Here is a 72,089-nt window from a genome sequence, read left to right on the forward strand (position 1 = left end):
TTAAAATAATTTATGATTTTCTTCAAGTAAGCAGGCAAATAATTAATTTGACGACGTATAGACACTCGTCACCTCGCCTATACGCCGTTCACATGCAATTCACATAACAAATAATTTAAGGGTTATATTCTCTCAAGTCAAGGTTAACCACGATACTTACCTCGCTTTGCAAATTCCAATCAATTATTCAACCACAACTTTTCCTTTTAAATTTCTCTGAAAGCTTCAAATCTATTCACCAACAATTTGATATATTCAATACTAATCATATGAATTAATTCCATATGAATTTATAAATTTTTCGGATAAAAATCCGAAATTCATTTAAATATTCGAAATCCCAAATCCTAGAAAAACTCGCGAAATCCGAACACCCGTTCCGATATGAGTTCAACCATACAAGAATTGTCCAATTCCGATATCAAATGGACCTTCAAATCTTAACTTTTCTTTTTTGAAAGATTTTATAAAAATCCCAATTTCTTCCATCTAAATCCGAAATAAATGATGAATATAGATATGGATTTGTGAAATATAATTATTTTTGGTTAAAGAACACTTACCCAATTCAAAGTCGTGAAAACCCCCTTTGAAATCGCCCAAATCTGAGACTTGAAACTTAAAAATGAGTAAAAATGGCGACTTCTGAATTTATGGGCTCTGCCCAGTCATTTTCGCATCTGGGGATAGAAGTTCCGCATTTGCGGACTCGCATTTGTGAGACAAAGCTCGCATTTGCGATGCCAGGCTGCCAGGTGAAGTTCTGTATCTGCGGACACTCCTATCGCACCTGCGACATCCACTTCTGTGCAAAATGGCCCCATCTGCGAAGACCCCATTACCGCATCTGCGCAATTCCACCGAACATGCGGCATCGCACCTGCCGCCAAGACCCTCGCAGGTGCGATTACATCAGGGGCAGAAATTTCCAGAATTAGCTTAAGTCTAATTTTTGTTCCGATTTCGATTCGAATCACACTCGGGGTACTAGGGACCCCATTCGAAAATACCAATAAGTCCATAAACATAATACGGACTTACTCGAGGTTTCAATTCACGCCAAACAATATCAAAATTGCAATTCACACCTCGATTCGATCTTTTAAGTTTTAAACTTTTTAATTTGCAAAGTTTGTTCCAAAACATATTAAATGAATCCGGAATGACATCAAATTTGGCACACAAGTCATAAATGACATAACGGAGCTATTCAATTTTTAAGAATCAGATTCCGACTCCGATATCAAAAGGTCAACCCCGTGTTCAAACTTAGAAGTCTTTAGCCTTTAAATTGCTGTTCCGTTAAATGGTCATAACTTGAGTTAGGGACCTCCAAATTAAATTCCGGGCATACGCCCAAGTCCCAAATCACGATACGGAGCTACCAGAACTGTCAAAACACTGATCTGGGTCCGTTTAATAAAAATGTTGACCAAAGTCAACTCACTTGTGTTTTAAAGCTCTATTTCACATTTAAATCCATTTTTCACATGAAATCTTTTCGAAAAATTTTACGGACTGCGCACACAAGTCGAGAAATGATAAATGGTACTTTTTGAGGTCTTAGAACACATAATTACTTATTAAATTTAAAGATGACATTTTGGGTCATCACATTCTCCACCTCTAAAACAAACGTTCGTCCTAGAACGGAGTTAAAATAACAAAGTACCTGAGCTGGTGAATAAGTGTGGATATTTAATCCGCATGTCCCACTCGGACTCCCAGGTAGATGCCTCTACCGGCTGACCTCTCCATTGCACCCGAACTGAAGGATAACTCTTAGACCTCAACTGTCGGACCTGCCGGGCTAGAATAGCCACCGGCTCTTCCTCGTAAGTCAAATCTTTGTCCAATTGGACTGAGCTGAAATCTAAACACATGGGACGGATCACCATGATATTTCCGGAGCATAGACACATGGAACACCGGATGAACCGCTGATAGACTAGGTGGTAATGCAAGCCTGTAGGCTACTTCACCCACCCTTTCAAGAATTTCAAACCAACCAACTGAGCCACTCCCGGTTCAAACCAACCAACTGGCGATCGGCATCGGCTTCCGTATAATGCCTCATATGGAGCCATCTGAATGCTCGACTGGTAGCTATTATTATAAGCAAACTCCACAAGTGGCAAGAAATGATCCAAAGAACCTCCAAAGTCTATAACACAAGTGCGGAGCATATCTTCCAATATCTGAATAGTGCGCTATGATTGTCCGTCTGTCTGTGGATGAAAGGTCGTGCTCAACTCCACCCGTGTGCCTAACTCACGTTGTACAACCCTGCAGCAATGTGAGGTAAATTACGTACCTCGATCTGAAATAATAGACACGGGCACACCATGAAGGCGGACAATCTCACGAATGTAAATTTCAGCTAACCTCTCTAAAGAATAGGTAACTGCCACTGGAATAAAATGTGCTGACTTGGTCAACCTGTCCACATTGACCCAAACTGCGTCAAATTTTCTCTGAGTCTGTGTGAGCCCAACAACAAAATCCATAGTGATAAACTCCCATTTCCACTCAGGAATTTCTAACTTCTAAAGCAAACCACCAGGTCTCTGATGCTCGTACTTAACTTGCTGACAATTCAGACACCGAGCTACATATGCTACTATATCCTTTTTTACTCTCCTCCTCCAATAATGTTTCCGCAAATCTTGATACATTTTAGCGGTACCTGGATGAATAGAATACCTGGAACTGTGTGCCTCTTAAAGAATTAATTCACGAAACCCATCCACATTAAGAACACAAATACAGCCCTGCATTCGCAAAACTCCATCTTTCCCTACAGTAACCTGTTTGGCATCATCGTGCCGCATCGTGTCCTTAAGGACAAGTAAATTAGGATCATCATACTGCCTCTCTCTGATGCGTTCATATAAATATGATGGAGCGGCTGTGCAAGCTAGAACCCGACTGGGTTCTGAAACATCTAACCTCACGAACTGATTAGCCAAAGTCTGAACATCTGCAGCTAATGGCCTCTCACCAACCGGAATATACGCAAGACTGCCCATACTCACAACCTTTCTATTCAAAGCATCAGCCACCACATTGGCCTTTCTAGGGTGATACAAAATGGTGATATCATAATCTTTCAACAACTCCAACCATCTTCTCTGCCTCAAATTAAGATCCTTTTTTTTAACAAATACTGAAGGCTACGATGATCAGTAAATACCTCACACGAGACACCGTAGAGGTAATGCCTCTAAATCTTCAGCACATGAATAATGGCTGCCAATTCTAAGTCATGAACAGGATAATTCTTCTCGTGAACTTTCAACTGCCGCGACGCATATGCAATTACCCTGCCATCTTGCATTAATACTGCACCAAGCCCAATGTGAGATGCGTCACAATATACCGTATACAATCCTGAACCTGTGGGTAATACCAACACTGGTCAATCTGACCATCTGAATGGGACACCTTTCTGGGTCAATCTGGTCAATGGGCTTGCTATAGATGAAAACCCTTCTACGAACCGACGATAATAATCTGCTAAACCCAGGAAACTCCGGATCTCTGTAACTGAAGTAGGTCTAGGCCAATTCTGAACAGCCTCAATCTTCTTAGGATCCACCTTTATGCCTTCTGCCGATACAACATGCCCCAAAAAGGCAACTGAGTCTAACCAAAACTCATATTTTGAAAACTTGGCATATAACTAATTATTCTTCAAGGTGTGAAGCACGCTTCGAAGATGTTGCTTATGTTTCACTCACCTACTGGAGTAAATCAAGATATCATCAATGAATACAACCATAAATGAATCCAAATAAGGCTTGAACACCCGATTCATCAAATCCATAAATGTTGTTGGGGCATTTGTCAACCCAAATGACATCACTAGGAATTCGTAATGCCCATACCGAGTTTGAAAAGCTATTTTAGGGATATCAGAGGCCCTAATCTTCAACTGATGGTAACCAGACCTCAAATCGATCTTTGAAAATACCTTGGCACCCTGAAGCTGATCAAATAAGTCATCAATTCTTGGCAGCGGATATTTGTTTTTGATAGTGGCCTTGTTCAACTGCCGGTAGTCTATACACATCCGCATAGAGCCATCTTTCTTCTTTACAAATAATACTGGTGCACCCCAGGGCGAGACACTGGGTCTAATGAATCCCTGGTCAAGGAAGTCTTGTTACTTCTCTTTCAATTCTTTCAACTCTGGCGGGGCCATACGGTATGGTGGAATAGAAATGGACTGAGTGCCCGGAGCCAAATCAATACAGAAATCAATATCTCTATTGGGTGGCATCCCCGGCAGATCTGCAGGAAATACTTCTGGAAATTCACGAACAACTGTTACTAAGTCCATAGAAGGAACATCCGCACTGGGATCGCGAATATAAGCCAAATAGGCTAGACACCCTTTCTACCATACGCCGAGCTTTCATATAAGAAATAACCCTGCTAGCAGAATGACCAGGAGTTCCTTTCCACTCTAACCGAGGTAACCCCGGCATAACTAGGGTAACTGTTTTGGCATGACAATCCAATATAGCATGATAAGGGGATAGCCAATCCATACCCAAGATGACATCAAAATCTACCATATCAAGAAGTAGAAGATCCACACTAGTCTCAAGATTACCAATAGTAACCACACACGAATGATAGACGTGATCTACTACAACATAGTCTCCCACCGGTGTAGATACACACACAGAAGCACTCAGAGAATCACAAGGCACAACCAAATATGAAGAAAAATAGGAGGACACATAGGAATAAGTAGATCCTGGATCAAATAGAACCGAAGCATCTCTATGGCAAAATGGAATAATACCTGTGATCACAGTATTGGATGACTCGGCCTCAGTCCTAGCTGGAAAAGCATAAAATTGGGCCTGGGCCCTACCACTCTGAACTGCATCCCTGGGACAGCCTCTGACTGGATGGCCTCCACCTCTAACGGTCTGACCTCCACCTCTAATGGCCTGACCTCCACCTCTAATAGCCTGACCTTCACCTCTAGCTGCCTGACCCTCACCTTTAGCTGGCTGAGCAGGCGATGAAGCAACCAGTGCCAGTATGATGGCATGAGAATCTTGCCGAGATCTATTACTCGCCATTCTAGGGAAATATCTCCTGATGTGACCAATGTTCCCACACTCATAACAACCATCCTATTGTTGTGGCTGCTGATACTGAAGCTGACCCAGATGGGCCGGATAACCACTGTAGTAACTCTGGAGTGGTGGTGCACTTATAGGAGCTGAATGTGCACTAAATACTGGCTGTCGAGAGTAATGCATAATAGGACTGTGACACCCTATAGCAGTGGGAGATATATGAAGTGCTGAATGAAACAGTCTGGGAGGATGACCCCTACAAAAATTACCTCTGCCTCCAGACGAGGCATCACTGAAACCACCAAACTGACGAGGCCTATTATCGAACCTCTGCCCTCTCTCCTGTGCAAGAACTATCTCGATCCTCCTTGCGACATTAGCAGTCGCTTGAAAATAAATCTAACTTCCAGTCTCCTTCGCCATCTGAAGTCTGATTGGGTGAGTGAGTCCCTCAATAAACCTCCTCACTCTCTCTCCGTCTGTAGGTAGTAAAAGGAGAGCATGAAGGGCCAAATCCACAAAACGGAACTCATACTGAGTAATAGTCATACTGCCCTGCTGTAGACACTCAAATTGCTTGCGGAATTCCTCTCTCAGTGTGCTAGGGAGGAACTTCTCCAGAAATAGCTGAGAGAACTGCTCCCAGGTAAGTGCAGGCGATCTGACTGGTCAGGTCAACGTATAATCTCTCTACCACCTCTTGGCGGAACCCGTCATCTGAAATACAGCAAAATCAACCCCATTGGTCTCAACTATACCCATGTTCCGCAGCATCTCATGGCAGTGTTCAAGATAATCCTGTGGGTCCTCAGAAGATGTACCACTAAAGTGAACTGGAAAGAGCTTGGTAAACTTATCCAGTCTCAATAAGGCCTCAAAAGACATGGCGGGCCTATCACCGGTCTGTGCCGCAACAACTGGCTGAACTACACCAGCTGGCGGGGCTACTGGAGCTTGATTCTGAGGAGCCATCTACTCTGGAGCGGGAGTAGTGGGAGTTTGTGCTCCTCCCACAACCTGTGAGACGGCTGGTGCCACTAGAAATGTACCATTCTGAGCCACACCCTCCATAAGACTCACCAATCGGACTAGAGCGTCCTGAAGCACTGGAGTGGCTATGAATCCTTCCGGGATCTGAACTGGTCCAACTGGTTTGAAATATAGTGAATAATCCATAAAAATAACGGTGTCTAAATACCATCCCAGAATTGGTGTCACAAGTGCACGAGCTTCTAGAATAATACAAATAAAGGTCTGAATAAAATAAAGTTGTCTGGAAATAAACACACAGCTAAAGTAAAATAGACGGGGACTTCAAAACTGCGGACGCCATGCAGTTATACCTCAAGTCTCCTCCGAGTAGCTGAAATCCGAGAAAGTCTATGGCAAGCCACTAGGACCAACTCCGAAATCTGCACAAGAAGTGCAAAGTGTAGTATCAGTACAACCGACCCCATGTACTGGTAAGTGCTGAGCCTAACCTCAACAAAGTAGTGACGAGGCTAAGGCGGTTCACTTACATTAACCTGTACACAATATTAATTGTCACACCTCCTTTATGCCCCCCCAAAACGATAATGTATGTTATGGATGGTGGGTTAAAGAGTTTCTCCAATTGAAGTGACAAACTTGAATAGGGATTATTTTATTTACAGAGTCGCCACTTGGAATTTATTTTTTGGGTATTCCAAGTCACCTTTTGTTTGAATACCTAGTCAAAGGAAGATTTGACTCTTTTATTATTGGTCTACAAAACAAAGTCCGGGTAAAGAATTCTGTTGACCGGGGAGAAGGTGTAAGGTATTCCCCGAGTCCTGTGATTTTAGCACAGTCGCTTTATTGACTACATTTAGCTTATATTATTTTTGGATAAACTGTGTTTTATTGGTTTTTATGTTTTATCTATCCGCTTTTAATTATTAAAATATGGATTATCTTCGAAACAAATCATGTGTGTGAATCCGTTTTGTTTATTGTGCCAAAATCATGTCACGCGTACATATACAAAATTAATAGTATTTTATTAATATTAAGATGTTGCGCGAACGCATACTTCAGTTTTAATTTTGAAAATCACAATTATGTCACGCGAACGTATACATAATCGCGATAGATTAATTAAAAGCACTCTTACGGTATTCATTATTCTTCCTAAACTTTGAGATTATTGTAAGCCCATGATTTATGTAATTATTGTGGGGGAGATGGTATGAATTGATAAGTACGGAAGACATAAAAAATGGGCTAGCTACGTGTATATTACTAAGAGCCTTGGGTGGCGTTAAATTATTTGGCTCATTAATTATTAAAACCAACTTAACACCAAAAGCATCTCACAATTCCAAAATCGTTATTCAATTGTCGGGTATCTTAATAACGTAATTATGACCCATTTCAATACCTTTCTCAATACCAAACCTTACAGCCCTTTAACAATTTGAATCCTATAACTTGCCGAAAGTTTTAAAAAAAAAAACGCATCTAAAGATCTTCTGTAGTACTGGGATTATCAGTACAACCAAACTTATCTTTTAACACTACTAGTTCATTATAATGGCTATAAACCCATGAAAAAAGAAATTACAACTAGCTATTCATGCTCATCAAAAAGAGAAGATTTACTAAACTTTCATATATGTAAACATAACTAAAACTTAAACAAACAAAGCAGTTTAAAGCTTTTAAAGGGTCAATCAAAGTACAATATTGACTAACAATAAAATGAAAAGAAAAATGACCTTTGTATTGATGAATTTGAGCTCAAACTACAACAACTGGATAATTTCTTAAATGGAACGTTCGCCGGCGACCTCAACCGAAACCGACCATCGGAGGCGAACTCGAGCTCGATCAAAATTTGTATGTTCGGGTGTTGTTTTGGACTGATTTCCAGAACTGTTTTGCTGGTGATTGGGTGGTATTTTCAGCTTGTTTTCATGGTTGTTTTGGGTGTTTTGATGCTGGAGATTGGGGTTAAAAGGCTATGGAGGAAGGTGCTTTTTTGGGCGAAGAAATAGTGGGTTTCAAGGTGTTTCAAGGATGGTTTCGGCTGCTTCTTGTAACTGATTCTAGAGGGGTTAGTGGTTAGTTTTGTCATAAGAAGGAGCTGGTCTTACATGTCTATGGAAGTTTTTTGTAAAAAGAGAATGAAGTCTCCTCCAGAAGAAAAAAGCAAAGAGTGGCGACTGCCCCTATTTCATGAAATTGTTCGCCCTTTTGGCTCTCTAGTTCTCTGTTCTTTTTTTTTCCCTTCCCCGGTCCCCCTTTTTTTTGTTATGTGTGTGTACGTGAAGGGAATGTGACATAGGGGTTGTGAGTGGGGGTAGAAGCATGGGAGACAAGGGAAAGTAGAGATGGGACAAAGTGTGGGGGGACAAGCATGGGGGCAAGCATGGAGGACAAGAGAAAGTGGAGTGGGGACAAAGCGTGGGGGACAAAGAGTGGGGCCACGCGTGGGAAGATGGGAGCGGAAAATATTCAAGCACGGTAAAAATTTAGGTGCTCACAGCATGCCCCTCTTTGCTTGGAAACATTAAAAGTTTTCAGGAAAAGATAAAGTGAGCCGTGTGACTAAGTTTTGACCATATCGTTATTCAAAAGAGGAAGAAAATAAAAGAAAAAGGTGCAACCGAGTCCTGGTTTTGGACAGCCTACATATCATGGGTTATAAGGGAATCAGGTCGCGTGTAGTTCAAGAAGAATGATAGAATGATGAGTTCGAAAGTCGAGCTAGGTTCCGTCGAGGCACCGGTCCGTGGCCCTTTTATTACATCAAAATCTAAAAGAACTAAACAAGCCTATCAACTATAAGTTACAAGATTCCTATCTATAAGTCTTTTGAAGCTTGATCTTGAGTCTTGAATGGTTCTTCATGCAGACTTTTGATTGGAGCCTTGATGCTTGCTAGCTACAGGTGCTAGTTCATTCTTCTTCAGCTTTTCGAATCAGGAGGGGACATGCAGAGCTTGTGACTTCAGCCACGTCTTGAGCAGTTTACATCTTTCATCTGCATTTTGGATTCACTTCTTTTTTCAGCAGTTCACATCTTTCATCTGCATTTTGGATTCACTTCTTTTTTCTTTTCTTTTCTTTATTCTGGATTGAGACTCCTTCTTTTAATCATCTCGAACCCTGTGCCTCGAGGTAAAACCTGCTCAGACACCAAAACAAAACAAACGAACGAAATTTATCTGCCCCAGTTTTCACTAGGAAAATTTCGTGAGTTATTGTTACAAAATTCTAAACTACTTTTTTATTAAAAGCAATAAAAGATCGGGAATGGTGTACCCTGAAAAGGACATGATGAATAATTTTTTTTTGGATAGTGTTCCTTTATTGTTCAAAAGGATGTCTCAACTAAGGATTGGTGTACCTTATGTTAGGAGAATGTATCCAAGGAATGAATACCCTATATAGGCAATGATATCGGGCAGTGAGATATCCTGCATTAAATATCAAATCAACTAGGCAGTGGTGTACCCTATGTTGGAGAACATAACTAGGGATTGGTGTACCCTAGACTGGTAAGGAAATATAATCAGGGGATTGGTGTACCCTGTATTACTGAGAAGAAAATATAAACAGGGGTTGGCGCCCTCTATTACTGAAAAGGAAATGTAATCAGGGGTTGGCGCCCTGTATTACTGAAAAAGAAATGTAATCAGGGGTTGGCGCTCTGTATTACTGAAAAGGAAAATGTAACCAGGGGTCGGCGCCCTGTATTACTGAAAAGAAAACGTAACCAGGGGTTAGCTCCCTGTATTATTGAAAAGGAAATGTAACCAGGGGTTGGTACCCTGTATTACTGAAAAAGAAATGTAACCAGGGTTGGCGCTCTGTATTAATGAAAAGGAAAATATAACCAGGGGTTGGCGCCCTGTATTACTGGAAAAAAAAATGTAACCAGGGGTTGGCGCCCTGTATTACTGAAAAGGAAACGTAACAAGGGGTTGGCGCCCTGTATTACTAAAAAAGAAATATAACCAGGGGTTGGCACCCTGTATTACTGAAAAGGAAACGTAACAAGGGGTTGGCGCCCTGTATTACTGAAAAGGAAATGTAACCAGGGGTTGTCGCCCTATATTACTGAAAAGGAAATGTAACTAGGGGCTGGCACCCTGTATTATAACCAGGGGTTGGTGCCCTGTATTACTAAAAAAATGTTGAATCCCCAGGGCAAAAAGGTTCTATCTAGGTTAAACTACAAAAAGCAAACCTGGGCGAAGAGTACTTCTACTCGGAATATGAGCTGGATCCCCTTAGGCGAAAAAGGTTCTACCTGGGTTAAGCTACGTAAAATAATCTCGGCGAAAAGTACTTCTATCCGGAAACTATGAGCTGGACCTCCCTAGGCAAAAAGGTTATACCTGGGTTAAGCTACGTAAAACAAACTAAGCGAAGAGTATTTCTACCCGGAACTATAAGCTGGATCCCCCTTGGCTAAAAGGTTCTACCTGGGTTAAGCTACGTAAAACAACCTGAGCGAAGAGTACTTCTACCCGGAACTATGAGATGGATCCCGCTAGGCAAAAATGTTCTACCTGTTAAGCTATAAAAACCAATCCTGGCCGAATAGTACTTCTACCCGGAAACTATGAGCTGGATCCCCCTAGGCGAAAAGGTTCTACCTGGGTTAAGCTACGAAAAACAAAACAGCTTGGGTGAAGAGCACTTCTACCTGGAACTATGAGCTGCATCCCCCTAGGCGAAAAAGGCTCTACCTGGGTTAAGCTATAAAAAACAGCATGGGCGAAGAGTACTTCTACCCGGGACTATGAGCTGGATCCCCCTAGGTGAAAAGGTTCTGCCTGGGTTAAGCTATGAAAATGAGAGGTATGGACAGTAGTGATGCACGCTGAAGATTTTAAGGAGCTTACATTTGGTGACATTCGTCCTTTGAGAACCGCCATTCTGCACTGCTTTGTTCCTGCTTCAAACAAAGAAAATTTGTGAGTTTTTAAAGTGGTGGTCACTTTGTGGCCTTGATGCACTGAGGAGTTTGAGTTCACGGACACCCCGTTGTCGAAGAACTGATTCTATCAGAGTGGTACCGAGATGCTCGAATACTTTGTATCATTTTCTGAAGACTTTGTCTTTCTGATGTGTCCCCTGGCTATTTCATACCCGGATGTCCACGGTACCATTAACCCTTATATCTAAGGCAAAGCAATTTTTCTTTAAAATCAAACTTAGTTGTCTTGCACTCAGAACCAGTTTGTGTCTGTAGTGCTTATCAACTTTTTTCATAAAGCAAGTCTTGCTTAGGCGACCTTTTCAGTTTCTTTGAGACAATTTGTCCGCCTTATCAAAAGAGATCACAGATGGATTCTTGCCTTCGTCAATGCCGTATATGCTCCAAATTATGCTCGGTATTACGGGAAGACTGTAGACAGTTTTGCAGCCATTTTTGCTTTGCTTTTGATGCAAGATTAGACCGAAAGGGAATCTAAGAAAAATTATGGAAAAGAATAGAAGAGCAATTGGAAGTGAAAAGGAATTGTGTCTAAATAAAAGGTGTCCCTTTCGGGGAGAGAAATAAGGAGACTTATCTGGAGATATGTGCCGACTTCAATGAATCATGACATGCATTTTGGACTGGACGCCTGATCTGTCTGAGCTATCTAATTCTCAAAACACGTTCCAAATGTTCATCTTGAAACTGTCTTGGTTGTGCTCATGTCGGAGCATCAAAGACCCTCATTCGGCTAGTAGCGCCCTTTGCGGGTTTTCGCTAATTGACCTCTCTCATTTCTCTAATCAATGTTGCCTTATGGTGCCCATCTGGTTTTCACCAATAAGACTCTTGCATTTCTCTGCTCACTGTCGCCTTACAGTGCTCATACGGGTTTTCACCGATTAGACTCTCTCATTTCTTCTTTTCTTTTCTTTTCTTTTCTTTTTTTTCATTTTTTTTTCATGCGGAAGGTTGGCCAACGCCCCTGGCATGGAGACTTCAAGTATTCTCAAAGATCGATCAGAAATTCTTAACAGGAAAAGGCGAAAAGAACCTTGAACTGAATTACAACTTTTGGAACTATTTCTACGGGAAAACTGTAAGATAAAAACAAACTTCTGCCCCAGTTTTGGAGTATTGGGAATATGGATTTTTGTTGCGATGGGACCGAACCCAGGGTAAGGCTGCCTACTTATCCTTTCGGAATCAGGTCGGAGGTAGTTCAATGACTCAAAAAATTTATTGTTTGACTCCTTTTTTTTTTGAGTACACAGGTTCCAAAAAATGGAAAACAAGGAAGAAAAATATAGCTTAAAAGGGGTAACAAAAGGGTGACACTTTCTTGGAATAGCGAGCAATGGTAGCCTTCGTCATCTCGATCTAATAAAATCATGCGTGAAAGTTCCACTGTGAGTATATATCAGACATAATATCTTTTGACTACATCTGCATTAATAGTCATGTTTGGTACCCGTCCTTCTTCATCTACCAAGTGCAAGGCTCCTTTTGGTAACACTTTCTTGATGATGTAGGGTCCTTTCCAGTTTGGGGAGAACTTTCCTTTAGCTTCTACTTGGTGTGGAAGAACGCATTTCAGAACAAGTTGGCCTACCTCGAAATGCCTTGGACACACTTTCTTGTTGTAAGCGCGTGCCATTCTTTGCTAGTATAACTGGCCAAAGCACACTGCTGCTAGCCGTTTTTCATCAATCAGCATTAGTTGTTCTAATCGGGTCTTTACCCATTCTGTATCTTCAATCTCCGACTCCACAATGATCCGAAGAGAGGGAATTTCGACTTCAGCCGATATTACAGCTTCCGTCCCATATACCAACAGATAAGGAGTTTCACCAACAGATGTGCGAGCAGTCATGCAGTATCCCAAAAGAGCAAAAGGCAAATTTTCATGCCATTGTCTCGAACCTTGGATCATTTTCCTGAGAATCTTCTTGATGTTCTTGTTCGCTGCTTCAACGGCTCCATTGGATTTTGGCCGGTAAGGGGTAGAATGGCGATGCATAATTTTAAATTGCTCGCATACCTCCTTCATCAAATGACTATTGAGATTAGCTGCATTGTTAGTGATAATGGTATTTGGGCTACCAAAGCGGCAGATGATGTTGGAATGAACAAAGTCTACCACTGCTTTCTTGGTGACTGCTTTGAAAGTGAAGGCCTCCACCCACTTGGTAAAGCAATCAATTGCAACCAAAATGAATCTATGCCTATTTGAAGCCTTTGGCTCAATTAGCCCAATAAAAATCCATTCCCCAAGCAACGAAAGGCCAAGGAGAGGACATGGGATGCAACTCCGAAGGTGGCGAGTGAATCAGGTCACCATGAATCTGGCATTGGTGACACTTGCTAACAAAACTGAAGCAATCTCGCTCCATTGTAAGCCAATAATACCCTGCCCGCAGAATCTTCTTTGCCAAAACATATCCATTCATGTGAGGTCCGCATACTCTCGAATGCACTTCACTCATGATCCGCTCAGCTTCTGTGGCATCTATGCATCTCAACAAGTTCAAATCTGGGGTCCTTTTGTACAAAATTTCCCCATTCAGGAAGAAACCGCTGACGAGCCTTCTTATAGTTCTTTTTTGATCTCCCTTGGCGTGCTCTGGGTATTCTCTCATTTTCAAGAATTGTTTTATGTCATGATACCATGGTTCACCATCTGGTTCTGTCTCAATTGTATTGCAGTAACCGTGTTGATTCCGAACTTGGATTTCTAGTGGATCGATATGGGTGTTTCCCGGATAAGGGAGCATCGAGGCTAAAGTAGCCAAAGCATCGGCTAGCTCGTTGTGAAACTTGGGAATGTACCTGAACTCGATGGATTTGAATCTTTTGCTCAAATATTGTACACATTGTCTGTATGGAATAAGCTTGATGTCTCGAGTCTCCCATTCGCCTTGGGCTTGCCGGATAAGCAAGTCAGAATCTCCCATAACCAATAATTCATGCACATCCAGATCGAGGGCCATTTTCAAACCCATGATACAGGCTTCGTATTCTGCCGTATTATTGGTACAGAAGAACCGAAGTCAGGCTGTTGCAGGGTAATACTATCCAATAGGTGAGATGAGGATTGCCCCGATCCCAACTCCTTTGATATTGACAGCTCCATCAAAATACATTTTCCATAAAGGGTTGTCGTCTTGAACTACTTCCTCTATTGAGTTGACCTCTTCGTCTGGGAAGTATGTGGTAAGTGGCTTGTACTCATCATCAACTGGATTCTCTGCCAAATGATCGGCCAAAGCTTGTGCTTTCATCGCGGTGCGAGTGACATAGACGATGTCGAACTCTGTGAGAAGGATTTGCCATTTTGCGAGCCTGTCGGTGGGCATTGGCTTTTGGAAGATAAACTTCATAGGATCCATTCTGGATATGAGGTAATTAGTATAGGCCAAAAGATAATGTCTCAACTTCTGAGCGACCCAAGTCAAAGCACAACATGTCCTTAATAAAAGGGTGTACTTAACCTCATAATTGGTGAACTTCTTGCTCAAATAATATATTGTTTGTTCCTTTTTGCCTGTCGCATCATGTTGCCCCAGAATGCATCCAAAGGAATTATCCATCACCGATAGATATAAAAACAAAGGCCTACCAGGTTCAGGTGGGACCAGTATAGGGGGTTTTGATAGATAATCTTTGATCCTGTCAAAAGCATTTTGGCAATCGTCCGTCTACTTGATTGCAACATCCTTTTTAGCAACTTAAAGATGGGCTCGCATGTGGTTGTGAGCTGAGCAATGAACCTACTGATGTAGTTCAACCTTCCGAGCAAACTCACTCTTTTTTGTTCTTCGGGGGTGGCAGATCTCGAATGGACTTTATCTTAGATGGATCCAATTCGATGCCTCTCCGACTGACTATAAAACCGAGGAGTTTCCCAGATGGAACCCGAAACGCACATTTGGCTGGATTGAGCTTAAGGTCATACCTTCGAAGCCGTTCGAAGAACTTTTTCAAATCATTCACGTGATCAGCCTGTGTCTTTGATTTTATGATGACATCATCGATATATACTTCAATCTCTTTGTGCATCATGTCGTGAAAAATAGTGGTCATGGCCCTCATGTAAGTTGTCCCTGCATTCTTTAAACCGAATAGCATGACCCTGTAATAATAGGTACCCCACAGAGTGGTAAAGTGGTCTTTTCTGCATCACCATCATCCATTAGAATCTGGTGGTACCCAGCATAGCAATCCACGAACGACTGTATCTCATGTTTTGGGCAATTATCTACAAGAATATGGATGTTCAACAAAGGAACATTATCCTTCAGACTTGCTTTGTTCAGGTCTCTGTAGTCAACACAGACTCTAGTTTTTCCATCTTTATTTGGCACGGGCATAACATTTGCCATCCAGGTGGTGTATCGTATGGCTCTGACAACATTGGCGCTCAATTGCTTCATTATTTCCTCTTTGATTTTATCACTCATGTCCGTTTTAAATTTTCGCTGCTTCTATTAGACTGGTGGAAAATCAGGATACGTGGGAAGCTTATGAACCACTAAATCGGCGCTTAAACCAGGCATATCATCATAAAACCAGGCAAACACATCTCTATACTCAAATAAAAGTTGAATCAAGGCATCTCTGGTTTTTTGTTCAGTGTGAATGCTTATCTTTGATTCTCTGACTTCTTCATGACCTCCGATATTAATTGGCTCAGTTTCATTGAGGTTGGGCCTAGGCTTGTTTTCAAATCATTCCAACTCTCTTTTTATTTCATCAAAAACTTTATCTTCATCATATTTGACCTCTTGATGTATTATTTCGAAATTAGAAAACTTTTTGAGATCTGGGCGTAAATTCCACATGCATATCATGTTATTAAAGCCGGCATTAACAAAACTGAAATGGAAATAAAATGGCAGGAATTAGGAAAAGGAAAAGATACAAAATACGAAACTGAACTGCATTTCATTGAATTTGAAAGGATAGAAGGGTTAACGTCAAAATAAAACAATCATACTAAGATATTTGGATTACAACCCTGAAAGTAACCCAAAGTACAAAAGAAAGAAGCTGCAAAAGTCAACTACTAAGACTCCTTCCTTGTGGGGAGAGGAGTTGCTTCCCAGTTATTGAGCATGATTTCTGGGCCAACCGGCATGACTAGTGCCTTCACCAGCCTGGATCATATTCACTTCAGAAAATATCTGGCTGAGGCCATGGCAAATTTCATCAATGTTTGCATGCACCGAGGAATTTTGACCATGTTTGAATCGTGGCTTGACAAAAGTGCAGAAAATGTAAGAGATAGGTTGCTGCAAGACCCACCCGTACTTTTTGAGGTGTTTGGCTTTGTCTTCATCCGCTGGTGTTGGCCTGAAGCCTAAACCAAAAGTACCCCTGTTAGTGAACGGAGAAATATGTTCTGAAATTCCTTGCAATGATGCCCCCAAGCCTTTTCCTGGCTCATAACCTTGTCTTATCATAAGTGCAGCCACCATTCTAGATGTGGCGGAGAGACGAAGATGTAGAATGGGCTTTCCTTCCTCAACATGGTCCACATCAACCACTTCGAAAGCCTGATAGACAATAGACTCACATCCTTCCTTGGCCTCAATACATGGGATTAACGGGTCTTTATAAATGGATGACTCGTCTTCTCCGTGAACAATAATTTCTTGCCTGTCGTGCTCGAATTTGAGCATCTGATGCAAGGTGGATGGCACAGCTCGGGCCGTATGGATCCATGGCCTTCCAAGAAGAAAGTTATAAGAAGTTTCCATGTCCACTACTTGGAAGACAATTTCAAAATCAACAGGCCCAATCATCATGGTGAGGTTGATCTCCCCAATGGTATCTCTCGCTGAGCCATCAAAAGGCCCGGATGCGAACATTGCTGGGTCGGATCCTGTCTGTATTGATCTTCATACTTTGCAAGGTAGAGAGGGGGCATACATATACACTCGAGCCTCCATCAATCATGACTCGCTTCATATAATGCCCCTCACATTTGACAATCAAGTGCAAAGCCCTATTGTGACCGGATCCCTCCTCATGATGTTCATCATGAGTAAAGGAAATTTTGTTCACCTCAAAAAATCTATTAGCCATCTTCTTTAACTGATTCACGGTGGTATTCTCTGAGATGTGTGCCTCGTTCAGGATTTTGATTAGTACACGGGCATGCTCTCCTGAGTGTATGAGCAGAGATAACAGAGAGAGTTGGGCAGGAGTCTTTCTCAGCTGGTCAATGATTGAGTAATCCTGAACTTTCATCTTTTTCAAAAACTCCTCCGCCTCTTCTTCAGTGACCGGTTTCTTTATTGGCATTTGGCCTTCTCTGATTTGCTTAGCCTTCCTCAACTCTTCTGGAGAGTAACACCTCCCTGATCGAGTCAAACCTCCAGTTTCCCCCACTTCTTCTATGATTTCCTTGCCTTTGTAGGTTACTACAGTTTTGTTGTAGTTCCAAGGGATGGTTTTCGTATTTGTTACACGGGGTTGTGTGGCAGGCTTGATTATGATCGGTTCTATTATACCCATCGTATCGCCCTGATTCTGCTTTGTGATGGGGTGACCTCCAAGGACGTATAACTTTGGGTTTGGAACATTGGAGCGAACTTCCAACCTCGAGATTTTTGGAACAAATAAAGTTGCCCTCTCTGAGCTCTGGGCGCCTTTCACAATCAACGGTGCATCTAGGCTTGGACTTACTTCCAGTTTGGTTCCCTCTTGAATCGTTACCACTGCCATTTATGCTCGACCAACCGGCTTGTATTCATGATCTCGGCCAATCATTCCCACAAAATGAACATCATTGTGTACTGGCAACGGGTTATTGGTCACATTAGGATGGTCCTCGCCATTCGTGACTACAATCAATTTTTCAGCAATGAGTCTTTCTATAGCACTTTTCAAGGTCCAACAGTCATTAGTGCTATGCCCCGGAGCACCTGAATAATATTCACATCTAGCAATTGCTTGAAATCCATGTGAATCGGGATGCATAAGGTAGGGAGTGATGGGTCCAATCACGCCCATCTGCTTCAACTTCTAGAACAGACTAGAGTATGATTCAGCCAATGAAGTAAATGTTTCCACTGGCCTCTGCTCTCGGCCATAATCCTGCCTAGGACGAGTATTATAGGGTGCCTGAAAATTTTGCTGCTAAGATCGGGAAAATCTTAGAGCTGGAGCTCTTACCTGTTGATTGGGAGGCCGAGCATAGGATTGAGCATTAAACACTGTATATTGTGGCAGTCCCACGGAGTACTGAGGAATTGGCGGGGGATAGTAATGTTGAGGGTAGCTGGATTGCCCCTACTGAACTTGCACATAAGGGTGCGATGCCTCTCTTTGAACTTCCCTAGATCCCGAAGTCATCATGGACCCTTCATCTCTCTTCTTTCTATTTGCCAAACTTCCCGACCCATTTTGGATAGCTTGGGTGGTGGCTTTGAGAGCAGCTTGACTTACAATTCCGCTAGTCTTGAGGCCATTTTCGACCATTTCTCCTATTTTGATCGCTTCCGCAAAAAGTCTACCCATTGCGGACATCATGTTCTGAAAGTAATCAGGCTCTTGGGCCTCCAGAAAAACAGTGATCAACTCGTGGTTATCCATGGGTGGCTTAACTCTAGCTGCTTGCTCCCTCCACTTGATTGCATACTCCCTAAAGCTTTCAGTCGGCTTTTCCTTCATATTGGAGAGGGAATTTCAATGTTGTATTGAAATTATTTGACGAAGGCTTGGGCCATGTCGTCCCAGACATGCCAGTGAGAGATATCTTGGTCAATGAACCATTCGGAGGCTACCCCCATAAGACTTTCCCCAAAATAAGACATCAGTAATTCTTCTTTTCCACCCGCACCCCTCAGCTGGTTGCAGTACCTTTTCAAATGGGTGATAGGGTCGCCGTGTCCATCATACTTCTCGAATTTTGGGGTCTTGAACCCTGGTGGCAAATGGATGTGAGGGAACATGCATAGATCACTGAACGAAACACTTTTGTGACCCCCTAGTCCCTGTATGTTCTTTATGTTCTGTTCAAGACTTTTCATTTTCCTGGTGACTCATACTGAGGAGTCTGATTATATGGAGCCGAGACCCCGAAAGCCATATTTGGAGAGTAGTATTGGCCATCATAAGCATGAGATGGTGGCTCGTTGATTGGCCTCATCACAGGAGATGGAGGCGGGATTGTGTATGCCGGTGCGCCAGACATGACTAGAGGAGTGTTCCTGACCGGTGCGACTAGAGGTCGCACATTAGAAGTACCAGGAGCAACGTGGAGGCTGTAGTTTGGCACATACCCTGGTGGTAGGATGTGGTCGCTCGTAGCATGAAGTGGTGGTTGAGTAGCCAGGGGTACAGTGGAAGTTCCCTCTGAGGGACCACGGGGTGGAGGCTGACCAGACACCCAAGCTTGATATACATCAGACAATTGTTGTCTCAATTTTCTTATTTCCTCCGACTCTTGTTCAACTGATTGACCCTGGGGGTCGTCACTGATCAGCTCGATCTCATCATCGTTGGCCATTACTACTGCTCCCTTAGATCTAGTGAAGTAATGGTGTATTGCCAGTTTCACCACAAACCAACCACCTTAAGCTTACTACGTAAGAGACAGCAAACGTGTTAGGGTTAAGCATTTTATAGATATGAATCACACATAATGTTCCATGCTCCTATCATTGTCACTATTTCTAACATGCTTTTGGAGGCTTCATGTTTCATTCCGGCTTATGAGGTTGCTTCTTATTGACGCTCTTATTTTCTTCTCATTTTTGTTTTACTCACCCCTCATTTTGATCCCTCATCTTAGAATCATTGAAAAATATTTTGATCGAACCTTTTGTGGGTTGCCTACGTATCATGTCGCCGCATGAATCAGATCATTACGTAGTTCAGGGCAAATCGGGAATAAAGTAAAATAAACTAACTCTTTTTTTTACTCATATACAAATAATCCCATTAAAGCGGCTAGCAAGGAAAAATATTTCGGACTTTTTTTTTTTGGAATTTTGTTTTTTTTTTTGTTGAAAGAAAACTTCTAAAGACAGATTTTTTTTTTGAATCTTCGAAAGAAATATTTTTGTGGATTTTCTTTTTTTTTTTTGAATTTTGGGAGAAAGACAAAAAAAAGAAGAAAATATTTTTTGGAATTTTGAGTTTGAAATAAATAAAAGCTAAACTGTGGGACTATAAGAAAAATATTTTTGGATTTAGTATATATTTTTGATTTTCTAAGGAAAGAATTGTAAATAGGAAATTAAGGAAAAGGAAAATATTTTTGATTTTTTATTTTTATTTTTTTTTTATGAAAATTAATCTTTAAAAACCATATGCACTAAACCACATCATTTTTTCTCTCTTCGTTCAACTGATATATGCTAAAGCCAGTCAACATGCAAGCCTCCCAAATAATACAACAAGTAGCACGTAACATGACATAATGGTCTCAACAAAGCCTGTCCTAAAACAGAACTCGACCTCTGTGTCGAGCGCTGCTAAATCAAATGCACATTATGCAAATAAAGCGTAGCCTACTAGGGATATTCATTGCTTGTGCCTTGTTCTTCTAAGTTTGTAAATTCTAAAGGAGATGGTATCTAGACCTGGCTTACCCGGACGGACAACCCGAGCCGAGGAGCGTCAAGCGTCACCAGTAGTAGAACAGCACTGGCTAGCTGACGGCTCTCCCGCCTAAACACGTGTGACTAAATCCTTCACCAGAAGCTGGTAGGCTAACTGGCTTTATCTCAAGATAGAAATTTTGTGATGCTGGTAGCCAAACACAATATAACTAATTATCAGAAGACTCAGAGGGATACGAGAGAAGATACAATTTATATGTATAGTTCAACAATATCAAAACGGTAAAAACTCGACAAGTAACACATTAGGCCCAAATAAATCACAATATATACAAAAATTAATAAAGCCAAATAAAGTCAATGTACAAGCTCGAATTCTTGAAGTTCCCCAGCAGAGTCGCCAGAGCTGTCACACCTCCTCTATTCCACCCAAAACGATAATGTATGTTATGGATGGTGGGTTAAAGAGTTTCTCCAATTGAAGTGACAAACTTGAATAGGGATTATTTTATTTACAGAGTCGTCACTTGGAATTGATTTTTTTGGGTGTTCCAAGTCACATTTTTTTATGAATCCCTAGTCGAAGGAAGATTTGACTCTTTTATTATTGGTCTGCAAAACAAAGTCCGGGTAAGGAATTCTGTTGACTGGGGAGAAGGTGTAAGGCATTCCCCGAGTCCTGTGATTTTAGCACAATCGCTTTATTGACTACATTTAGCTTATATTATTTTTGGATAAACTGTATTTTATTAGTTTTTATGTTTTATCTATTCGCTTTTAATTATTAAAATATAGAATTATCTTCGAAACAAATCATGTGTGTAAATTCGTTTTGTTTATTGTGCCAAAATCATGTCACGCGTACATGTACAAAATTAATAGCATTTTATTAATATTAAGATGTTGCGCGAACGCATACTTCAGTTTTAATTTTGAAAATCACAATTATGTCACGCGAACATATACATAATCGCGATAGATTAATTAAAAGCACTCTAACGGTATTCATTATTCTTCCTAAACTTTGAGATTATTATAAGCCCATGATTTATGTAATTATTGTGGGGGAGATGGTATGAATTGATAAGTACGGAAGACATAAAAAATGGGCTAGCTACGTGTATATTACTAAGAGCCTTGGGTGGCGTTAAATTATTTGGCTCATTAATTATTAAAACCAACTTAACACCAAAAGCATCTCACAATTCCAAAACCGTGATTCAATTGTCGGGTATCTTAATAACCCAATTATGACCCATTTCAATACCTTTCTCAATACCAAACCTTACAGCCCTTTAACAATTTGAATCCTATAACCTGTTGAAAGTTTAAAAAAAACAAAAAAACGCATCTATAGATCTTCTGTAGTACTGGGATTATCAGTACAACCAAACTTATCTTTTAACACTACTAGTTCATTATAATGGCTAAAAACCCATGAAAAAAGAAATTACAACTAGCTATTCATGCTCATCAAAAAGAGAAGATTTACTAAACTTTCATATACGTAAACATAACCAAAACTTAAACAAACAAAGCAGTTTAAAGCTTTTAAAGGGTCAATCAAAGTACAATATTGACTAACAATAAAATAAAAAGAAAAATGACCTTTGTATTGATGAATCTGAGCTCAAACTACAACAATTGGACAATTTCTTAAACGGAACGTTCGCCGGCAACCTCAACCGGAACCGACCATCGAAGGCGAACTCGAGCTCGATCGAAATTTGTTTGTTCGGGTGTTGTTTTGGACTGATTTTCATAACTGTTTTGCTGGTGATTGGGTGGTATTTTCAGCTTGTTTTCATGGTTGTTTTGGGTGTTTTGAAGCTGGAGATTGGAGTTAAAAGGCTATGGAGATTTTAAACAACTCATAAATGTAATAAAACTTACTCCAATAGATTCCACGTCCAATGAGAAATTATTAAGCATCAAGGCACACAATAATTATAATTTATTTATGAACCAAACAATGATAAATAATAATTTATTATGAAAATCATAGAGAAATTAGGTAGTTTAATATTTAATATGCTAAATATTAAATAACAAATAAAACACATGATTTAAATAGCATGTAACAATTAATGCAGGAATTCAAGAATTAGTATTTGACAAAGAATAGGAGAGAAACAATTATTATAATAGATAATTTATGATTTAAAATAATTTATGATTTTTTTTCAAGTAAGTAGGCAAACAATTAATTTGACGACGTATAGACACTCGTCACCTCGCCTATACGTCGTTTACATGCAATTCACATAACAAATAATTTAAGGGTTCTATTCCATCAAGTCAAGGTTAACCAGATACTTACCTCGCTTTGCAAATTCCAATCAATTATTCAACCACAACTTTTCCTTTTAAATTTGTCTCTGAAAGCTTCAAATCTATTCACAAATAATTTTATATATTCAATACTAATCATAGGAATTAATTCCATATGAATTTATAAATTTTTCAGATAAAAATCAAAAATTTATTTAAATATTCGACAGTGGGACTCACGTCTCAAATCTCGGAAAAACACGCGAAATCCGAACACCCGTTCCGATACGAGTTCAACCATACAAGAATTGTCCAATTCCGATATCAAATGGACCTTCAAATCTTAACTTTTCATTTTTGAAAGATTTTATAAAAATCCCAATTTCTTCCATCTAAATCCGAAATAAATGATGAATATAAACATGGATTATTGAAATATAATCATTTTTGGATAAAGAACACTTACCTAATTCAAAGTCGTGAAAATCCCCCTTTAAATCGCCCAAATCCAAGACTTGAAACTCAAAAATGAGTAAAAATGGCAACTTCCGAATTTATGGGCTCTACCCAGTCATTTTCGCATCTGCGGATAAATGTTCCGTATTTGCGAGACAAAGCTCGCATTTGCGATGCCAGGCTGCCAGGTGAAGTTCCGCATCCGCGGACACTCCTGTCGCACCTGCGACAACCGCTTCTACGCAAAATGGTCGTATCTGCGAAGACCCCAGGCTAGCCCAGTCCCGCATCTGCACAATTCCGCCGCACATGCGGCATCGCACCTGTGGCCAAGACCCTTGCAGGTGCGATTACCTCTGGGGCAGAAATTTCCAGAATTAGCTTAAGTCCAATTCTTGTTCCGATTTCGATTCAAATCACACTCGGGGTACTCAGGGTACTCCGATTTCCAGAATTTGCTTAAGTCAGATTATAATAGACCGTGTTTTCCAGACTTGTAATGCATAGATGCTCATGTACTCAGTGACACCAGGTTTTGGGAGTGTTTGTATCGATATTTGCGAGATTTTTGGTATTATATTTAAACATTATGTTTTCAAACTTAAAGGAAATCGTGGGTTATTAGTGTTGTCGGCTTGCCTAGTATTGAGATAGGCGCCATCACGACAGGTTAGGATTTTCGGTCGTGACACATTTGATATAAATATGATACGTATGTGATACATAAGTGATACACAGTGTGATACATATATCATTTTTTAATATTCATATTCTACTTCGAATTTTTAATTCAAAGCTCAACTAAATCATCCCAAAATTGAGATTCAAGCTCCTTAAGATATACCGAATTTATTCTAATAACACCCACTCAAAAAACAAATTTTTTAACTTTTTTTGCTAAATAGTTAATTGGCTAATATTGATAAGATTTGGCTAATATTAGTAATATTTTATGAATTGACTAATTTTTGTAATAAATTACTTATAAATAGACATACATAAATAAAAATGGAAGAAATATTAAATTTTGACATTGTGGTAATGACCTACAGTCCACAGATTTTACAGTAAAAATTGCATGGGGCGCCCTATTTGGTCGCCCTGCATTCGCAGAACTCCATCTTCCCCTACAGTAACATGTTTGGCATCACCGTGCCGCATCGTGTTCTTAAGGACAAGTAAATGAGGATCATCATACTGCCTCTCTCTGATGCGCTCATATAAATAAGACGGAGCGGTTGTGCAAGCTAGAACCCGACTGGGTTCTGAAACATCTAACCTCACGAACTGATTAGCTAAAGTCTGAACATCTGCAGCTAATGGCCTCTCACCAACCGGAATATACGCAAGACTGCACATACTCACAACCTTTCTATTCAAAGCATCAGCCACCACATTGGCCTTTCCAGGGTGATACAAAATGGTGATATCATAGTCTTTCAACAACTCCAACCATCTTCTCTGCCTCAAATTAAGATCCTTTTGTTTGAACAGATACTGAAGGCTACGATGATCAATAAATACCTCACACGAGACACCGTAGAGGTAATGCCTCCAAATCTTCAGCGCATGAACAATGGCTGCCAATTCTAAGTCATGAACAGGATAATTCTTCTCGTGAACTTTTAACTGCCGCGACGCATATGCAATTACCCTGCCATCTTGCATTAATACTGTCCAAGCCCAATGTGATATGCGTCACAATATACCGTGTACGATCCTAAACCTGTGGGTAATACCAACACTAGTGTCGTAGTCAAAGTGGTCTTGAGCTTCTGAAAGCTCATCTCACACTCATCTGACCATCTGAATGGGACACCTTTCTGGGTCAATCTGGTCAATGGGCTTGCTATAGATGAAAACCCTTCCACGAATCGACGATAATAACCTGCTAAACCCAGGAAACTCCGGATCTCTATAACTGAATTAGGTCTAGGCCAATTCTGAACAGCCTCAATCTTCTTAGGATCCACCTTTATGCCTTCTGCCGATACAACATGCCCCAAAAAGGCAACTGAGTCTAACCAAAACTCACATTTTGAAAACTTGGCATATAACTAATTATTCTTCAAGGTGTGAAGCACGCTTCGAAGATGTTGCTCATGTTTCTCTCACCTGCTGGAGTAAATCAAGATATCATCAATGAATACAACCACAAACGAATCCAAATAAGGCTTGAACACCCGATTCATCAAATCCATAAATGTTGTTGGGGCATTTGTCAACCCAAATGACATCACTAGGAATTCGTAATGCCCATACCGAGTTCGAAAAGCTATTTTAGGGACATCAGAGGCCCTAATATTCAATTGATGGTAACCAGACCTCAAATCGATCTTCAAAAATACCTTGGCACCCTGAAGCTGATCAAATAAGTCATCAATTCTTGGCAGCGGATATTTATTTTTGATAGTGGCCTTGTTCAACTGCCGGTAGTCTATACACATCCGCATAGAGCCATCTTTCTTCTTTACAAATAATATACTGGTGTACCCCAGGGCGAGACACTGGGTCTAATGAATCCCTGGTCAAGCAAGTCTTGTAACTGCTCTTTCAATTCTTTCAACTCTGGCAGGGCCAAACGGTATGGTGGAATAGAAATGGACTGAGTGCCCGGAGCCAAATCAATACAGAAATCAATATCTCTGTCGGGTGGCATCCCCGGCAGATCTGCAGGAAATACTTCTGAAAATTCACGAACAACTGGTACTAAGTCCATAGAAGGAACATCCGCACTGGGATCGCGAATATAAGCCAAATAGGCTAGACACCCTTTCTCTACCATACGCCGAGCTTTTATATAAGAAATAACCCTGCTAGCAGAATGACCAGGAGTTCCTTTCCACTCTAACCGAGGTAACCCCGGCATAGCTAGGGTCACTATTTTGGCATGACAATCCAATATAGCATGATAAGGGGATAATTAATCCATACCCAAGATGACATCAAAATCTACCATATCAAGAAGTAGAAGATCCACATTAGTCTCAAGATTACCAATAGTAACCACACACGAACGATAGACATGATCTACTACAATATAGTCTCCTATCGGTATAGATACACACACAGAAGCACTCAGAGAATCACAAGGCACAACCAAATATGAAGCAAATTAGGAGGACACATAGGAATAAGTAGATCCTGGATCAAATAGAACTGAAGCATCTCTATGGAAAACTGGAATAATACATGTGATCACAGCATCAGATGACTCGACCTCAGGCCTAGCTGGAAAAGCATAAAATCGGGCCTGGTCCCTACCACTCTGAACTGCGTCCCAGGGACGGCCTCTGACTGGCTGGCCTCTACCTCTAACGGTCTAACCTCCACCTCTAATGGCCTGACCTCCACCTCTAATAGTTTGACCTCCACCTCTAGCTGCCTGACCCCCGCCTCTAGCTGGCTGAGCAGGAGGTGAAGTAACCGGTGCCAGTATGATTGCACGAGAATCTTGCCGAGATCTATTACTCGCCATTCTAGGGCAATACCTCCTGATGTGACCAATGTTCCCACACTCATAACACCCATCCTAATGTCGTGGCTGTTGAAGCTGAAGATGACCCAGATAGGCCGGATAACCACTGTAGTAACTCTGGAGTGGTGGTGCACTTATGGGAGCTGAATGTGCACTAAATGATGCCTGCCCAGAGTAATGCATAATAGGACTGTGACTCCCTAAAGCACTGGGAGATACATGAAGTGTTGAATGAAACGGTCTGGGAGGATGACCCCTACAAAAATTACCTCTGCCTCCAGACGAGGCACCACTGAAACCACCGAACTGACGAGGCCTCTTATCGAACCTCTACCCTCTCTCCTGTGCAATAACCATCTCGATCCTCCTTGCGACATTAGCAGCAGCCTAAAAATAAATCTCACTTCTGGTCTCCTTGGCCATCTGAAGTCTGATAGGGTGAGTGAGTCCTTTAATAAACCTCATCACTCTCTCTCCCTCTGTAGGTAGTAAAAAGAGAGCATGACGGGCCAAATCCACAAAACGGAACTCATACTGAGTAACAGTCATACTGCCCTGCTGTAGACACTCAAATTGCTTGCGGAATTCCTCTCTCAGTGTGCTAGGGAGGAACTTCTCCAGAAATAGCTGAGAGAACTGCTCCCAGGTAAGTGCAGGCGATCTGACTGGTCAGGTCAACGTATAATCTCTCTACCACCTCTTGGCGGAACCCGTCATCTGAAATACAGCAAAATCAACCCCATTGGTCTCAACTATACCCATGTTCCGTAGCACCTCATGGCAGTGTTCAAGATAATCCTGTGGGTCCTCAGAAGATGTACCACTAAAGTGAACTGGAAAGAGCTTGGTAAACTTATCCAGTCTCAATAAGGCCTCAAAAGACATGGCGGGCCTATCACTGGTCTGTGCCGTAACAACTGGCTGAACTACACCAACTGGCGGGGCTGCTGGAGCTTGATTCTGGGGAGCCATCTGCTCTAGAGCGGGAGTAGTGGGAGTTTGTGCTCCTCCCACAACCTGTAAGACGGCTGGTGCCACTGGAAATGTAACATTCTGGGCCACACCCTCCATAAGACTCACCAAGCGGACTAGAGCGTCCCGAAGCACTGGAGTGGCTATGAATCCTTCCGGCATCTGAACTGGTCCAACTGGTACATTCTGAACTGGGACCTCCTCCTGAAGGTCTACCTGAGGTTCTACAACAGGTGCAGCTTCTCGAGCTCTGGACTGAGCTCTACCTCGGCCTCTGCCTCGGCCTCTAGCATGACCTCTACCCCTGGCCATAAGAGTAGAATGGTTCAATCATCGATGATAGAATAAAATAGCACGATAGAATAAGAAAGAAGTGATATTGTTCCTAAACTTCATAGCCTCAGAGAGATAAGTACAGACGTCTCTGTACCGATCCTTCAGACTCTATTAAGCTTGCTCGTGACTCGTGAGACCTATGTAACCTAGGGCTCTGATACCAACTGTCACGACCCGAAATTTCCACCTTCGGACTGTGATGGCGCCTAACATTTCACTTGCTAGGCAAGCCAACGTTAGAATAATATTATCTATTTTTAAAATAAATTTAAATTTATTAATAACAAAGAAACAAATGCGGAAACAAAGTTTGAAATATAGTGAATAATCCATAAAAATAATGGTGTCTAAATACCATCCCATAATTGGTGTCACAAGTGCACGAGCTTCTAGAATAATACAAATAAAGGTCTGAATAAAATAAAGTTGTCTGAAAATAAATACACAGCTAAAGTAAAATAGACAAGGACTTCAGAACTGCGGACGCCATGCAGTTATACCCCAAGTCTCCTCCGAGTAGCTGAAATCCGAGCAAGTCTGTGGCACGCCACTAGGACCAACTCCGAAATCTGCACAAGAAGTGCAGAGTGTAGTATCAGTACAACCGACCCCATGTACTGGTAAGTGCTGAGCCTAACCTCGACGAAGTAGTGACGAGGCTAAGGCGGTTCACTTACATTAACCTGTACGCAATATTAATAACAACAACAAATAATAGAAATAAATCATGTAACTCATTTATAATAATTGAAGCCAACTCAGCAGTCATAATCCATTATTATTTCACCCAAATCTATTGCAGCGTGCAAACCGCTCTCACAATATATTCACATTCAATTCTGTTGCAGCGTGCAACCCGCTCTCCCAATATATTCCTTTTAATCAAGTGTGTCATATATTTATTTCAATCAAGTATATACATAGACTTTTAAATAAATCTGTTGTTGCGTGCAATACGATCACCCAATATTAACTTTTAAATAAGTCTATTGCGGCGTGCAATCTGATCCCCCAATATATATATATATACACTTTCATTCCCGTTGCGGCGTGCAACCCGTTCCCCCAATATAATTTTAAACAACTCATAAATGTAATAAAACTTACTCCAATAGATTCCACGTTCAATGAGAAATTATTAAGCATCAAGGCACACAATAATTATAATTTATTTATGAACCAAACAATGACAAATAATAATTTATTATGAAAATCATAGAGAAATTAGGTAGTTTAATATTTAATATGCTAAATGTTAAATAACAATTAAAACACATAATTCAAATAGCATGTAACAATTAATGCAGGAATTCAAGAATTAGTATTTGACAAAGAATAGGAGAGAAACAATTATTATAATAGATAATTTATGATTTAAAATAATTTATGATTTTTTTCAAGTAAGTAGGCAAACAATTAATTTGACGACGTATAGACACTCGTCACCTCGCCTATACGTCGTTTACATGCAATTCACATAACAAATAATTTAAGGGTTCTATTCCATCAAGTCAAGGTTAACCACGACACTTATCTCGCTTTGCAAATTCCAATCAATTATTCAACCACAACTTTTCCTTTTAAATTTGTCTCCGAAAGCTTCAAATCTATTCACAAATAATTTTATTTATTCAATACTAATCATAGGACCTAATTCCATATGAATTTATAAATTTTCCGGATAAAAATCCGAAATTCATTTAAATATTCGACAGTGGGACCCACGTCTCAAATCTCGAAAAACTCGCGAAATCCGAACACCCATTCCGATACAAGTTCAACCATACAAGAATTGCCTAATTCCGATATAAAATGGACCTTCAAATCTTAACTTTTCGTTTTTGAAAGATTTTATAAAAATCCCAATTTCTTCCATCTAAATCCGAAATAAATAATGAATATAAATATAAATTTGTGAAATATAATCATTTTTGGTTAAAGAACATTTACCCAATTCAAAGTCGTGAAAATCTCCCTTTAAATCGCACAAATCCAAGACTTGAAACTCAAAAATGAGTAAAAATGGCGACTTTCGAATTTATGGGCTCTACCCAGTCATTTTTGCATCTGCGGACAAATGTTCCACATTTGCGAGACAAAGCTCGCATTTGCGATGCCAGGCTGCCATGTGAAGTTCCACATCTGCGGACACTCCTGTCGCACCTGCGACATCCGCTTCTACGCAAAATGGTCGCATCTGCGAAGACCCCAGGCCAGCCCAGTCCCGCATCTGCGCAATTCCACCGCACATGCGACATCGCACATGTGGCCAAGACCCTCGCAGGTGCGATTACATCAGGGGCAGAAAATTCCAGAATTAGCTTAAGTCCAATTCTTGTTCCGATTTCGATTAGAATCACACTCCGGGTACTCATGGTACTCTGATTTCCAGAATTTGCTTAAGTCAGATTATAATAGACCGTGTTTTCCAGACTTGTAATGCATAGATGCTCATGTACTCAGTGACACCAGGTTTTGGGAGTGTTTGTATCGGTATTTGCGAGATTTTTGGTATTGTATTTAAACATTATGTTTTCAAACTTAAAGAAAATCGTGGGTTATTAGTGTTGTCGGCTTGCCTAGTATTGAGATAGACGCCATCACGACATGTTAGAATTTTGGGTCGTGACACATTTGATATAAATATGATACGTATGTGATACACAAGTGATACACAGTGTGATACATATATCATTTTTTAATATTCATATTCTACTTCGAATTTTTAATTCAAAGCACCTCAAAACTCAACCAAATCATCCCAAAATTGAGATTCAAGCTCCTTAAGATATACCGAATTTATTCTAATAACACCCACTCAAAAAAATAAATTTTTTGACTTTTTTTTGCTAAATAGTTAATTGGCTAATATTGATAAGATTTGGCTAATATTAGTAATATTTTATGAGTTGACTAATTTTTGTAATAAATTACTTATAAATAGACATACATAAATAAAAACGAAAGAAATATTAAATTTTGACCTACAATCCACAGATTTTGCAGTAAAAATTGCATGGGGCGCCCTATTTGGTCGCCCCTTTTTAACTTATACCCATTTTGTTTTTCCTGTATCCGTACCATTTTTGTGTTAAAAGCGTTTTAAAATCTTAAGCATGTTTAGGCATGTTTTGCCCTTCTTTAATAAAACTTAAGCATGTTTTGCCATTCTTTAAACTTAAGCATGTTTTGCCCTTTTTTAATAAAAGACTATTGACAAATTGCAGGATAAAAATTTAAGCATGTTTAGGCTGAAGTTTTAGCAAATAAACTAAAAAAATTCAGCTTGTTTAGACTGAAGTGTTGGATAAAACTCAGGACAAAACTGTAGACTACGTTACAAAACTTCAGCATGTTTTGGTATGAAGTTTTAGCAAACGAACTAAATAACTTCAGCATGCATTAGCAAAAATTCTTTAGAAAATTACATACTGCAAGACAAAAACATAAGCATGTTTAGTCTGAAGTTTTAGCAAATGAACTAAAAAAACTTCAGCATGTTTAGTCTGAAATTTTAGCAAATGAACTAAATAACTTCAGCATGTTTTGTCTGAAATTTTAGCAAATGAATTAAATAACTTCAGCATGCATTAGCAAAAACTCATTAGAAAATTACATACTACAAGACAAAAACTTAAGCATGTTTAGTCTGAAGTTTTAGCAAATGAACTAAAAACCTTAAGCATGTTTAGTCTGAAATTTTAGCAAATGAACTAAATAACTTAAGCATGTTTAGTCTGAAGTTTTAGCAAATGAATTAATAACTTAAGTATGTTTAGTCTGAAGTTTTAGCAAATGAACTAAATAATTTAAACATGTTTAGTCTGAAGTTTTAGCAAATGAAATAAATAACTTCAGAATAACTTAAGCATGTTCAGTCTAAAGTTTTAGCAAATGAACTAAATAACTTCAGAATAACTTAAGCATGTTTAGTATAAAATTTTAGCAAATGAACTAAATAACTTCAGCATGTTTAGTCTGAAGTTTTAGCAAATGAACTAAATAATTTCAGCATGTTTAGACTGAAGTTACGGATAAAACTCATGTAATAATAATTTAATTTTTAAAGCGTAGAGGACAATTACGATATTCTCCATCAGATTTATTTTGACCTTGATTATTTTTCCTTAATATTATCTTTTCAATTGATTAAACTAATATCCAATTGCGATTAACATATCTTCATCATCCGATATATACTGCTTCTTTATTGTTCTCACGTTCTTAAGCACCATTAAGGGTGAGGCGTTTGGGCTTTATTAATTCTTACAAACTCCATCAGTTATTTCATGACAAATAACTTTAGCATGCATTAGTATCAAACAACTTCTTTAGTTTCAATATGAAACAACTTTATATAAGTGTGATTCTGAAAATGAATCTAGATAAATTTATAATTTTTTAATAAAGCTGATGAGAGGAATACCGTTTTATATCTTTTATGGGGAGTATAATTATCATATTATTATAAATTTTTTATCAGTTGACTATTAAATTATAATTTTTAAAAATATAAAGTACGACTGAAAATCTCTCGATTTTGCAAAAACTTGTTGGCATGCAGAACCATGATTTACACTTACAGGCCCACATCCACCTACCCTTTTTGGATAAAGAGATAGGTTTCTTTTTATAGAAAGAAAATATGCAACTGACCGTCCTTGCCCGTTAAGCTTCACAATTTAGAAGGTACCCAAATAATTGAAGGAAAATCAAAAGAACTAAACGGATAAAGACATTATATGGGAATACGAGAAACCTTATCCTGTCCTCATCATCCTCATTCCAACCCAAAAACTCTGACGTCTGTATCTGTTCTAACCACTACAAGATAAAAGTGACACCGTCAACTTAAATAATCTAATCTTAAAATTATAGATAAAAATGATAATATAGTTTGGCAGTAATTTAAAATTTTAAGCACACATATCAAAGGGCATGGTCGAATATAATTATATAAATAAAAAGCATCTTTAACGATTAAAACATTTTGATAAGATAATTAGAATTAAATTAAATGATATTTAAAAAACACATTTTGAATTAGTAGTCAATTGATTTGGTTTGGTAACTTAGGGATAAGTTATTTTTTTTCATCCTCAGCCTCGTTTATCAGTATCAAAACAGGAGTGCAACGTTCTATATATACCCAAACTAAGAACAATCAATTCCTATTCCACTCCTTCAACAAAATATCAAGAGAAGTTGTGTATTATTAGATTATAATTCTGATCATATTCAAGGCAAAAAGAAGAAGCAATGTTGGCGATATTTCACAAGGCATTTGCGCATCCACCAGATGAGCTACATAGCCCTTCATCTAAAAGATGTTTGCTACCTGAAGAAACTCTTGAAAAATTCGTATCAGCTCACCCCTCAAATACCTTTTCTGTAAGCTTTGGAAATGCTGCTGCTCTTGCCTTTGTTCCTCCTCACTGCACTTCCTTCCTTCATCAGACACAAAGGTAATTATTCCCCCCCTTTCAATTTATTTGACACTAAGTTTTTATTAATCCGTTTTAAAATGATTGGGACAACTATTTCTTTGAAATTATTTAACTTTAAATTTCAAACCTCTACCTCTACTTTGGGTAGAGGAATCACTGTAAAATATATATATATATATATATATGTTAAATAACATGAATAACATGTATTGGGACCCTAAGACTTAAAACTTAGGGCTGCTGCAGTGGTTGAATTAGGGGAGGGGAAGGGTTCTCACCCCAGTATTTGCTTAAATTTTTATTTATTAGTGGTCCCGCTACTTTTAAATACTGATGTTATAACATATTTAAGACTATTTTTTTAAAGTTTATAATTTTTGCCTAGTCAAACTATATCACAAATAAGTATAAATTTAAGTGTTTTTTGCATTTATTTTGATTTTTTAAATCAAAATCGAAGAAATTTTGGGTTGATGGAGTATTTTTTTTCCCTTCTTTTAATTGGAAGGTTGTTTTGTGGGTATGATGATATATACTGCTTGTTTTTGGGGAGCTTGAACAACTTATGTGCACAAATAAAACAATATGGGCTATCAAAAGCTACAAATGAAGCGTTGCTAGTGATAGAAGCATATAGAACATTGAGAGACAGAGGACCCTATCCAGCTGACCAAGTTATTAAGGATTTTGATGGGAGCTATGCCTTTGTAATCTATGACAGTAAGACTGGTACTGTATTTGTTGCCTTGGTAAGTTTTCACCTAACTAAGGAATTTGTGTAACATCTGCATTATATTTATTAGAGTAAAATAGAAAGATATTCTTTTCCAACTGCTATTGTAAAATAATTGTAGGGTTCAGATGGTGGAGTGAAGCTGTTTTGGGGTATTGCTGCTGATGGTTCTGTGGTAATTTCTGATGATTTAGAGGTCATTAAAGCTGGATGTGCAAAGTCATTTGCACCCTTTCCCACAGGTAACATCTACACGGAATTTGACACAACAGTAGTGTACACAGTATTTTGTGCAAGATTATTATAGTTTTAGGATTTTACTTCAACAACAACAATAAAAAACAAAGTGTAATCCCACAAGTTAGATCTGGGGAGGGTAGTGTGTACGCAGATCTTACCCCTGCCTATGAAGATAGAGAGGTTGTTTCAAATAGACCTCAGCTCAAGGGACGAAAAGAAATAGTAGCACCAAGCATTTACAACAACAAGATAGTAGGAAAACAAGCGGAAAAACAAAATCAGCAAGTAATAATAGAAATTTGACAATAATAGAATACAGGGCTAACGCTAATACTCTCGACTAAGATTTTACTTCCTATCCCTAATTAATAATTACATTGTGGTGTTGTCTTAGTGTATATATTCACATTTTTGAGAAAAATATTTAGGCCGGAATGACACCCCTTACTAAATAGAATGATTTTTGTATTGTTGAATTCTGTTTGATTACAGGTTGTATGTTTCATAGTGAGAAAGGGCTGATGAATTTTGAGCATCCAATGAAGAAGATGAGGGCAATGCCAAGGGTAGATAGTGAAGGGGCAATGTGTGGAGCTAACTTCAAAGTGGATATGTATTCAAGGGTTAATAGCATCCCCAGAGTTGGAAGTGAAGCTAACTGGTCTGATTGGAATACCTCTTACTAAAAACCATTTTGCATTTCTCCAAATATGGACACCAACCATATTTTGTTCATCTTTTGAGCTGTCCTTTGTGTTTTTGGTTCCTTTTTAGTGTCTTTTAGCTTGCTGTCTTCCCTTTACTTTGTGTACCAGTGTATATATCTCTTTTCCTGTAAAATAAATGAAAACATCAACAAGGATTCAGCTTTGAGAATTTGCTATCGTCCTTTAGCTTGTCAAACAACAAGGCTGATATGATCAATGATGTCTATTTATCAGTATGAAATGATTTTAACACTTTTCAAAAACCATTTGGTTGCAACCTCTTGTTCTTCTTATTAGTTAAATTTAGAAAAGAAAGCGAGTAGCTGCAGTGAACTGACAAAAGAAGTTTTAACAAATGAGGATTGTCTAAAGTCGAAAATAACACAAACAAAGAATTTTTATCCTTTTATAAGCGAGGTCTAGAAGTAATCCCCAGTCCCGTTATATTATAATGCACATAAAAGAGAAAACTTGACGGATACTTGGGAATCACAGAATTTATTTAACTGAATGAAATGTCTGACGGATTCTTGGTACATTAAATACTGTCCTATGAAGAAATAACTTAGGTAAAACATGTACTAGAATTAACCTGGTTTTGGGATCCTGGAGATACTACAACTACTCCTTAGAACAAGAAGAAACAATACCAACTTATTCTACGTCTAAATGACACAAGTTGAACGGAAGCAGGAAGAAACAGCGGTTCAGTACTTGTACACGAATATAAAGTAAATAAGCTTTGCAGCTGAGTATTATTATTCAGTTTAGTTTGTTTGTAGAAATATTTGCTCCTAGCTATGTTCTGCAGGAAATTCAACCCTTCAAACTCTGTTTTGGATTTGGAAAACTGTATCTCAGAAAAGCGTATGACATTGGATTAGCCTGAGGGTCAGCTATGTGAAATTGTGAATCCTCACAGACCACATTGCTTCAACTAAATTCATCTAAAATCCATATTAAAAGAAAAAAAGAAAAAAAGAATTAGCCGGAATCATTAACTAAATTAGGAATTACCCGACTTGGTTGAAAAGGTGCCATGTATAATTATTTTTAGAGGGGAAAAGAGTACAATCGAACTGGAAGCTTCCACCTTGGCAGGACAGTGCTCTTATCCATTGCAATACAAAAGCAGGAAAATAAGAAACCAAAATGTACATGGCCATCACTTTCATATTGGAAGCAAATTGGAGTGATATTTTTATTCCTAAATCAGAACCTTACAACGTAACAACCTTTTTCTACAACAAAACAGAATTTCGATTCAAATCCTCACTCATGAATTCTCTTTTCTTCTTTGCCTTGGCAAAAGTTATGTTCAGTCCGGAAAATTTATGCCAAACCGACGAGTTTCTCACTGACTTCCCACACTTTACGCGCTTTCTCTGCATCACTGGCTTCTTGTGACAGCTGATTTTCAAAAGAAGAAGAATTCTTGTTCCAGCTCCAATAGACACCTGATTTTGTAAGGCTTGGATCACTTACAACCTGTATAAAAGCAATAAACAACATCTTAGGTTAATCTTTTTTCTTGTTAAGGTTAGGTCATTTTCTTTTCTTTCTAGTAGTACTAGGCTACCGGTAATTATTGCTCACTCTGTTCCATTTTATATGACATTCTTTTATTTTAGTATACCCTTCTACACTGGAAAATCTTTTATTATAATTTCCTATTTTACCCTTAGCGACATGATTTTAGTGAAATTCTTTCTATATTGGAAACTCTTTCTGTAAGGGAAGCTTCGAGTGCAGTATCATAGATGGTTCACTTTAAGTGGTATGTTCGAACTCCAAGTGTGGCATTCTTGCAATTCCTTGTATTCTCTTGTTAGAATTTCTGGCTTCGCTACTGCTGGTGATTGTTACCTGTGCGAGTCTCTTTCCAGATTCTGTCTCAGAGACGAATCCCTTGGTAATGTACTTCTGGAATGGAGGGAAAAGGAGCCTAAACAAGGGAATATGCTCCCTGAAGAGTCCTGTTGTTGCTATGCAGCCCGGGTATAAAGAGGCAAATGTGATGCCAGTCTCCTCGTGGTATCGCCTGTGGAATTCCTGCATAGTGAGCATATTGCAAACTTTGCTGTCTTTATATGCTTTTGCACCATCAAAGTCTCCACCATCGATCATGGCCGAGCTGTTCAGCCCGTCCAGTCCCCTTGCCAATCCCCTCAAGTCCCCAAGATTTGCTTTTGGAGGCACATTTCCAGCCAAAGTATTTGTGTTTCCTGAAAATTGAGTTCAGTAACAAAGTTTAGTCTCCCACTGAAAGCAGTAGTAAATTCATAGTCTCAATTCAATAGACTTAGTGAATGGTTGCATTTAGTGGCGGATTCAGAATTTAGACACGATGGGTTCTGAAATGTATATTTAACTTTGAGCCCGTTTGGATTGACTTAAAAAAAAAAAATGACTTTTCAACAGAAATAGCTTTTAAGCCAAAAGCAATAAGTTGGGGTTGCTTAGCTTATTGCTTTTGACTTGTTTTAAGCAGTTTTAATTTATTTTAAGCACTTCTTGACTTTGTCAAACACTAAAAAAAAGTTAAAAAGAGCTTAAAAGCTGATTTGAGCAGCTTAAAAGCCAATCGAAACACCTTCTTTATCTATACTTGTTTTTGGCATATATATCGGATTCGACCCAGAAACATTGGATCCTACTGAACCCGTGAATCCATTGTTGGATCCAGTCATTGGTTGCTTTAGTTACCTGTAATGGAACCAACAATGATGAGTCTCTTTGAAGGGTAATCAGACTGCTTCAAATCATCCAGCAACAATCTTGAAAGAAGGAAGTGACCGAGGTGGTTAGTCCCAACACTAAGCTCAAATCCATCAGCAGTGAAAGAAGGCTCTTTAGCAGTTGGTTGATAAACGGCTGCATTGCAAACCAATACATCAAGAGGGCGGCCTGATCTCCGGAAGTTATCGACAAACTGGTGAACACTGTCGAGGGACGCAAGGTCTAAGTGCATTATGGTGTAGTTCTCCTTAGGAATGCCTGCTGATTTTGCTGCTCTTTCAGTTTTTAGAAAGTCTCTACATGCCATAATCACATGCCATTTTCCTGTCTCAGCTAGTGCTTTTGCTGTGGCTAGGCCTAATCCTGAAGAGGCTCCAGTAACTACTACACACCCTTTTCTTAAAGTTTTCTTTCCTGACACTGTGGCATTGGTAACACCTGGAGTTGCAACCATTGTCTCGGCTCTAATAGCTCCATGGGACAACCTTCTTTGGCTCTGTATGAAAATTCAATATCAGTTAACAATCTGGAATGAGTTAATTTCACGTATAATCACTGAACTTAGACTTATAGTAAGTAAACTTTAGTTACTTTAATGCGACACAAATAGTCTTGAGACTATACGTTATAATAAGTAAAGTTCAATTACTATAATTTGACAATATGTGACAAACGAATACTTGTAACTTTATTATCATAGTTGGTAAAGCTCCAGAACCTTCTAATTTAGACACATTGGAACCAACTTTATACTTGTTTGGTGCGTGGGATAATAATCTCGGGAATAAATTTGAGATGATTTTATAAAATTGCGGTACCCCAAGATTAGTTATTTCGAAATTGTAGTGTTATTTTATTCCTATAGGATAGCGAGATAACAATCTCGGGATAACTTGTTTCCCAAGCAAACGATCCCTAAATTATTTTTAGAAAATGTACATCTAGGTACCTTGACTTTGAATAAAGAGCCAAAATCAGATTTAATGTGGTATGAGAGAGAAATTCCAAAGAGACTAGAATCCTTCAAAGTTGCACTAGCTTTTCCCTGCAAGATAAAATGAGTTGGAAAAAAGAATTAGTTGAAACTTCAGATTTCAAATGCAGACTAAAGAAGTATAGAAAGTAACACAAACCTCCTTGGGAATAGAGAAAGCAGAAGGAAGTAGGGCAGCAGCCTGAAGGGCCATGAATATAAGGAATTGAGTTTTATCTAAATTGTCAGCTGAAGAATTAAGTAATGATTCTTGGACTGGCACTACAAGTAGTGTGAATGCTAATAAGGATTTGGGCACTTATATATAGAGTGAGAATGATGGGGTGTTACTGTGATTTGAGACAAAACAATCGATTGTCAATTGGCGATAAGATAAATTTGTAGTATGTCCCACGTCAATTGTAAACCACCAATCAGGCTTCAAGAATTAGATTTCCTTTTGGTATTTATATGACATAAAATATCCTTTAACATAATGTTACCTAGTCAAAAGAATAGGATACTATTTGGCTCTTTACCCAATGCAATCCACTTCCATAAGGTATGGGCTTCAGCATGGAAAATCTACCGATGATAGTGGCACAGTGGATAAAGGGCAGTCGGATAAAACTATTGTCACATTGAGTAATTAAATATTGCTGTCGTATTTCTTTTTAAGTTTTATATGTTGGTGGTGTATAAATTTCTTATGTTAGAACGTGTTAAAGTATACTTATAATTTTTGTCTAACATTTTAAGTTCTAAGTACCACGTTTTCATGTATGGTTGACTTTTAAGTATATGCCTGTGTATATATTGATGGAAAGTTAATGCGATTATAAAACTTGCTCTAAACATCCGATTTTGAAGACTTATGCTCCCCGTGGAACAATGGGTATTTCTTGAATTACAGCCTTTATATGACTGTACTTGCATCCCGGAGAGGCTAGATCCAGGACTACTTTACCTGTAAGAATTAGGTGGTAACTTAATGATACAACTAGTAATTGCATTCTAAAAGGACTCTAAGCAGATGTTTCAATTCCTTTTCTCTTACCTCGACCTCACCATTGAGTGGCGTGGCAGAGCTACATTGGCTCACGAATGGTCAATTTTCTTTTAATTAAAGTCATGCACCCGGGCTATATTGATCGGTGGTGTTGGGGGATTTAGCATTATCTTCTACCTTATTTATTAGGGATATTAGGCTAAAAGCATATGCCTTTTAGTATACTTACGCCTTATATCTTATGTGTTTTGATGTGGATTGCATTGTTATTAGGGTAATTTGTGCTCAATACATGTTTTATATGTGCAAGAACGTATTTAGATGAAAGCGGACTGAACGGAGATAATTTGGTGCAAAAAAGAATTTGAAAACTCAAGAAAACTAAAGCATATAATGAACGTCTTCGCCGGCTCGCGTCGCGTCCCATATAGACGAATCAGGGAAGTCAGCCCTTATACAAAACACTGAATCAAGGGGAAGGCGACAGCTCTCGCGAGCCATGCATAAAAAAGTGTTGATCGAAGGACACTCGCGAGCAACACAGACGAGCCCTTCAGTTATCCTGTCCGAATTTGAATTGTCTCGAGTATTCCCATGCAAAACCTAGGCTGTATATAAACGTCATGAAACGTCTTTTGTTAAAGGTTACGCATCTTTAGAGGCACACACGAGGAGCAGAAGATAACAGAAATTGGCTCAAATTCACTCAATACTAGAAAATGACTAATTTTCGACTACCAAAACCATAAAACTCAATCAGAAATTCGATTTTCTAATAAAATCGATCAGTCAAAAAATAATTGGTCGGAGTCCTCTTTCCAACTGAATAGATGGCAAAACCGGTCATCTGAAATATTTCAAAGTCGACTACATTGGACTTCACAATACCTATGTTGCGCAACACCTCGTGAAAATGGTCCAAATAATCTTATGGGTTCTCAGAATGTGTACCACCAAAATGAATAGGAAAGAGCTTGGTGAACTTATCCAACCTCTACAATCCCTCAGAAGACATCACGGGCCTCTCCCCGGTCTATGTAGCAATAATTGGCTTAACTACTCCAACTGTTGGAACCGTCAGAGTCTGATATAAGGGAGCCATCTGCTCCAGAGTGTGAGTGGGGGAGTCTGAGCTCCTCCCCCAACCTAAGAGACAGTTGGTGCCATAGGAAATACTCCGGCCTAGGACATACTCTCCATGAGGCCCACTAAGCGGACTAGGGTGTCCTGAAGTACGGGAATAACAATAAATCCATTCGGGACCTTAGTGGGTCAGACTGGTGCGGTCTGAATAGGGGTTTCCTCCTCATTCTCAATCTGAGGCTCTGCGGTGGGTGCTGCTGCACGTGTTCCAGGCTGAGCTCTACCTCTGCCTCGACCCTTGCCTCGGCCCCTACCCCTAGTAGTGCCTGCAACATGGGGCTCTAGCTCCTGTCCGGCTATAGATGTTGTGCGTGTTCTCACCATCTGCGAGAGAACAAGAATAGAATGGTTCAAACTTCAGTAATAGAATAAAGTTGCACGATACAGAAGGAAAGCAGTGAAATTTTCTTAAAGCCCTATAGCCTCTAGAAGATAAGTACAGTCATCTCTGTACCGATCATCTAGACTCTATTAAGCTTGTTCATGACTCGTGAGGGCTAGAAAACCTAGTGTTCTGATACCAACTTGTCAAGACCCGGAATCCCAACCTTGGGGTCGTAATGGCACCTAACATTTAACTTGCTAGGCAAGCCAACGTTAGCTAATTACTTAACTAGTTTTAATAACTTACAACAGAGCATTAATAATACAAAGCTATAATATATTGAAATAGATGTGATAAATACAACGTAGCATCGTCTAAACATATCCCAGAAATCTGGAGTAACGAATACACGAGAATACTAGAATTCTACAGAAAAAGTCTGAATGAATTACAGCAATTCGAAATAAGGACAACAGTAAAGATGGGATAGAAGGGGACTTCAGGGACTGCGAATGCCATCAGCTCTACCTCAAGTCTTCAAAAGCAGTTGAATCAGAGCAGTCTCTGTTACGCGTCGCTGGGACCAATACCGATATCTGCACAAGAAGTACAAAAATGTAACATGAGTATAACTGACCCATATACTCTGTAAGTGCCGAGCCTAACCTCGACGAAGTAGTGACGATGTTATGGCAAGTCACTCACAAATAACTTGTACGGAATAATGATAATAGATAGCAGAAATAGAAATAAAGCAGTAAACTCATAATAACATACCCAAAGATCAACTATCAGAGGGACCCAAAATAATATAATCTCAAATCTCGTATCACAATATCAAGAATAAACTCTTCAGTCACAAATAACTACGACACATGAAATCTGTTGCTGTATGCAACCCGATCCCAAGTTTCAACACAATATCTTTCTTAGCGTGCAATTCATTTTCAATTTCATATCATATCATTTCCTGTTCCGTTGCGGTGTGCAATCTGAACCCCAATATTAATTCCTTTCAATATTATTGTAGCGCGCAACCCGATCGCCCAATAACAAATTATTAACATAAATAACTCAACACCACTATTTACAAAATATCAACACAAAAGAGAATGAAACGTACAAAACATTAAAGAACTACCAATACAAATAAAGAATATCCAACATCTCGTACCAAACCTTAACGATTCATCAATAATAAATGACTCACGTATAAAAACATGTGATAATGGAAATTTACAGCTGAGGCAAGTAGGAACATGTAGCAGGTAGATAGATATTGAGTGAGAAATGAATAAATCAAGCAAGTAACAATTAATTAATAATTAACTAGTAAAACATAGATATCAAGTAAGAACATATAACAATTAAAGTATATAACAAGAGATAACATGGAATAAATAAAGACATGGAAAAAAATAGCCCAATCCCGCATGTTAAATCCTAGAACGACGTATTGTGATGACTCGGTAGGTCGTTTTGGGTACTAGTCCTTATTTTTGTATTCTGAAACCTCATGTAGCCTTATTTGATGTTTCTTAGTTTGCGTTCGTGGTCAGTGTTGCTTTTCAAAAATCTTTTATATGAAATTTTGATAAAAATAAAAAATTTGACTAAAAATGAGACTAGAGTTGACTACAGTCAATATTTTCTGTAAATGATCCCGGATCGGTATTTTGATAATTACAGTAGGTCCGTATTGTGATTTTGAACTTGGTCATATGCCTGGAATTGAATTTAGAGGTCCCCAAATTGATTTGACTCGTTTTGCCGAAAGGTAGCAATTTGAAGTTTAGAAATTTTTTAGGTTTGACCGTAGGTTGACCTTGTGGCTATCGGGTTTTGATATTTGATTTTGGGACTTGGTATATGTCCGTTTTGCTATCTGAAACTAGTCTGTAAAATTGGTGTAAATCAGAGTTGGTTTGATAGGATTCGGACGCTTGGTTGTGATTTTAGAGGTTCTTGAGTTTTTTTTTGAAATTTCATGCATTTTGATGTCCGATTCGTAGTTCTAGATGTTATTTTGGTTCTTTGATCGTGCGAGCGAGTTTGTATCATGTTATTACACTTGTGTGCATATTCGAGTTGGAGCCCGTAGGGCTCAGAAGAGTTTTGGAGGTGCTACAATGAGTTTTGAATGAAATATAATAGCTGGTGTGCTTTTCAGTTCTGGTGTTGATCTGCAGATCTCGCATTTGCGATGTCTAGCTCGCAAATACGAGCATCGCTTTTCCGAACATGATTTTGCATTTGCAAGCAGCGGCATGGGCTGGGCATCTCGCAATTGCGAGGAAATGGTTCTCATTTGCGAACTAGCTAGGACCGCTTTTGCAAGTATTTCGGTCGCATTTGCGACTCCTGGAAATATAGGACATCTTCGCATTTGCGAAGGGTTAGTTGTTCGCATTTGCGATAAAATTGTCGCATTTACGATGTTCGCATGTGCAAACAAAAGTTCGCAATTGCGACATCCGCAGCTAGGTATAAGAGGAAAAATCGAGACTTAGCTCATTTTACACCATTTCACAACCCTAAACACACTAGAGGCAATTTTTGAAGAGCATTTTCTTCTCAAATTCATTGGTAAGCAACTTTAATCCATTTCTTTTCAATTATTCATTACTTTTCATGTGTTTTTAACATTAAATCTAGAATTTTCAAGGTAGAAATTAGGGATTTGGCTAAAATTTAGGGATTTTTGCAAAATTCAGATTTAGACCTCAAATTGAGGTCGGATTTAAAAATAAATAACCGTGTTCGCGGGTGAATGGATAAACGGGTTTTGGTCTGAATCTGGGGTTTTGACTAAGCGGGCCAGGGGGTTGACTTTTGTTGACTTTTTCTAAATTCACTAAAGATTAAATTTTTTCACTCGTGAGTAGTTTCTAAAGCTTATTTTGAATTGTTTGATAGATAATTAGTTATATTTGGTTAGTTTGGAGGCTTGTACAAAAGGCAAAGTCGTGGTTTATTGATTGACTTGGTTGCAGAGTGAGGCAAATGCCATGGTTAATCTTGACTTAAGAGAATGAGGACTAGTTGGTCTAATTGCTACATGAATTATATGTGGGGACGGCATATATGTAAGGTGACGAATATATATAAGTTGTCGTTGGATTAAAGCATGAGGGTGAAAATTATTTTTTTGTATTTTGTTGATTCATTGACTATGCATTCCATGTCGTAGATAGATTATTACTTCTTTAACTATTCGCCTTCATATCTATTGTTTATTTTGAAGTTGTTAAGATGTTGAAAGTTGAGTTGAATTATCATTACACTGTGATTGAAGTGAAATTGCTTCCCACCTTGTTTTGCTATCTTGGATTAATGTTGTTGTTTAGTGAGGAAGAGAGAAAAGTACGAAGGGGGTTACCGTGCCTTATTTTCATAAAATATCATTTATACGAGAGACTAGGAGGATTAAAGCATGAAGGGTGATGCCGTGTTATTGACTGATTATCATCATTTATCACATCATGTGAGGAAGAGAGTAAAAACACGAAGGGTGATGCCGTGCCATTTCATTTATGATATTACATAGTGAGAACGAGAGTAAAAGCACAAAGGGTGATGCCTTACCATTTTTATTTCATTGCCTTATTTGGTTCCTGGATTAGTGATTTACTTGGTTGCATTGCTGTTTATTTTGAAAAGATGTTATTTGGTGATTTCATACTTGTCGTTCTTATGATACTTCCCATTTCGCATGTCCCCTCCCAGTTAATGTTTTAATTGCCCTACTTGTTATTTTGGTGCTCTACGTATATATCTGTACAGGTTTTAAGTAGTTGTCTTGTCATAGCCTCGTCACTACCTCGTGAGGGTTAGGCTCAACACTTATGGATATTGAGTTAGTTGTACTCATGCTATACTTCTGCACTTCTTGTGCAGATACTGATATTTATTCCAGCGGCGTCTAGTGGTGTTTCTGCTCGGATTCAGCTGTATTGGAGACTTGAGGTGTAGATGCACGGCGTCCGCAACCCTGAAGTCCCCTCTTTTATCCATTTTATTGTTTATCTAGTCTCAAGTAGTTGTACATTATTTTAGACCGTATATGTAATATTCTAGCTGCTCATGTGCTTGTGACTCCGAATTTTTGGGAGTAGTTAGCATCGCGTTATTTCTATTAACACTATGTTAAATTCTGAGTTTTTAATTGTTAAATATCATTACTCTGTTATAATTGTTAAAGACTGGTTAATTAATTCAATAATGTTGGCTTGCCTAGCAAGTAGATGTTAGGTGCCATCACGGTCCCGAGGTTGGGAATTATGGGTCGTGACACGCATATACACCTATCACTTCGCATATACGTCGTTTCCCTACATAATTCACATAACAAATAATGCAACAAGTCTTAATTCCCTCAAGTCAAGGTTAGACACGATACTTACCTCTTTTCCGCAATAAAATCAACACTCAACCATGACCTTTCTTTTAGAATTAGCCTCCAAACCAGTCAAGTCTAGCCAAATATAGTTTAAATGATTTAATATAAGCTTTAGAAACTACTCCACGAGTGAAAAAGATTCGATCTTTAATGAAATTGGAAAAGGTCAACAAAAGTCAACCCCAGGTTTGCCCGATCAAAACCCGAGTCCAAGGGTAGATCCCGACTACTCATAACCCCACGAGTCTATATATATATTTTGTTTCAAAATCCGAGTCCAATTCGATTCTTAAATCCCAATTCTTTATTTTTTCAAAACATAGACAAAAATCCCCAAAATTTCTCTTAGATTCTCATGAATTTGATGTTCAATCTCATGTAGAATCATGTAACATAATTGAAATTAGATCAAAATTACTTACCCAATGTTTGAATTGGAAAATCCCCTCTTCAAATCGCCTCTTACCGAGTCTAGGGGTTCAAAGATATGAAAATGAGACTAAAATCCCATCTTCCAGCCCTTTTGTTCAGCTGCAGATGTGGCAAATGCGACCTTGGGTTCGCATTTGCGAACCCTCACAATTGCGGAACAGGGATCGTAAAAGCAAACCCTGACAGCCCATACAAATATCGCAATTATGATGACAGCCTTCTTCGCAAAAGCGACACAATGGTCACAAATGCGACCCAACCCAATCTTATACTGTATTCGCAAATGCAAAGAGGGAGTCGCATTTGCGATATCTGGATCTCCTTTGTCCTCTTCGCAATTGTGATGTTGGTGCTCGCAATTGCGATAACTAGAGCACCAACACACCAGTCATGTTTAAATTGAAAACCATTCTAAAACACGTCTGAAACTCACCCGAGCCCTCGAGGCTCCAAACCGAACATCTACACAAGTCTAAAAATATCATACGAACTCGCTCGTGCAATCAAAATACCGAAATAACATCTAGAACCACGATTCAGACATCAAAACGCATGAAATTCAAAAACAAACTCAAGAACCTCTAGAATCACAACCGAGCGTCTGAATCCTCTCAAATCAACTCCAAGTTAAACAAAATTTTACAAACAAGATTCAATTAACTGAAACGGACCTATTCCAAATCCCAAAACTAAAATCCAAATCCGATAACTATAAAGTTAACCTACGGTTAAACCTAAAGAATTTCTAAACATTCAAATTTCCAACTTTCGGTAAAACAAGTCAAATCAACTTAGGGACCTCCGAATTAAATTTCGGGCATACGCACAAGTCTAAAATTACAATACGAACCTACCAAAATCATCAAAATACCGATCCGGGGTCGTTAACCCAAAATGTTGACCGTAGTCAACTCAAGTTATTTTTAAAGCCAAAAATTATATTTTCTTCAAATTTTACGTAAATAAATTCCGAAAAATGATACGAACCACGCACGCAAATCAAAAGATATCAAATGAAGCTAATGGAGGTCTCGGAACATAGAAATAAAGGCTAGTGCTCAAAATGACCTATCGGGTCGTCACAACGATGGTGCTACTGGGCTGATGAACTCAAAAATTAAGAACCTCAACATTCATATTCCATTTAGAGTTACAATCACCTCTCAATATAAATCTGATTAATACTGCCTTTAAGTCTAAATCATTTGATCACTAGAGCCTATAATTTCTATTAGCCTTATTGTGTCTAGATACAAGAGAATTAGCTTTTCTACACTAAAGGCCTTGTAAAGCCTTTTAACATGGTGGGAATCTTACCGCCCAAATCTTCAGTGGAGATGGTAAAAGGTAGGGTTAAATGGGCATAGGAGATTGGAGATGGGTAGAGTGAAGTGGCGGAAGGGGAGGGGTAAATAGGATTGGAGTGGTGAGGTGGCATGCCATATGAAATCCACCTCATTCAAAGTGTCAGACCATATGGGTTTTAATTTTTCATGGTGGATCTCTGTTAGAAATAAGAGTATTTTTGATTACTTTGCTGACATTAAGGATAAATTCAGCCGAAAAGTATAACAAAGAGTTTATTTCCAATAGTATATGGATAAATTTGGACCTTTTCCCTAAAAAAATAAATACCAATCATGGAAGAATTATAATAACTCCCTTATACCATGATCATTTCTTCCTATAGACCATACCAAATAACTACGGGGTCGTTTGGTACGACAGATAAGCAAAAATAATCATGGAATAAAAATTTAGTACCATATTATTCCTTGTTTGGTTACTAAATCTGGGATAAATTATCCTATGATTAAAAATAGTACCAGGATAACTTATATCTGCTAGACGGTGGAATAATAATCCCAGGTTAAAGCAATAAATTGACTCCCATGATTGATACAACATGCCAAACAGTCAATAAGAAATAATACAAGATAACTAATCCCAATGTAACTAATCGCAACATAATTTGTCTTCAACCAAACAACCCCTAAGGTTGAGTTGAACCTCGCCCTAAAGCCGTCCTTGGGAGTTATCACCTATTCCAGGGGTTTGGAAAAAAGAGTTGAACTCTCCTGTTGCAGTTGGTCACTAGTGGCGCTTAAAAGATCATCTGTGAAGCCTCGATCAATGGTGAAATCACAATGGTGCTGAACCAAATTATCATCAGTAGAAATGTTGATCCCAAATAGACTGCCAATAGAGGAACCAGATTGAAGTATATCTATCCACCTTGTATCTGATATACTATCAAATAGGGCTTCCTTTAATTGCATTGTGTCAGTAGAAGCCTGATAATTACTATTTACTTGTAATATATTAGTATCAACCGGCTTTAGTTCTTGAGAATTTCTCCCATCATACATCCTTATTCCCTCGTCTAAAACAGAGGTACTCTGTCCCACGGCTGAAGGTATCCTGTCTTCTTTCTGACATTGTTTGGTACGCCGTTTATTGTGTTGGAATTGAAAAGAACTTTTAGAGAAGGAATTTATATTTGAGGCTGCTGAATTAGTTTCGTCTATGTTGTTAACAGACGGGTCACTAAGGAAGAGATGCGGGAAATTAAGCCGCGCATCTGATCCTCGGAGCCTAAAGGCCTCTACATCATAAGCAAAAGCAGCTTCTTCCGCGCTGTCAAATGTGCCTAGCCAGAGTCTACTTCTTTTTCGTGGAAGACGAATCTCCGCTACCCATTTTCCCCAGTGGCGTTGTCTCACTCCCCTGTACCGCTTAGGGGTTGTGGAAACAGTGCCATAATTGTAAGTGTTCCGACACTGAACTAGCGCAAGATGGCACGGGTCATTGTCTAGAAAGCAATTTTGAGGTGCAAAAGAAATCATAGTTTGGTTCTGAACAGGTGATTGCATAGGAAGTTGATCATCAAGGGCAAAAGGAAAACTAAATCTTGAATTATGGGCAGCGTAACTAGACTGTTTTGGATCACAAGTTGTAGCTCTAAGGTCTTTGTGTTCTGATGTTGGGATTTTGAGCTTCTTTAGCGGTCTATCCATCGATATAGTGGCTTGAATATTGCCAATTGATTCGACATATTCCATGTTTTGTGCTGCGTACGAGGTGGTTTTCCTACTGTATTTGACTTGTCAAGAATTTGGAAAGAGGAAATCTAACTTTACTTGAATGGCAAGGAGGAGGAAATAAAGGTTACAATACGATAGAGAGATGACGAGGGAGCTTAGGTTTATTTGATAAAAAGGACAAGAAACATGAATGCTGACATTTAATTGAAGCCTTGTATTTCAACAACACAAAAATAAAGAGTACACTTTTCTCACACTAAAGAGACAGCAAAAGTCAGTTGTGTGTGCATGCGAGCACGTTTTTGTTGACATAGAAAGGCATGACTCTTGCATTTCTGTAGAAGCCAACCCAATCTTACTTGCAGGTTAAGTGATGGGGATTCGTTTACCTCGCTAGCCACTTGCTTTTTTGAGTAGTAATGAATACTAATTTTTTACACAATAATGTTCAATTATTAGAAGTTTTAGTTCCATATACGTTGGACGATCTTTGGTTTTACAAAGGGTATTTCAGTTTTATAAGTCTTAGATTGGTTATTGGAATTGGCATTATACGGCGATTGGAAGAAGAGGTAACATAGGTCACATTTAGTTACTCTATCTGTTTCAGTATATAGTATATGACTTACTTTTTTGTGTTATATAAAATAAATGCCATATTTCTGTATCTAGTAGAGTAAGGTTTTTGTTCCAACATTTTCATTTTAAGAGTTGGCTCTGATTGCATGTTAAAGAGTTGTAAGATTCAAAGGGTAATTTTGGTATCTTATATACAACTTTAGTTAAAAACCACAAGATTCATATATTTTCTTTTATTTTCTTAAACTTAGTATCTGTCAAATTAAGACATATAAAATGAGACAAAGAAGTATAAGTTTGGCAATATTTTAATTAAAAAAAGTGTTTCATTAGCACTAACAAGTTTGAGGCCGAGTTTTTCGTTAAACTCTAAAAGTAGACTAACTCTTTGCTTCATCATAAGTCATAATAATTACCAGGTTATCTTCAAAAGTTAAAACTCTTGGCCGTGTTATAATTAATATAGTGTAATTTGCAAGCGTGCTTCAGCAATTGGTTGGTTAATATATAGAGGTCTCTCTCAATAGCATCAGTTTCACAAGGAGATCAATTAAACGAAAAAATAAAAAATTGTTAGTAAGAAGTCAAAGTCAGATGCATTAAAATGATGTAGTGTAGAAGAGAGCAAACATGCTTTAGATTTGGTTGCTTTTGATTGGGTTACTAAATATAGATTTATCGAAGGTTGCTTGTTTCTTGCGTGTTGCATAGAAATTTTTGAAAGCGTGCGGAACAGTAACATGGATTTTCTTCTAATGACGCCACTATTTTGCTCATTCCTCTTTTACTATGTCAATGCCACTATAGAATTAATGTAAAAACTTACAAATTGACAGAATCCATTCAAACAACACCTAGATTATTGCTAGAAATACTATTGCTGAGGAACCAAGAACAAGAGTTGTTGAATTGTTTTCTTGCATCAAGATAGAAACAGATTTAAAAGTTAGACATTGGAGGTTTTAAGTTTAAAGAGTGATTTATGAAATATACATCTAATTCTACCTGAAATATTAGATTCGACTAAACCTATAAATTCGTGATTGGATTCGGCACCGCAATAAGAGTTTGAGATTTGAAGATGAGGGGAGAAAAACATAAGAAAAAATATGTCTTCTCAGTTCTCAACTATCAAGAGTTGTGGTGGGATGGATATGATCTTTTCACCCTTAACTAGAGGTTTCAGAGCTCTTACCTCTTTAATGGGCCGAACCTTACGTGGTGGAAATCCAGATTAGTCGGGACCCCGTTGAGAATATTGGACACCGAATAAAAAAAATGTCTCCTTCAAGGCCAAAGTGCACCAATATCCAGTCACCGGTCCCCTAGAGCTGCCAAATTTGACCCATAAATGTGCAACTTACCCAATCCACCCGAACTTTAGTGGGTTGGGTCAATAACATTTTCTTATCGGGTTAAATTGGAATGTAATCCAAACTGACCCATCTCTTAAATGGGTCAATTTTGGTCACTTAACGGGTCAGTTTCTTATCCTGTGATCTTCCTGTTTTTTTAGGAAAAAAAATATAAATAGTCATCCTCTTACTATAGTTTACTTTAGTTGGCCTTAACAAAATTTAGCCATAAATGTTTCAGGTCTGAGGGTAAAAAACGGAAAGAGAAAGAATCTTTCAACAGGCAGTTGCGATAATCAAGGACTCTAGGATTTCCTCATGGATATACAAACGTTTCTTATGCATTATCTATGACGAATCAGAAACACAAAAATTTCCCCAGATGAACATAATGCGTAATACCGATATAATAAATCTATAAACTAGTATATAATCAGTGTGTAATGTATATGCATTGGTTTATACACATTTATAACACAACTAGTAAATTTGATCGTGCTTTGCGCGGTAATAAAAGACCTCAATTGATTTAATATTAATTTTTAAATAGTATTGGAGTAATACAAATATTTTATAATTTAAACATTTGAAATACTATTTTCAATTCAAATGAATTAGATTAACACTTAATTTGTGTTTTTCTCAAATTTTGATTTTTGTATAATAGTATAGGTGAAGCTATTTTTTTTTTTTTCTTAAAAAGCATATACGTGAATAAATGAATTTCAATAAAAATTGATCTCTATGTGGGTAATGGGTAAATTTTATATGTATATAAGTATTTAACTTTTTCCTTTTCATTATAGAGTTAAATTTTATTATTTTCATAATTTTCTCCATGTTTAAAATCAAGAAGCAAAAAGAAGAAAGATGGATTAAAGGGAGGGAAAATATCACAAATCTACGAAAATTAAATGAATTTCTTTCCTCCTATTCTTTCTATTTTAACGTTTTTCCTTTTGTATTTTCCTCTTTTCCAACTTTCATACTCTTCTACCCATTTATTTTCAATAAAATAAAGTCCATACTCTACTTCATTTTTCTTATCATTTTCATAACATCCCATAACCAATCACTCATACGTTATAGTATTATGTCTTTTTACCCTCAATATCATCAAATAATTCCAAGTGCAAAATTAAAAAAAATATATGTTCTTTTCTATTGAAAGTTCTCCTACAAATCCAATATAGAACTTCATAAAAAATGGGATGGTCAGGAAAACAGAATCTAAAGAGCTTAAACCGAAAGTCCACTTACCGGTCTTTTTGAAAAACAAATGAAAGGATTATAAAGGAGAAAGTGAGGAGATGTAGATTCCGCAGGAGTTACATTTGTGAATTTTGTATCCTATGCATAAGTTATATTTGTGAATAATTTGTATTCTATGTCCATATAAATTTTTTGTGAATAATTAATATTCTATGTTCATATAAAATGTGTTTTTATCTCTATGGTTCCAGTTGCTAAGGAAAAAGGTTTTGTTTAGCTGTGCATCTTCATTAAAGGGAAAAAAATGTCCAAAAATGAGAAAGAAATACCCGAACACATTTGAAAAACCTTAAAAGAGCAAGCAAAATGGTAAAGAAAATAATACCCGAAATTGCATCAATTTCTTATTGCAAGTCTGCTTTCTGCCGAGAACTTTCATACAACCATATAAACCTTTACTTCTAATTATAAATACATTCTGAAAAGAAAGAGTTGCAAGAGAAATAAAAGACATCATGCAGAATTTTACCTGGCCTTATAATCATTAACTCCGTGAGCCCTCGGAGGTCGGTCTCATACCGACTCAGCTCAGCTCGAGATCGAGAAAATGCTTCCCGATGAAGTGCTGAAACCTACGTAGAAAGAAGAAAAGAAGTTAGACAGGAAGAGAAAAATGAACATAAGGGTAATACCAACAAGGGGAGTTAAGGCTTACCCGATTCAGAGCTTGCTGCGCTTCGTTGAAAAGGATCGATGCCTCGCCCGAGTCCTTCCTCGAGACCTCCAAGTCTCTCAGACCAGCAGCATCTTCGACCCCAGTAAAGTAATCACGGAAGGGGTCTTCCCTTCTGTGGGCTCCTTCGATGGAGAGGGTCTTCAAGGCCTGAGCCTCTTGAATCATCTCCTCGGAAAATAAGGGGAGCAGCGGGGAGCGTCCAATTTCTATTGCCCCAAGTGGATCACTCGGGGCGTTCTCTCCATCTCGAGGGGCATCGAGATCAGCCCCTATACACTACTAGAAATTCGCTAAAAATCGACCAAAACGCGACCATTACGATATGGACGGTGTTTTGATGGTCGGAATGGCTTACCGACCAAAGTTGGTCGGTAGCTTAAAACGACCATCTGACAAGTTTAATTACTTACCGACCAACTTTGGTCGGAAACATATTTTATTAATTTAATTTTACCGACCAAAGTTGATCGGTTTAACTAAATTATGTTTTTTTATTAATTATTAAAATAAATAAAAAATGACCAACTTTGGTCGGTAATTGAAAATATATATATTTTTAAAATAATTAAAATTAAACATTACCGACCAACTATGGTCGGTAATCTCAACAGTGCAGGCAAAATACCGACCAAAGTTGGTCGGTAATGTTGAATTCTGGGAATTCAATGTTCATTAACCGACCAACTTTGGTCGGTATTTTGGAATAATTTATTTTTTTATTAAAAACCGACCAACTTTGGTCGGTTTTTCTGGGTTTAATTTTGGCATAAAATGCCTGTTTTGGCACCTACACCACCTGCCAGCATACCAATACAACAACAACAACAACAACAACAACAACAACAACAACAACAACAACAACAACAACAACAACAACAACCAAAACATTCAATAAATACTTTAAAACTAACAAATTAAAGTTCAATTGAACATAAAAATCCAAAACCAAGTTAAAACTAATTACAACTAGTTCAAAACTGGTTCTATTTGTCTAGTTCAAAGTATATAAAAGTCAAGAGGTATTTTCTACAACATCATCATCACCGTCTGATGAACTTTCATTTACAAGATGATATAGAGAACGGTCTTGTGGAGGACGGGAAGCACGATCACGAGGAGGACGGGAGGAATGATCACGAGCAGGACGAGAGGAACGATCACGTGGAGGTCGACCCTCTGGAGATGACTTACGAGATCGGGGCAACGAAAAAGCTCCACTAGATAGGAGAGTTCTGATCTGAGCTTGCATGCCAAGGAATTGAGCATCTCTAAGCCGTTCTCTTTCCTTGGCCGCTTCTAGCTCTGATGTGAGCTTTGTCACTGTCTCCCGCATAGCGGAAAGGCTCTCCCTATTAAGTTGCTCGCTTTGCGAGGAAGTCCCTGTTCCTCACATTCCACACTTATAGCGATGGAAGTTTTTAGTAGGAAGCCCGTATACCTTCCCCCATTTTGGACCGCCAACAGACTCCAAGCATATTCTTTCAGCATCCTCGTCCAAAGGTTACGTTGGCTCACCCGATTTACCAGCTGGATGACTACGAATGAATTCCTCCACGTTACTTTGGTAGCGACCCTATATTATTTTAAATTAAATCAGTATTTCAAAATTTTTATAAAAGTAAATTATAATACTTAAAGAAAATTAAAAGCTTACATATGCAGTCGAGGCCCGGTCCTCGACCCACCTATCTTGATCCCCCTCTTTCTTCTTCTTCACAATATGTGTCTCCTTGAATAGCTCATCATGACACATTGGACGCCCATACTTCTTTTCCTGAAAATAAATTAATTTAGTTAATAAACAGAATAGATATACTTAGAAAAGTAAAATAATTTAAGCAATTACGTACCAATCTTCTTTTTATTGTCCCTAGGCTGATCGCACCTCCAGTGTGCAAGGAGCCTCCCTTCTCGGATGCGCGAGCTTTCTTTCCTTTTTCGCTCCTCTCTAAGAACTCTGCGGTAAGCCATTGCCTTTGCAAATCATTCCACAAATTCTCAAGTAACCAGCCAGGCCTCTTATTCTTCTTTCTAGCATCCGAGAAAGCATCTGTCAATCTCTTGCGAGCTTTATGATCTTCCCATACACACTTGCTCTGTATTTTAAAAGTTAAATATTAGATGAAAACATCATAAATATAAATTATTAAACTGTTTAAAAGAACATTTATACCTTAAATTGATTGAAAATTTGCTCCTTAAGTGAGAATGGACAATCAGTCCAAGTCGCATAAGGGCCATCATAAAGCTTTCTTATGGCATTGGTGATTATCTTCGTAATCTTATTACCCGGCCTGAACCTGCAATTTAACAATAAAAATACATTAATATCTTAGTAAAAATGTTACAAATCAATAGACGCAAAAATAATGAATAACACTAACCCATCACCCTCAGGGACTATGATGATCCTGCCATATCGATCATAATACACTACCTCGTCATCACCATCCGAAGCATGTGTATCAGAGGTATGTGAAGACGATGTAGGCGGGTCAGAGCTACTGCCTCGCAGGCGAAGGCCTGCAATAGATGGAGTCGATGATGAAGATGGTTGCGATCCCTGTGACTGCGACATAGCTGGATGCGACCTAAGTGGATATGATACCGATGGCTGTGACCAGAGTGGCTGTGACCCGAGTGGCTGTGACATGGATGGATGCGATCCATGTGGCTGTGATATATAGGGATGTGATCCATGTGGATGTGATGTAGATGGCTGCGATGCAGATGGCTGTGAGGCAGCTGGACTGTATGTCGGACGTATAGTCCTATGGCCCTGTGATGGAAGACTTGGTGTCTGAATGAAGATGTATGGCTCATGATGCTGTGGCAGCTCAGTATATCCGTGTGGTGGAGGATAAGACATAAGCATCTCTGAAAAGGGTGGACAAGAGGGAGTATTATTTTCTACCCTCCTCTTTCCCTTCCTACCCTTTTCTCGACCCCGAGAACTAGTAGGGTCATTGTTACCTTGACCCTTGCCTGCCATCTGCATAATATAATACATATTTAGATTGAAACATATAAGAAACTAGCTATAAAACGAGAGTGCTTTAAAAAACCAACTTTTTAATCCTCATCGACGTATTGTTCCTCGTCCGAGAATTCTTCGTCCTCACTTGTTTGAGCTTCATCAGTTGATTCTTCGTCCTCATTTTCTATAATTGTTACTTCATTTATATCAACTTCTTCCAATATGCGTTCAGGATGTTCCAAATCATTTTCTAACTGATCGTCCACTATTTGGTGAACATTGGAGATATCGTTTTGATATGCAACATCTAACACATTCTCGACTTCCACCCTACCTACAGGCTTAGTTTTTATTACAACCCACCAATCGGACTTATTCCGCCGCAATGGATAAGGAGCATAATACACTTGCCTAACATTATGTGCAATTATGAAAGGATCATAGCGATCATACTCCCTCGTATGATTAACCTCAATTATGTTGTATTGGTTGTGTACTCTTGTACCTCTTGTTGGATTTGGGTCAAACCACTTGCATCTAAAGAGTATCAATTTCTTATATGGCCAACCTGTATATTCTAGTTGTAATATTTCTTTGACCACACCATAATAATCAATATCTCCAACTTGGTTGCCATCACCACCTTGAACCCACACCCCGCTGTTGTTGCTATTTTTATTTTTAGAGCAATCCTCTGTATGAAACTTATAACCATTCACTACGTACTTAGACATTGTTGTGACCTGAAGCCCAGGTCCCCAAGATATATCTTTCAAAAATTGATTTACACCATTATTTGGATTATTTACCTACATAGAGTTAAAAAAATTCATAAGTTAGCACAACTTATGAATCAATTTTTATACATTCACTACATATGTATATATATATATACACTACACTTTTACACATTCACTACGTATATATATACTTACAAACTGTTTGAACCACATATCAAATCTCGTATATACAGCATCATGGCCAAATTGACCCACGAAGTGACTGTGACATATCAAATATTTTTAGTAGTTGTATCAATATGTAGTCACAGTAAATTTTATATTTTGATAACTAATAAATCAATACTTACTTGAGAAATGGTACAACTTCGGGACAATTTAGCAACACATAAAGTGTAGCTGACTTGTACTCCATATCACTCAAACTTCTCTTTCTATCATCCTTAGAACATCGGCCTGGTTGATTGAATATGGACATTGGTGGATATAATGGATCATTCACACATTCGACCGTGTGCCTATTGGGCCTATTCCTAGAACATGGCACGTTACTCTCAAAATAATAAGAACAAAAATGTGCAGTTTCCTTTGCAAGATAGGCTTCGCATATAGATCCTTCAATCTTATTCCTCTGCTTAACAAATTATTTGCATTTGCCAATTGTCCTACATAATCTCATATTAGCCAAGAATATTCAAATAAAAATAGAATATTACATCAAACTTATAATATTACCTCTCAAAGGGATACATCCATCTGCATTGAACATGCCCTCCAAGTCGTGCCTCATGTACAAGGTGTATTGGAAGGTGTTCCATCACATCAAAGAAACCACATGGGAATATTTTTTCCATCTTACTAGAAATTACACGGATGTTCTGGTCTATCCGAAGTAGGTTTTCTTCCCTTAATGTGGTAGAACACAAGTCTTTGAAAAACAAACTAATCTCTGTGATGGGTTTCCAGATTCTTTCAGGCAAACCACAAAATGCAATAAGCACTAAGGTCTCCATGAAAACATGGCAGTCATGACTTTTTAAATGGCTCAACTTCCCTACCTCCATATCTACTTTTTTTTCCAAGATTCGACGCATAACCCTCAGGCATCTTCAATTTCGTAACCCAATCACAAATTTGTCGTCTTTCCTCCAAAGTGAATGTGTAACTTGCTTTGGGTTTGAACACCTTACCATTGTTTGCTGTCTGCAAGTATAATTCATGCCGCCTGCAATATTCTTGTAAATCCATTCTAGCCTTCGGGTTATCTTTTGTCTTACCTTTAACATCCATCACTGTGTTGAACAAATTATCAAAATAATTCTTCTCAATATGCATGACATCAAGGTTGTGTCGGAGAAGATTATCCTTCAATAAGGCAACTACCAAAATATACTCTATTTCGTCCAATTATGATTAACACCATATCCAGGGAATCTATAAGGTGGAGCCTCAGTAACTTTACTGAAGTTCTGGACCCTCTCCCAAATTTCCTCACCTGAAAGTATCGGAGGTGGAGAATCATATTCCACTTTATTCTTTTTGAATGCATTTTTCATCCTTCTAAACTCATGATCATCAGGCAAGAATTGACAGTAACAATCAAACCATGATTGCTTTTGGCTATGTTTCAAAGTGAACGCTTTACTATTTTCCATGCAGTAAGGACAAGCTAGCTTCCCGGCAGTCATCCACCCAGACAACATTCCATACGCAGGAAAATCATTAATAGTCTACATTAAATTAGCACGCAAATTGAAATTCTGCTTAGTTGATATGTCATATGTTTCAACACCATCATACCACAATTATTTTAGCTCATCAATCAAAGGTTGCAAATATACATCAATCAAACTTTTCGGATTACGTGGACCGGGGATAATACAATTTAAGAATATATATGGACTAGTCATACACAACTCAGGTGGTAGATTATAAGGTGTAAGAAAGATAGGCCAACATGAATATGGTGTCGCAGATATAGAAAAAGGTGTGAAGCCATCCGCACACAGACCTAACCGAATGTTCCTTGGTTCACTAGTAAAATCTGGATATGTCCTATCAAAGTGCTTCCAAGCTTCTCCATCTGAAGGATGACACATAACACCAGGTGGTCTTCTATTTTCAAAGTGCCATCTCATATGAGGAGCAGAACCCATTGATGCATATAACCTCTTTAACCTAGGTATAAGAGGTAAATAATGCATCGCCTTGACAACGACCATATTCCCGCTGGAAAGCCTCTTGAAACGAGGCTTTTTGCAAAATTTATAACTGTCTAAAGTTGCATCTTCTTTATAATATAACATGCAATCATCTTCACAACAATCAATTCTCATTTACGAAAGTCCTAACTTAGAAACCAATCTCTTTGCCTTATAGAAATCACCAGATAAGTTGATATTAGGGTCAACTAGTTCACTCATAAGGTCAATGAAAGAGTCCATGTCTGCTTGAGAAATATTCCAATTAGATTTGATACTTAGTAATCTAACTGCAACAGACAGCTCAGAGTGCGGACTTCCTTCACGTAGTGGACGACTAGCTTCCTCTAACTGTTCATAAAAATGTTTTGCGTCATCATTAGGAGTTTGTTCAACATTTTCATTGGGCTCACCCCCGAAGTGCATCCCAAAAGCATCCGCAACCATATCCTGAATTCTAGAATCAAGATTTGTATTCTCCACCGACCTACTACTTTCACCAACAACCATGTTATGAAATATCCCACGGCTACCATCGATCTCTCCATGATTAGTCCACACAAAGTAATTCTCTATAAACCCCTTCTTATAAAGATGAAGCTTAACTTTCTCCAATTTTTTAAACTTCATACAATCGCACCTGACACAAGGGAACCTAATTACTCCTTTACTTTGGTATGGTGGAAGTGATATTGCATGTCTAATAAAGTCATCAACCCCTTCTACAAAATCCTCCCGCAATCCCCGTCGATTAGGATAATTTTTATTGTACATCCAAGTACGATGTTCCATCTATACAAATAAAACAAGAATAAATTAATTTATTCTACAATTATAAATTAATTATATCTTTTTTAGTTAATTCAAGATAATAATTGGCTCCTAATTACACCAATTTATATCCTAAAAGTTCAATTCATATCCAAAAGGTCCAATTCATATCTTAAAAGTTCAATTCATATCCTAAAAGTTCAATTCACAAGAACAATTCCTAAAAACTAAAATTTTAATTCATATCCTACGAGTTTAAACATAAACTAACTAAACTAAAGAAATTCAACCCCATACCCTAAAAGTTCGATTCACAAGAACAAATCGTAAACCCTAGATTCTAACTAAACTATTCATGACAATACAAAGTTAATAATTCAATTCTAACTAAACTATTCAAGACAATACAAACTCAAAATTGAAACACTCATCAATTAAAACTAATTCATAACTAATTAACAAAACTAATTAGTTAATAAAACTAATTAACAAAACTAATTAAAACAAGACCTAAACCCTAATCCTCAATAAAAAGCAATGTTCAAATAATTGCAACACTAATCAATTAAAACTAATTCATAACTAATTAACAAAACCTAAAAATAATAAATAAATGGGTTGTAATTCAAACCTAGAATTTTTAGGAGATGGAGAAGAAGAGGGGCGGCAGTGGTAGTGGCAGCGGCGATGACGACGACGGCGCGGCGACGACAAGTGCTGGGCGGTGGCGACGCGGGGTGGGGAATGAGATTTATGTGAGGAAAATAGAGAAGGAGATGGGAAGGTTTTGAGTGAGGGAAACAGAGAAGGAGAGGGGAAAATAAGAGAGAAATGGGGGTTCCCCCGTTTTTCAATTCTGATTTCAGAATTACCGACCAAAGTTGGTCGGTAATTTTGGTCGGTACATTAAGTGTTTTAAAAAAAAAATTAAATTCTTTTTTTTTTTGTGTTTTTTTAAAAATATTATAAACTATAAAAAAAATATTATAAACTACAAGCATTTATTTTATTTAACTATGCAATTATTATAAATAATTATAAACTATAAGCATAATCTTTATAAATAATTATATTAACTGTTTTCTATTAATAAATTATAATAGCATCTATCTAAGTAAATTTTCTAAGTTATAATTAAGTATGTGAGTAATTTCTCACACACACACACATACACTATATTGTAATTGATGCTAATAACTTTTTTTTTCATTCGTTCATCACTAATAATGCATGACATAGATTAATCGATATATAGGTCGAGACGTTTTGATGAATCATCGATTAATATTCATCGATACATCTAAGTAAGTTATAAGTCGATGAATCAATTTACAAATAGATATATTTGATGATAAAGTATATATACTAATTAGTATCTTCCCAAGTCTATCCCTAAAAGAACCCGATCCTGTGGTCCTAGCGCTTCGTGTTCTTATATATATATATACACACACACACACACACACACACATATGCGCACACACAAACACACTTCACTGTAATACTTTAACTATATATATAGCTTGTTATAGTATATGTTAGTGTGTATATATATATAGCTTGTTAAAGTTTGACCATGTTTGACCTATTAATTTAACTCGTTTACTTAATACTAATAGCTTCTTTCGTTTATTTAATTTGTGATCCATATATATATATATATATATATATTTAACTCGTTTACTTAATACTAATATATATATATATATATATGTCAAAGATGTTTAGTATTAATTCTTTTATTTTTCATTCATTCATCACTAATAATGCATGGCATAGCTAGATTAATCGATATAGGTCGAGACGTTTTATTTTTACTATTAGTCGATATAGGTCAAACGTTTTGTTTTTAATATTCATCGATGCATCTAAGTAAGTTATAAGTCGATGAATCAATTTACAAATAGCATGTTATATATAGTATATGTTAGTGTATTCATTATTTGTATTACAAAAGTGTTAAAGAATTACATTTATATTATTTAGATAGTAAATGTAAAAGTAATTCAAAAGTTTGACCAATGTTGACGTAATAACCGACCAACTTTGGTCGGTTATTTTGCAGAAAATAACAATTACCGACCAAAGTTGGTCGGTAAATGCTTCCCCTACATTAACCGACCAACGTTGGTCGGTAATTTTAAATATAAATTCTTAAATATTATAAAATATTTTAAATAATAAAATAATTATTAAAATTTAAAAAATTGGATCCAGATTACCGACCAACGTTGGTCGGTAATCCAAAACTTTCTTGTCTGACCAGCTGGGTCAATTCGTTGACCAATTTACCGAACAACGTTGGTCGGTATTTAGTTTTAAAAAAATATAAAAAAATATTTCCCAGTTTCCGTCCAACCTGGACGGTTTTTGGTCGCTTTTTTTGACCGACCAACGTTGGTCGGAAATATTTAGTAGGTTTTTAGCAGATTTTTAGTAGTGATAGCCGTACCCACCGTTGGCTCATTATGGTGGGAGGCATCTTCAATCCTCGATGACTCGGGGACTTCACCCAAATCTCTTCCCGAGACCCCCTCATCTCGAGATGGAGTCTCTACAGCCTTCACCAATTCAGTGGCCTTTAGGGCCTCGATGCTCATTTTTACTCGGGCCACCAGCCCGAAGTCATCTTCTTTCTTTTCTTCATCTTCCTCCCTTAGACGCCGAATAGAGTCTTCGGTCAGAAGGATGATGTTCTTCTTCGGCTTACGAGCCTTCTTCTTCTTAGGTTCTGTATCCTCGGAGGTTGAGGTCTTTTTTGTCTTTTTGTCCTTCGCCGGTTTCGGTGCCAGGATCGATGTCTCCTCCTCACCAGATAGGGGCCTCATGACAGCATCTTTGCCAAGGCCTGTATGAAAGGAAATTAAGTAAGAAATGCTTTAACAAAATCATCAAAGACGTGGAAAAGAGGCTTACCATGAGTATTGGCCTCCCATTGTCCCTTTGATAAATCGCGCCACGAGCGCTCGGCATACGTAGAGGTCGAGGCTAGGTCCCGAACCCAGCTTTTGAGGTTAGGAATTGCACCGGGTATCCAAGCGACCGCTACATCACAGAAAATGATATCGATGAGAAGAAGCAAATGAGAAAAACAATAAATATGAGCTAATATTGGGATTGTACTTACGCTTCATATTCCATTTCTCGGGAAATAGCATCTTTTCGGCCGGGATTAGGTCGGAAGTCCTCACTCGAATGAACCGACCCATCCAGCCTCGGTCCTTGTCCTCATCTATGCTCGAGAACATTACTTTGGTAGCCCGGCGTTAGAGTTTTATTAACCTGCCTCGATAGAGGCGAGGGATGTACAACCTGATGAGGTGGTCGAGGGTGAAATGTATCTCCTCGACTTTGCCCAAGAAGAATCGGAGCAGAATAGCAATTCGCCAAAAGGAAGGATAGACTTGGCCTAGGGTTATTTGGTATTGACGGCAAAAATTAACGACGACGGGGTCGAGGGGGCCCAGCGTGAAAGGGTAAGTGTAAACACTTAGAAACCCTTCCACATGGGTGGCGATGTCCTCTTCGGGGGTCGGGATCACCACCTCTTTTCCTTCCCAGTTGCAGTCTTTCTTTACCTGCTTAAGGTATTCCTCAGTTATCGAGCATATGTACCTCGACACTGGCTAACATCGACCGGGAATCGACGAGGCTTTATTGGTCTTAAAGTCGGAGGTGAGGACGCATCCCCCGAGAACACACTCCTCAGGGCGCGGCTCTACCAGTGTTTTATCACCGGCCAATCGCAATGAAGAAGCGTTTTCCTTTTAAGGAACAATTTTTGACGTTTTCGCCATTTGGATTTGAAGTTAAAAATAGATGGAGATGATAAGATATGGTTTTCTAAGAAGAGGTTAGCAGTGAAGATCGTAGATATGTAGATGAACTTAGAAGATGTAAAAAGCTTTGGAGATTGGAAATTTGAAAGTAAAAGTTCGAAATGGTGAAGAGAGGATCTATTTATAGATTTCACAACGACGGTTCAAAATTGGCGGTGGCTGACCATCGACTGACGCGCATTTAATGCCTTGGTAACTGTGCAAATGAGACGTTTCAGTCACTTCCGTCACGAGGATGACGTCATGACAGGTTGAGGTAGAAAATCGAAGGCTCAATTCGTTTCTTGTCATTACACTCCAAAAATACGAGGGGACTATCTATATACGGATAAAATCGGACCCACCCGATTTTACTATTTGACCGAAATCGGGAGACGACATTGAAGGACGACCTCGTAACAGAACAGACTAAATCACGAGGACAAGGTACCGAGTTCAGAACCGAGGTACCTGTCGAGATCGAGGCTAGTAGCGATCGAAGCCAAATGAGACAGACATCGAGCAAGATCGAAGATAGGATAATAACAGAAAGGCGAGATATCCGTGACTGGTCGAGAATCACGGCGTAAATCTCGGTGACTGGTCGAGGATCATGGCGTAAATTTTGGAACGTATCAAATCAGAAACGGTTAATTAGCTAATCATGGGATTTTCTTCTGTAATTAGAACTATACCATAAGTGAAATTCCTCTACTATATCAAGGGGATTCTAATCATTTGTAGAAAAGGGTTCAGAGAGATCAAAGCAATATAATTCTCTTTCTCGTTTATACTATTGTTCATCAGCTTGTTATATTTTAATTGTTCTTGCATCAACTAACTCGAGGGTATCCAAACTCGAGAGCTGAGTTCCATTCTAACACTGGTTTGCTTTACTTTATAGTTAATTTCTGTTATTAATCCTCATATTTATCAATTGGTATTAAGTGAAATCACGTGTTCTTAGGGCTACATTATAAGTTTAATTGTTATTCAATTTTAAGGGTAAACAACTTTATAGTTAATTTCTGTTATTAATCCTCATATTTATCAATTGGTATTAAGTGAAATCACGTGTTCTTAGAGCCACATTATAAGTTTAATTGTTATCCAATTTTAAGGATAAAAAGATATATTTGCCTACTCACTTGAATTTTGTTTTTAATATCTATAGTAAAGTTGAATAGCCAATTGGGGTGTAGAATCAGACAAACTTGAACTTTTCAAAGCCAAAAGATATATATTAATCTTGTTCTTCGGAAAACCGAGCCCAAGGGGAAAGATGCTAGGAAGTAGAAGAACAGCATGGCTATTAATGTAAATGGATATTTTAAAAATATAGATATATTACGCAACCAATATATTAAATAACACACAAAGAAGGAAATAATTAGTGGTGAGAATTCCACGTTCTGGCCGTGGAGACATGAGCTAGAATCCCAGCAGCCACATTAAATTTTAAATCTAGTTTAAACTTTTGAGTCGATCAACAAAGGAACCAAAAGAGCAAATATCAAAATGCACATAAACTTATTTCTTTCAATTTTAGTACTTCATCTTTTCACTTTTACTTGTTCCTATTCTAAAAATAGATTTTTACTTTTATTTGTCCTATCGCATATCAAGAGAAAAATGATTTATTTTTTCATATTTTTTCCTTAGCATTAATTATTTATTTTAAATTATTTTTCAAATCCATTAAGACAATACACCAATTAATATGGGTATCATGGTAAATTATATATTATATTTATTATTTCTAAAGAGTGTGCAAAATCAATAGTGGACAAGTAAAAGTGAATGGAGTGAATTATCTACCTGAAAGTAGACCAGTAAATAATACAATGGAGGAAGCTAAGGTAGAAGAATTTTGAAGATATTAGACACGTAATTAAAACAAGATAAATTTTAATCTTCAGATTGTAAGTTCCAGTCCAGCGTATGACCTTGTATTGTGTCAAAATATTACTTCCACAGTTTAAAAAAGATGAACCTTTTACTATTTTGATTTTTCGGAGTCAAATAAAATTTTCTTTGATCATATTTTTTGTAAATATTTTTTAAACATATTGAATTATTAACTATTGTGGCTTATAGGTTTTTTTATGTAGTTTCTAAATATGATAATTTTATTTCCAAAAACTTGAAGAATCTATGTTCGAATTCACAGAAAAAATTAATTAATTTGTCCCTCGTACTTTAAAAAAATTCAAACAAATAAAAAACGGAGGAAGTATATTACTCCTCTTCTTTTATCTTTTTTTTTTCCTTTTTCTTTTTGGCCTCCTTTTTTGGATTTCTTACAGTCGACCCATAAAAAGTGACAAAACATACTATTGCTGTGATGTTTAGCTGGTCAATAAAGCAACTCTATAGTCTTTAGTAATTTGTTTTTTCTTCACCTTATTTTGTTAGTTCTTATATCATATATTTATTTCCGAATACGACTTATAGACGGAAAAGCCTTGGATGATAAGTAAAGTGACTTTTTACCTTCCCAAGCATTATTAGGATAACTATTGATAAGAAATAATATTTCACACTATTTGTTTAATTTTCCCTTATCTATAGCTTAGACTGTTAGCTGATAACTATTATTGAGTCCTTATTTTAGGTCTCTTGTATTGTAGTTATATTTAAACAACACTGTAGCATACAATACAACAAGATTTTCTTTCTCAAATCCTTTCAAGCATATCATGAAGAAAATATATTTCTCGACACTCATTTGTATAGATTTTGAAAAACCTTTTAAAATGTTTTCAGGAGAAAAAAACCGTATGATAATTTTATAATAATTGTTTGAAGTTTCGTGACTGGTTTATGAATGAAAGAAGATTTTTATTTTATTTTTTATGATAATTTTATAATAATTGTTTTAGGAATTCTCACTAACTTCCCACTCTAAGTTTTCTATGTACTTCTTTAACTTCATTTTAAAAATCAATATTGATAAAACAAAACAAAACAAAAAAAGGAACTACAACTCATGGACTTTGGAAAAGGACCAAATAAACATATATACCTCTTTACCAAAGAAGGCTTTATCTTTTTGTAGTCACTTTGTCAAAGAACAACTACATGGTCCCAACATAATAATGAAATGACAAAAATTTGGACATTTTACGATTTTTGTTTAATTTCTTTCAGTTAAATATTGCTTAGTTTAATAAAATATTTCTGATGCAAATGTAACTATATATGGCTTATATAGCAATATTCTCCACTCCACTTTTTCTTGCTCATTGAATTCTCCTTTTCTTATATTCTTTGTTCTCTTGCGTCCTTCCTTTACTTTGTACAAAGATAAAGGAAGTTGATGATAGAAGTAGATTCTGGTCATTGTTTCTCAATGACTTGAACTAAACCTAATGTAAATCGAGAAAGATAGTTTATTGTATCCTCATCGACCGAACTTATTTCTATTTAAAGGAAAAGGAGAGACATACAGAACAGTAAAAGAGAAGATTTTGTAGTTTGATATTAAAATCTGAAAGAAAAAAAAGTAATAACTACTTATAATTAACTGTTCATCGAATAACCATCATCTGTTCTTTCTCTTCTGCTTTCCTGTTAAGCCCAATTTCATTTTATACTGCTATAAGTTCTCCTTTATACGTTTTAGTAAAATTATGAAAATTCTCGGAGAGAAAAAATAAGAAGATTTAACCCAAATAGCCGACCATCCAAACACTTAAACTAAAAATAGCCGGTGAAGGTATAATATATGTATAATTTATGTATTATATGTGTATAATTATGTATAATCAATGTATAATCTATGTATATGACTAGAAAAAGTAAACAATTATTATGGCCGGCCATTTGTGTAAAGATAAAAAAATAATGGAAAATAAAAGATTTGAGTATATATTGACGTGGCAGCCTCATGTGCTAATCACAATAATTAGAAGTTAATTGAAACAAACTAATCCTTTGTTAGTGAATTAAGGCGTAAATAAACTTTCTTGCCGACGATATATAGGAGCTCATTTGATCCCAACTAGATGGTAAAATTAGATCAATTCATATTCGCAGGCAAGTTCTAACTTTGTTCCCCTAAAAAAATGCACACTTCCAGTTAATTGTTCACAACATGAAAAATTGGAAATCAGCCAAAACGTCTGTTTCCACTGTCTATTCTATGAATATGAATCTTATTCTATTCTTTTCTCGTCATTATCGTCATCATAATGACCTCCAAATAACAACACCAACCGTAGATTAAAAATTACGTGTCAGATTTAGCTTATAGTATAAAGAATTTTTGTCAGTGTTAATAAATTTTAATAATTGATTCTTTAGTTTTTTAATTTATTTTTTAAATTAACGAATTACGCTTAATCTATTGTTATGTGTTACTTTTACATAGTATTTGATAGCATTAAAAATAATATAATATTAATTTTAAACTCGTTAGTTTTTTTCATTTGTAATGCAATTTTCCTTTGGGATTTTAATTATCATTGACCCGTTCTTTTATTAAGACTTTTTACCATGTGGAAGGAAAAATTGAGGCAATAAGTGGGTAAACACCCCTAATGATGTGTGATTAAGGTTTTACATAAAAAAGATTATAATGTAATTTTTATATTACTATTCAAATTATCACCACTTAACCGAGTTGTTCCCTCTTAGGTCAAATTTTGTGACGATGCTAGTTAGAACACTAAATTCTTTTTAGATACATTAAAAATAAAAATAAAACTAAGTTATAATATAGACAAACGACTTACCCTTTTTTTTTTTACAACAAATACGTATAAATACTAGTCTAGCTAGCAGTAGTAGGACAACGGAAATACGGTTGATAAATGTACTCAATTCGTATTTAATCAAGTCACTGAACCTTTTCGGATAAAAGACTTGAGAAGAAAAAAGGTGGTAAGAAACTGTGAAAAATGGTGTGGTAGTAGTTACAGAATACTAAACGTTTAGTATAGTACTCGCATTCAGCTTTAGGTATTCTGGTGAACAGCTGAAAGTTGAAACGTCGTTACATTTGTTGGTGTCCCCTCACTTTTTTTTTGCTTTATTACTTACTCTTCTTCTTCATTACGCAAAAGGCCTTTATTACATGGAGTATGTATGTAGACAAGTGAAACTGAAACAACATATATAGAGTGAGAGAGACAGAGAATTCCGTGTGTGTTTTTTAATCTGTGTATGTAAAGAGAGAGAGAGAGAGAAGTCTTTTAATTTGATCAGTTATGGCTTCGAAGTTGTTAATGATCACTGTCTTTGTTTTGGATCTCATTGCTTTTTCTTTAGCTGTTGCTGCTGAGCAGAGAAGGAGCACTGTAAGTACCTACTTTACTATTCTTGTTTTCATTTATAGAATCTTTATCTGTACGTTTAGATCCATTAGAGAATGTAACTTTCGAAAAAAAGACTTTAGCATATATTACTTGCTTTTTGATATTTGATTTCTGTAATTCTTGAGAATTTAATTATCTTCCTGGTAATTTCTGGTTTTCTAGTATATTATTATTTTCTAGCGGCATTGGTTATGTGCAAATATTTGATGATTTTCATGAGTAGGCAGAATTCCTCTACTTGGCATTTACTTGAATGGCAGCATCTATGATATTTAGAGGCGGGAGTCACGATTTGAAGCTTATGGATTCGGGATTGTAGTCCGTTTACGTAATTAATGAGTTCTAAATTAATAATTTTTACATAGTTAATGGATTTTTTTATGACAAACACATTATTTTGACCAAAGCTACTGGTTCAACCGAACCGTAAGGCATATGCTAACTCCACCTATGATGATATTACTCTTTTGATAGTTATAGCATTTTTTCTTCAATTAAGATTCTTAAAGACATGTTTTTAATTGTTTTGACTTTATATGCAACTCCTAAGTTTGAAAAGTTTTCTTAATATGTTAAGAATTTAGTGTCTAAACGCAAAAATATTTTGACTATGCTAAGCTTATTGAGAGAGTAATATTTTGTTTTTGCTTCTTTGAGAAAATGAGGCAATATATTAAGACTTCAAAGGTGAAAAAATCCACTGGACTGTTGGAGAATGAAATAAGAGACAACGGTAACACGAGAGAAGGATTTTGTTAATGTCCACTGTCTAGTGCAGTCTTGCTCGCATTTTTGTTTGCTCTTCGTTGGTATGAATGTTATTGTCTACTAAGTATTTCAGACTCTAGAGATTTTATTCGATCAAGTTTTAGAAGCAACTGTGCTTCACCTAATTGATCTAAAAAGTCTATGTTTCATTGATAGGCCACGATACAAACAGACACTGAGCAGGTATATACCTATTGTGTCTATGACTCAGACATTTCAACTGGATTTGGCGTTGGTGCTTTCTTATTCCTCATGGTTAGTCAAGTCCTTATAATGGTTGCAAGCAGTTGCTTCTGTTGTGGAAAAGCTTTGAGCCCTGGTAGTTCAAGGGGTTGTGCTGTTCTTTTATTCATCATATGCTGGTAAATATGATAACATGTTATCATATATCTTGATTCTAGAATCTCTATGTGAAAATTCTGGCTCCGCCACTGATCTGACTTATATTTCAGGGTTACGTTTTTCATTGCCGAGGTGTGCTTGTTGGCTGGTTCGGTTAGGAATGCTTACCACACAAAGTATAGATCATCACTACTGTTTAATGATAAGCCTGTGTCTTGTGAGAGGGTGAGAAAGGGAGTTTTTGCAGCTGGAGCAGCTTTCATTTTCTTCAGCAGCATAATCTCAGAGTTTTACTACGTGTCTTACTCCAAGGCCAGGGGTAGCCCCGGACCATATGGTGGAGAAGCCGGTGTGGGGATGACAACCTACAAATGAGAGCTATCGCGAGTTTCTGTACTAATGCAACTTTTCAGTTTTTTAGTTGCACACTTGACTTCATGCATAGGAGTCTGGTTTTTTGTTGGAGAAAGTTTGTAATACCATAGTGTTCAGAAGGTCTTTGATTTTTCCCTGCTGCTGCAAAATAGTTTAATTTGCAATGTTTTTTAATATGAATGTACATCATACAAACTTCTCCTTTGTGAGATATGAAACTGATAGAGGGCATGTTGTTACTTAGGCAGAACAACATTTGGCTTTGGTGCTTAATTACCGTTAGTTTATTGGATTCCAAAACGTGTAAAGAGATGATTAGGTTCATGATCTTTGTTTGTTAAGCCACAAAAATGGTTACTCCATTTCTTTTTTCTAAGTCTCCAACTACATAAAGAGACTGGGAAAGGAAGGGTGTTAGTGGGAATAAAAAATATATGAGAGTCGGAGGACACTCTTTCTCCTTTGTCTGCTGCAAGCTCATATATAGTAGGAGTAGCTTTATTTGACTGTAGGGGCATGTAGGGGGGCAAATGGACGGGTCAAAACGAATTGGGTGTGTGTGTCATCTCACTATTCTTCTTCTCTCTCTGCTCTCTCATGCGACCGGTGCACGTATCGTCCATGGCAAGAGGGTGAGTACGGGGACAACGACAAGGAAGACCTAAGAAAGTTCCGCTAGTTGCTTTTGGAAGCTCAGTGGGAGCTTGAGTGCAAACAGAAGAAGCTCGACCTAAGATAACAGAAACTACTCCAATTCAGATAATGGAGGATAAGAGAACCAATACAATGGGATCTGCAACAATTCCAAAAAGAGTGGCACAACGACTGCAATTAAGTGGTGAAATAACTCCTAGCTCTAAAGGAGAAAACCCCCAAATTACAAACTCTAGGTCAATTGAGGGACTATCAAGTGCTAATCCTAAGCCAATTAAAGGGATGGTATTGATCAAGGAAGCAGAGAATACACAAATGGCAATGGAAACGGAGATGAGTGCAGCAAAGACTACTCAACAACCACTGGGAGAAAATGCTACAGTAACCAATGGAACAGTGACGGAAGCAAAACAAGACAATCACAAATGAGTAGAGGATCCAAAGCAGATGGGAACATGGACTAATTTATTTAAAGGTAATAGGTCAGCTGCTAATAGCATGACCCTTTCATACATCTCTCCCCAACTGGTAGATGGTCAACCAGTAGTGCAATTGGAAGAAGAGGAAGTAGCACCAGAGGAAGAGAAGTGGAGATGTGCATTAATAGCTTATATCATTGGTGAGATGCCACGATATGATGCAATGTGTTGTTACATTGAACAAAATTGGTCTAAAGTTGCTAATCCTGATGTTTATTATCATGAAGAGGGCTATTATTTGCTCAAGTTTCATTCTATCACTGATATGCATTGCAATCTTCTATGTTGGACCATATACAATAAACAATAGATCAATAATCTTGAAACCTTGGATGCCCGAATTTGATTTTAGTAAGGAGTTTCCAACTAACATTCCTCTATGGGTAAAATTTCCTAATCTAACAATGAGTTGTTGGAGTAGTAAATCATTGAGCAG

The 72,089-nt window shown here is 37.7% G+C and overlaps 4 protein-coding genes across 4 annotated transcripts; 2 read left to right on the plus strand and 2 right to left on the minus strand.

Annotated features, from left to right (window-relative positions):
- The first annotated feature begins 33,267 nt into the window (after positions 1-33,267).
- On the plus strand, positions 33,268-35,433 carry LOC107805008 (stem-specific protein TSJT1-like). Its single transcript, XM_016629011.2, has 4 exons — positions 33,268-33,602; positions 34,093-34,333; positions 34,439-34,559; positions 35,050-35,433. Exons 1-4 carry the CDS (start codon positions 33,397-33,399, stop codon positions 35,241-35,243), a joined length of 762 nt encoding a protein of 253 aa, XP_016484497.1. The 5' UTR covers positions 33,268-33,396; the 3' UTR covers positions 35,244-35,433.
- An 853-nt stretch (positions 35,434-36,286) lies between these two features.
- Positions 36,287-39,314, minus strand: LOC107804928 (protochlorophyllide reductase, chloroplastic-like). Its single transcript, XM_016628909.2, has 5 exons — positions 39,137-39,314; positions 38,953-39,048; positions 37,971-38,499; positions 37,131-37,489; positions 36,287-36,752 (listed from the first exon to the last, which is right to left on the minus strand). The coding sequence occupies exons 1-5, from the start codon at positions 39,188-39,190 to the stop codon at positions 36,597-36,599; spliced, it is 1,194 nt and encodes a 397-aa protein (XP_016484395.2). The 5' UTR covers positions 39,191-39,314; the 3' UTR covers positions 36,287-36,596.
- An 8,593-nt stretch (positions 39,315-47,907) lies between these two features.
- On the minus strand, positions 47,908-49,389 carry LOC142175438 (uncharacterized). Its single transcript, XM_075242215.1, has one exon. It carries the CDS (start codon positions 49,344-49,346, stop codon positions 48,327-48,329), a length of 1,020 nt encoding a protein of 339 aa, XP_075098316.1. The 5' UTR covers positions 49,347-49,389; the 3' UTR covers positions 47,908-48,326.
- Positions 49,390-68,815: 19,426 nt separating this feature from the next.
- Positions 68,816-70,981, plus strand: LOC107765863 (uncharacterized). The gene is made up of 3 exons (XM_016584563.2): positions 68,816-69,017; positions 69,960-70,165; positions 70,256-70,981. The coding sequence occupies exons 1-3, from the start codon at positions 68,928-68,930 to the stop codon at positions 70,518-70,520; spliced, it is 561 nt and encodes a 186-aa protein (XP_016440049.1). The 5' UTR covers positions 68,816-68,927; the 3' UTR covers positions 70,521-70,981.
- Positions 70,982-72,089: the final 1,108 nt, after the last annotated feature.

The sequence above is a fragment of the Nicotiana tabacum genome, chromosome 21 (genome assembly GCF_000715075.1).
Source record: "Nicotiana tabacum cultivar K326 chromosome 21, ASM71507v2, whole genome shotgun sequence".
Lineage (NCBI taxonomy): Eukaryota > Viridiplantae > Streptophyta > Magnoliopsida > Solanales > Solanaceae > Nicotiana > Nicotiana tabacum.

What these genes read in the sequence shown, in the direction of transcription:
- LOC142175438 (XM_075242215.1), bottom strand. Translation starts at nt 49,346, where the DNA reads ATGGAATATGTCGAATCAATTGGCAATATTCAAGCCACTATATCGATG.
- LOC107805008 (XM_016629011.2), top strand. Translation starts at nt 33,397, where the DNA reads ATGTTGGCGATATTTCACAAGGCATTTGCGCATCCACCAGATGAGCTA. An exon ending in GTACTGTATTTGTTGCCTTG is followed by an intron (nt 34,334 to 34,438) that starts GTAAGTTTTCAC and finishes AAATAATTGTAG; the next exon opens with GGTTCAGATGGTGGAGTGAA. An exon ending in ATTTGCACCCTTTCCCACAG is followed by an intron (nt 34,560 to 35,049) that starts GTAACATCTACA and finishes GTTTGATTACAG; the next exon opens with GTTGTATGTTTCATAGTGAG.
- LOC107804928 (XM_016628909.2), bottom strand. Translation starts at nt 39,190, where the DNA reads ATGGCCCTTCAGGCTGCTGCCCTACTTCCTTCTGCTTTCTCTATTCCC. An exon ending in GCTCTTTATTCAAAGTCAAG is followed by an intron (nt 38,500 to 38,952) that starts GTACCTAGATGT and finishes ATTTTCATACAG; the next exon opens with AGCCAAAGAAGGTTGTCCCA. An exon ending in CATTGTTGGTTCCATTACAG is followed by an intron (nt 37,490 to 37,970) that starts GTAACTAAAGCA and finishes CTCAATTTTCAG; the next exon opens with GAAACACAAATACTTTGGCT.
- LOC107765863 (XM_016584563.2), top strand. Translation starts at nt 68,928, where the DNA reads ATGGCTTCGAAGTTGTTAATGATCACTGTCTTTGTTTTGGATCTCATT. An exon ending in CTGAGCAGAGAAGGAGCACT is followed by an intron (nt 69,018 to 69,959) that starts GTAAGTACCTAC and finishes TTTCATTGATAG; the next exon opens with GCCACGATACAAACAGACAC. An exon ending in CTTTTATTCATCATATGCTG is followed by an intron (nt 70,166 to 70,255) that starts GTAAATATGATA and finishes CTTATATTTCAG; the next exon opens with GGTTACGTTTTTCATTGCCG.